Consider the following 72,089-nt stretch of genomic DNA (forward strand, 5'->3'; position numbering starts at 1 on the left):
AGACATGACTTAGCAACTAAACAGCAATAACAACAAGCTATGGTGAACCACATTCAAGTTCCAAATGGCAAGGGAAGGAAAACTCTTTTGATCTGGAGAAAAGGATGTTGGGAGGGCTGTAGTAAACAGAGTCCACAATTTTTCATTGGCTGAGTCCTTGTCAGGAAAGGAGTCTTTACTCCTCCTGTCAGGCTCTGCTATTGTCATAGGCCTGGGAACTCCCCCTTCTGGCATTCTAACTCTATTTAACTGACGTTTCTGTTGGTTAATTTTACAAAAAGTTATGACCAACCTAGACAGCATATTAAAAAGCAGAGACATTACTTTGCCAGCAAAGCTCCGTCTAGCCAAAGCTACAGTTTTTCCAGTGGTCATGTATGGATGTGAGAGTTGGACTATAAAGAAAGCTGAGTGCTGAAGAATTGATACTTTTGAACTGTGGTGTTGGAGAACACTCTTGAGAGTCCCTTGGACTGCAAGGAGATCCAACCAGTCCATCCTAAAGGAAATCAGTCCTGACTATTCATTGGAAGGACTGATGCTGAAGCTGAAGCTCCAACACTTTGGCCACCTGAAGTGAAGAACTGACTCATTGGAAAAGATTCTGATGCTGGAAAAGACTTAAGTTAGGAGGAGACGGGGAAGACAGAGGATGAGATGGTTGGATGCCATCACCGACTCAATGGGCAGGAGTTTGAGCAAGCTCCGGAAGTTGGTGATGGACAGGGAAGCCTGGCATGCTGCAGTCCTTGGGGTTGCAAAGAGTCAAACATGACTTAGTGACTGAACTGAATTTTACAAAAATGGAAATGATAATAACAACTAATACCTCTTGATTATTATTATGTTTCAGTTACTATTCTAAGAATTTTGCAAGTATTGTTACTCAATCTTCTGCAAAAAAAATTTTTTAACTATTATTATTCTCACCTACTTTATAGATAAAGACAGTGAAACAGAGAAGTTAATGTTTTCTGCCTATTTTTTGCAAAACTTGCAAATGATAGAGCCATGATTTAAAACTAGAAATATAATTTTAAGGTCACAACATGACATTTTATATTTATATTATATTTCAATGCCTCAGATGTGAAAACACCCCTTTTTTCCCAGTAAAAGGTAATGATTCCTTTTAGTGAGGAGTCACATTTAGAAAATATAATCTGGTCACTAGGTTTGCTCAATGGTTCTGGAGAGTCATTGCTTCTTGGCCACTTCAGAGAACAAAATTAGAAACTGATATAGTTTTCAAATCTAGAGTTTATATTGATATTGTCAGTTTAAATTTAACATGAATTTCTCCTATTTTATGTTTGTATCTCATTTCTCTTACATTTTACTCTTAATGTGCTTTCTTATTTGCTGTATCCTATAATACATATAAATAGTTAAGTATAGTTTTCAAAGGTCAATGTCAGAAAGAACAAACAAAGTGGGGCTAATGTTCTTGATTAAAAATGACTAAAAAATCAGAAAACCAAATATAAAGGATGAATATTGATTGGATTCTGGGTAGGAGAAACAAACAAAAAATCATCAATAAAAAGTTTTGGGTACCCTTGGGGAAAATGGTATTGTAAAATTATAATTAATGTTTGTTGGTGGGGTAACAGATTGTAGTTACCCCACAATCTATAAGGGAGACTCCCCTTATTCCTAAGAGATGGTTGCTTGAGATATTTAGAGGTGATGTATCCTGGTATGTCCAACTTAGTTTCAAATGGTTAGATAAAAAAGCATAAATACATGCAAAGACAATAGAAACATATAAAGTAAAAAGAACCATTTCCTTTTAAGAAATCATTTTCTTAAAAAAACAAACAAACAAAAAAAAACCAACAGCTGATTCCACGTCTGGAGCAGGGAAATGCCAAATAAAAACAAATCTGGACTTAAGAACAGACTTCAATTATAAAGAAAACCTAGTGCAATGGGGAAAACGCTCTGATCTCAGGAATCTGTAAATATTTAAAAATGAAACAGAGAGACTTCCCTGGTGGTCTAGTGGTTAAGAATCTGACTTGTAATACAGGGGATGCAGATTTGATTCCTGGTCAGGGAACTAAGATCCCACATGTCATGGAGCAACTAAGCCCAAGCAGTGAAATTACTGAAGCTCACAAGCTCTGGAGCCTGGGCCACAACTAGAGAGAGCACGCATGCCACAACTCTTGAAGCCGCATGCAACAGCTAGAGAGTCCATGCACCACAACGAATGATCCCTCATGACACATGAAGATCCTGCATGTTGCAGCTAAGACCCAATGCAGCCTAAGAAATAATAAATAAATATTTTAAAACCAAACATAGAAAAGGTTATTCTTTTGTAGGGTAAAGGAAGGGAAGCAGAGATAAGCTGAATTTTTAAGGGAAAGCTGGATAAGCAAGAGGAAAGACCAGTAACACATGACAGGAAAAGGATCTAGCTGTGGTCAGCTGATTGCCATTAGAAGCTGATAAGAGGGCCACATTCTGCTTCTCTTGTACATGCTTGCTCAAGCTTGGGGCAAGGATTCAGGATCCTATAGAAAAAAAAAAAAAAAATGAAGTCTCACTAAAGTTTGGTCAAGACAAAAGTAAAGGGTAAGAAATGGACAATTGTCAAATATTTGATTGGAAAATACTTTCTAAGGTCATTTTTAAATGTCCTAGTTTAAAATGAAGAGTCTACCACTTGAAAAGTTTGTGAAAATGGCACAACAAAAAAATTATACACAGAGGGCTTCCCTGCTGGCTCAGTGGTAGCAAGTCCACTTGCCAAAGTAAGAGATATGTGTTCAATGCCATGGAGCAACTAAGCCCTTGTATTACAACTATTGAGCCTGTGCCCTAAAGCCTAGGAACCACAACTACTGAAGCCTGTGCACCCTAGAGCCCATGCTCTGCAATAACAGAGTAGCCTCTGTTCGCCACAGCTAGAGAAAAACCCATGCAGCAACAAAGACCATGCACAGCCAAAAATAAACAAACAAATAAAATGACAAAATAAATAAATATTTTTAAAAATTACAGGTACAGAGACATTAAAACCAATATGGATAAAATTAATAGTGAATGAATCTATATGAATAGTTATTTATTGTATTATTTGAATTTTCCTCTGTATTTGATTTTTTTTTTTTTTTTTTTGCTAATGAAAAGTTGGGAGGAATACATCCATAGAGACATTTTACAAAAAATTTCAAGGGCTTAGGAATAAATCTAACAAAAGTTATACAACCTTTTTTTCTTGGGAAAAAAAATATAAGCTCATATTGAAATACATTTAAAAAAATCTAAATAGAGATGTACCATGATTTTGAATAAGAAGGACTAATCAGTTATCTCTAAAATCTTCTAAGGTTAACTTATAACTTGACAAACTGGTTCTAAAATTATTATTGAAGAACAAAAAGGGCCAACCCAAGTAAAATACTCTGCTTTTTAAAAAAATGCAGTATTAGAAACAAAATACCTATATATAGAAAACTATAAAACACTGATGAAAGAAATCAAAGAGGACATAAACAGATGGAGAAATATACCATGCTCATGGATCAGAAGAATCAATACAGTGAAAATGTGTATACTACCCAAAGCAATCTATTAATTCAATGTAATCTCCATCAGGCTACCAACGGTGTTTTTCAGAACAAATAATTTCACAATTTGTATGGAAATACAAAAAACCTCAAATAGCCAAAGCAATCTTGAGAAAGAAGGATGGAACTGGAGGAATCAACCTGCCTGACTTCAGACTATATTACAAAGCTATAGTTATGAAGACAGTATGGTACTGGCACAAAGACAGAAATATAGATCAATGGAACAAAATAGAAAGCCCAGAGATAAATCCACACACCTATGGGCACCTTATCTTTGACAAAGGAGGCAAGAATATACAATGGAGAAAAGACAATCTCTTTAACAAGTGGTGCTGGGAAAACTGGTCAACCACTTTCAAAGAATGAAACTAGAACACTTTCTAACACTGTACACAAAAATAAACTCAAAATGGATTAAAGATCTAAATGTAAGACCAGAAACTATAAAACTCCTAGAGGAGAACATAAGCAAACACTCTCTGACATAAACCACAGCGAGATCCTCTATGACCCACCTCCCAGAGTAATGCAAATAAAAGCAAAAATAAACAAACAGGACCTAATTAAACATAAAAGCTTTTGCACAACAAAGGAAACTATAAGCAAGGTGAAAAGACAGCCTTCAGAATGGGAGAAAATAATAGCAAATGAAGCACCTGACAAAGAATTAATCTCAAAAATATACAAGCAGCTCCTGCAGGTTAATTCCAGAAAAATAGATGACCCAATCAAAAAATGGACCAAAGAACTAAACAGACATTTCTCCAAAGAAGACATATAGATGGCTAACAAACACATGAAAAGATGCTCAACATCACTCATTATCAGAGAAATGCAAATCAAAACCACAATGAGGTACCATCTCATGCCAATCACAATGGCTGCTATCAAAAAGTCTACAAATAATAAATGCTGGAGAGGTGTGGAGAAAAGGGAACCCTCTTACACTATTGGTGGGAATGCAAACTAGTACAGCCACTATGGAGAACAGTGTGGAGAGTCCTTAAAAAACTGGAAATAGAACTGCCTTATGACCCAGCAATCCCACTGCTGGGCATATACACTGAAGGAACCAGAATTGAAAGAGACACATGTACCCCAGTGTTCATCACAGCACTGTTTAAAATAGCCAGGACATGGAAGCAACCTAGATGTCCATTGGCAGACGAATGGATGAGAAAGCTGTGGTACATATACACAATGGAATATTGCTGCTGCTAAGTCACTTCAGTTGTGTCCAACTCTGTGTGACCCCATAGACAGCAGCGCACCAGGCTCCCCCGTCCCTGGGATTCTCCAGGCAAGAACACCAGAGTGGGTTGCCATTTCCTTCTCCAATGCATGAAAGTGAAAAGTGAATGGGAAGTCGCTCAGTCGTGTCTGACTCTTCGCAACCCCATGGACTGCAGCCCACCTTTGGCTGAGTAATGGAATATTACTCAGCCATTAAAAAGAATTTGAATCAGTTCTAATGAGGTGGGAGAAACTGGAGCCTATTATACAGAGTAAAGTAAGTCAGAAAGTAAAACACCAATACAGTATACTATCGCATATATTTGGAATTTAGAAAGATGGTAACAATGACCCTATATGCAAGACAGCAAAAGAGACACAGATGTAAAGAACAGTCAGTCCTTTGGACTCTGTGGAAGAAGGTGAGGGTGCGATGATTTGAGAGAATAACATTGAAACATGTATATTATCATATGTGAAACAGATCGTCAGCCCAGGTTCAATGCATGAGACAGGGTGCTTAGGGCTGGTGCACTGGGATGACCCTGCGGGATGGGATGGGGAGGGAGGTGGGAGGGGGCTTCAGGATGGGGAACACATGTACACCCATGGCTGACTCATGTTAATGTATGGCAAAAACCACTACAATATTATAAAGTAATTAGCCTCCAATTAAAATAAATAATTTAAAATAAAAAAAATTTTAAATGCAGTATTAGCTATAAGACTGGAAAAAAGAAAATCAATGGAAAAGAAATGAGAGCTCAGAAAAATGGCAACCCACTCTAGTATTTTTGCCTGGAAAGTCCCATGGTCAGAGAAGCCTGATAAGTTACAGTCCATGGGGTCGCAAAGAGTCCGACAAAAAGTGACTTCACTTTTGTATGTTGTACATATTTGTAATGATGAGTGTAATTGCATATGATGGTAAGTGCCAGAAAGAAAATATGTATCTTCTTCTGTGATATAAAGCATACATTAGGGCTTCCCTAGTGGCTCAGACAGTAAAGTGTATTTTATTTTTAAAATAAAAAAAATGTATTGGAGTATGGTTGATTTACAATGTTGTGTTAGTTTCAGGTGTACAGCAAAATGAATCAGTTACACATACACATGTGTGTATGCTCAGTCGTGTTGGACTCTGAGACCTCATGGACTATAGCCCCCCAGGCTCCTCTGTCCATGGAATTCTCCAGGCAAGAATACTGAAACATGATGCTATTTCCTACTCCAGGGGCTCTTCCCAACCCAGGGATTGAATCTGCATCTCTTGCATCTCCTGCATTGGTAGGTGGATTCTTTACCACTATACTACCTGGGAAGCCCTATACATATACATATATTCATTTTTTCAAAGATTCTATATTCCCCATATGGGCCATTACAGAGTACTGAGTAGAGTTCCCTGTGCTATACAGGAGGCTTAGTAGTGTGTGTATACCAATCCCAATCTTCCCAATGTGTACCTTCCGCTTCCTTGCCTTCTAGTAACCATGTTTATTTTCTATAAGCATGAGAGCACTTTAGATGGCATGGTTGGAGAAAGCTTTTTGAGGAAGTGACATTTCATCTGAGACTTGAACACTGAGAAAAGATCAAACACATGAAAGCAGAAAGAAAACTTAAAAACTGTCAAACAACCAAAGTAGATGCTCTTAGACAATAAAGACCTAGCACTGAGGAAGGAACCCAGATGGAGTCAGAGGGATAATGTTTTGAAACAAGATGGGAGAGGTAGGCAAAGTCCAGGTCATGTGGCCTTGGAGTTCTGGATGAGAAATTTGAATTTTATTTGAAATTCATTGAAAGTCCACTGCAAATTTTTATTGATAGAAATGACATTACATTTACATGTTGAAAAGATTATTCTGGTGTAGTGTGATAAATGCAATAGAGGAAATAGGGATTGAAAGCAGAAAGGCAATTTAAAAGACTGTTGCACTAATCCAAGTGGGAGACTTCGGTGTAGCTAAAGGAGGGTGGTAGCAACACAGATGAAAGGAAACTAACAGATTAGAGAGATATTTAGAAGTTAAAATTGATTGGATTTGGTGTTTGATTAGATATGGAAAAGGAAAGGAAAAAGCAGATCTTCAGTTTCCTAAAAAGAGGAAATTGGGTGAATGGTAATGCTGTTCACTGGGATTTCCAAGTGGATGTGTTAAATATCCACACAGATACTCAGATATGCAGATGACACCATCCTTATGGCATAAAGCGAAGAAAAACTAAAAGCCTCTTGATGAAAGTTAAAGAGGAGAGTGAAAAATGGGGTCACAAAGAGTCGGACACAACTGAGCGACTGAACTGAACTGAATTTCCCTACATGTGTACTTACCTGGTGGCTCAGTGGTAAAGAATCCACCTGCAATGCAGGACATAAGTTTGATCCCTGGGTCGGGAAGATCCCCTGGAAAAGGGCAGGGCAACTCAGTCCAATATTATTGCCTAAAGAATCTCATGGACAGTAGTCTGGCAGACTATGGTCAATGGGGTTGCAAAGGGTTGAACACGACTAAAGTGACTGAGCATGGCATAGCACTTGTGTATACCTCAAAAGAGGAGAAAGCTCCGGTTATAATCTCAGAGAGGCTGGTTTTATCTTCTCCATAGGGATCATTTAGATAATTTAGCTTCCCAAGGATATAAATCCAAGACTCCTCCCCTTCTATTCCTAAGGAAAATCAGTTTACATCAAGGACAAAAATGATTGTGTCTTCCCATGTGAACTCCCAGATCCCTATTTGTGTCCCTCAACTACAATTTGATCCCTCTGTGCATGTAGGCTTGGCTGCCTGGCTGCAGTATTATTCTGGCACTATGGGTAAATCATGTTTTGATTTCTGACCCAGAGACCTCATGTTTCTACTAGTTTCTCTTTCCCTCCCTCACTTTCCTCCCCGTCTCCTTCCCTCTCTCTCCCTCCCAATGTAAGTAGGGGGCTATCTCAGACCCCTCACAGTTTCTGACTTGACATCTTCCTTTAAGAGATTAGTGAATTACTCTCTTTAATAGTGATTCAACCAACATTGAGTTTCTAATTTGTATACAACACCACTTATGTATTTTCCTGCCTAAAATGGAGGAAATCTGAGGAAACACTGAGAAAATCTACTTCTACCCTAAAAATCTATTGGTTTGTGTGCTTCAGAAACATCAGTGCTATATAAGATGAAGTCTGAGGAATTGTTCCAGATGAAGGGAGACAGAAGAGACACAGGGACAGGAACTAAATGAATTGTGTGAAGGGGAAAGGATTGTTATAGAGGTTATCGGAACAATTGTGAAGATTTGCATATGGACTGTGTATTAATAATAACAGGATGTTGATGTTAAATTTACTGCATTTAGCAATTACACTGTGATTTTGTAAGATAGTATCTTTTTCCCTGGTGGCTAAGACAATAAAGAATCTGCCTGCAGTATAGGAGACCCAGATTCAATCACTGGGTCAGGAATATCCCCTGGAGAAGGAAATGACTACCCTCCAGTATTCTTACTTGGAGAATTCCATGGATAGAAGAGACCCGTGGGCTAGAGTCCATGTGGTTGCCAAGATTCAAACATGACTGAGTGACTAACACTTTTCTTAAATAATATATGTTAATTTAATTAGATGTGAGAGGTAATGATTTTTGTGCTGTCCTGTGCTTAGTCACTCAGTCGTGTCTGATTCTTTGGGACCCCATCATGGACTGTAGCCTGCCAGGCTCCTCTGTCTGTGCGGATTCTCCAGGCAAAAGTAATGGAGTGGGTTGCCATGCCCTCCTTCAGGGGATCTTCCCAAACCAGGGATTGAACCCAGATCTCCTGCATTGCAGACAGTTTCTTTACCAACTGAGCCACTAGGGAAGCCCAAGAACATTGGAGTGAGTAGCCTTTCCCTTCTCCAGGGATCGATCCTCAACACCAGAATAACCTAGGAATCAAACCGGTATCTCCTGCATTGCAGACAGATTCGTTATCAGCTGATGACATAATGTCTGTAACTCAGTTTGAAATGGAGAGATAAAAGCAAATGGCATAATATTTACTGATAATTGGTGATATAGGTGAAGGGGTTTCAAGAGTTCATGATACTATTCTTGCAACTTCTCTCTGATGCAATTTTTTTCCAAAATAAAAAGCTTTATAGAACAAAAAGTATTCCCATCAGCAAAAAGTATGAGGCATGGCAGGCACTGAACTAACTATAGCCCTAGAGATAGAGTATAAGACCCTCTAGTACTAACACCAAAAAATAATGTCATTTTCATCATAGGGGATTGAAATGCAAGTGTAGGAAGTCAAGAGAGAGAGAGTAATGGATGCAATATGTTCCTGATACTCTAGTGAAGGAGATAAACAAGTAAATTTATACCATGCGATGAAACAAAAAATATATATTATTTTAGAGCATGGGGTCCCTGAATTGGCTTCAGTCCATGGCCTTTTAGGAACCAGGCTGCACAGCAGGAGGTGAGCAGTGGGCAAAACCAAATCCACCTTCTCCACCCTGGCCCGTGGAAAAATTGTCTTCCATGAAACTGGTCCCTGGTGCCAAAAAGGTTGGAGACTGCTCTTTTAGAGGATGATTTTGACTGTTTTCTTCACTTAGCTTGTGTGACATCACTCTCCTATCTTGTGTGACATTCCTCTCCTTTCTCAGTGACTGCTTCTTCTCAGTATCCTTTGCTAATTTCTCTATATCTCAAACTTCTAAATTCTTGTGTGCCACAAAATCCATGCTTTGAAACTCTTCCTGTCTCTACCTTCTCTTGCCCCTTAGAGGGAATTTAGTTGTGCAGCTTTCAGTTCAGTTTAGTTCAGTCGCTCAGTCGTGTCTAACTCTTTAAACCCCATGGACTGCAGCACATCAGGCTTCCATGTCCACCACCAATTCCCAGAGTTTACTCAAACTCATGTCCGTTGAATCAGTGATACCATACGACCATCTCATTTTCTGTCGTCCCCTTCTCCTCCCACCTTCAATCTCTCCCAGCATCAGGGGCTTTTCAAATGAGTCAGTTCTTCGCATCAGATGGCCAAAGTATTGGAGTTTCAGCTTCAATATCAGTCCTTCCAATGAACACCCAGGAATGATCTCCTTTAGGATGGACTGGTTGGATCTCCTTCCAGTCCAAGGGACTCTCAAGTGTCTTTTCTAACACCACAGTCCAAAAGCATCAATTCTTTGGCACTCAGCTTTCTTTATAGTCCAGCCTTACATTCATACATGACTACTGGAAAAACCATAGCCTTGACTAGACGGAACTTTGTTGGCAAAGTGATGTCTCTGCTTTTTAATATGCTGTCATAACTTTAGAGGTCAACTAAGGAAGCTAATTCCCCAGTTTATATCTCCATGCCTGGGCCTCTCCTCTGAACTCCTGCTGATTCAACATATCTACTTGGATGTCAGACACCCATCAAAAACTCAACTTATCTAAACACAACTCCTGATTACTTCCCAAACCTACTCCTTCTATAGCAATACCCACCTCAGTGAAGAAATTTTCTCTTACATGTTTAGAGCAGAAATCTTGGAGTCATCTTTGATGTTTTTCTTTCTCTCAAACTGTACATGAATCCTTTAATGAACTTTATTCACTCTAAATTAAAAATGCAATATATCCATAATCTGACCATTTGGTACCACTTCACTGTTGCCGTTTTGCTCCCAATCATCATTTCTTGCCCAGATTTTTGTAATACCTCCCATTTCATCTCAATACTTCTCTGCATCTATCCTTCCTACTATTATAATGAAAGTCTGATCATCTTATACTGATTCAAAACCTCCAGTAGCATCCTATTTCACTCATAATTTTAAAAACAAAACCCAGGCCTAATCTCCCTGACCTCATTTCTTTATATTCTTCTCCTTAGACCCTCAGCTCCAGCCATACTGGCTTCATTTCTATTCCTTGAATGCTTCCACCTCAGTACCTTTGCACTTAACCATCTTGCTGTTTGGAACACTTCGATCACCTCTCCATATGGCTTCCTTCCTGACTCCCTTGAGGTCTTTATTCAGATGGCACTTTCCTTGTGAAGACTTCCCTGAGCACCCTGTATACTATTTTGTATTACTGCCCCCAGCTCTGTACTACCTATTCCCCTGGCTCTATCTTTTCTCCACAGCACCTATTACCACTCAATATATTATCTATTAATTTTTAGGTTCTTTGTCTTCCCCAGTTGAATATAAATTCCTTGAGAGCAAAAACTTTGTTTCTCATTCACTATCTCTAGACCTGGACATATAGTCTGTCATATATGAGGTGCTCAGTGAACATTTGTTGAATATATGAATGAATGAATCATAATTTTATGCAAGAAACACATAAAATTGAAAATAATAATTGTGTTTAGTTAAAAGCCTTGAAAAAATAAAGAACAAGGTCATGTAGATGTGGGTATTTGAAGGATTTTCAGTTCTATGGGAAAATTGCCCTGGTCAGCAACACAGAAAGAGGAAGTTGAAGAGCTGGCTCTGGTACATGAGATAAGAGAATGAAAACCAAATTAAGAGCTTGAGACTTGAGTCTACCAGAGCACCAGTAAGTCGAAGACACATTGGAAGCTGACCAAAGAGGTGTATGAAGTCCACAAAACAGAATTCTCAGGCATGTACTGGTTCCTGTAGAAATGGGCTTCCTCCTGAAGATAATATCATGAGAAATAGTGAACAGTCAACAAAGGCTGAAAAGCACATTGGTCTAATTAGTGCCACCATGGACAACGATCCAGGGGAGATGTTTGAGCAGTAGTCAAAAAATAAGATAAGTAAAGGATAAGATAGGCCAACTTGGCTCACTGGAGACTTGGGCTCAAGGACTTCATGGGGACTGAATATCTGTAAACCTTTATCTGACTGATGTGGTGATTGGGGTTTATGTTTATAAATTTGATGTTTCATTCACCAACATTGATTCATTTTGTACTTCGATAAAAGCAAAGTGTCACCAAACCAGGTTCATTTGACTGGCTTGCAGCAAACTGAATACTGAGATGCTGAGGTCTGTAGCAGAGAAAAGGTTTATTTATAAGGCAGCAAGCAATAACACAGCAGAACAAGTCTCGGATCCACCTCCATCGAAAGAGGGGTTTAAGGTGGTGAGGCTTGGGGGAAGATAGTTGGAGGAAATAAAAGTGAGGTGATTGGTGGTCTGCACTAATGAAGTTGAGTTCATGGCTCATCTTAGGATGTATATTCAGAAAATGTTGGCATTAGCATGTTCTCAGGGTGGAATTTCTGACCTTCTGACATCAAATGTCACCCATTAGACACTCATGCAGGCCCAGTTGAATGATCATGGTCTCAATCAGCTCGAATTAGCAAGAATTAGCTCCAAGTTCCTGAAAAACAACTAGTCAATTGTTACCTAAGTTGACATCGTGACCCATAAGTCGAGGTGGTATCTATAGGGGGTGGTTAAAGGAGTCTTATGATAATATTGTCTAAGGTAAGTGAAGCTTGAGGGAAATGCAGTTTGCAAGAACAATGAAAGCAACCTTGATCAGTGAAGGCAGGTTACTACTTACTATTTATTAGACAACTAAGTTATAGTTTAATGAATCTACTATTCAGTTTCAAAAGTAGTTTTTTGTTTTGTTTTGGTTTGGTTTCTGAAAGGAAATAGAATTTATTCTTTGGATTGTTGATGTGCCTTGCTGAGGGGATGGAGTGCCTATGGTCTCTTACTGCTTGGTTTGCTTTCTCTGACCACAGTTGAAAATACAGTATCAAAGAGGAGAGCAATGTGAAACCACAATTAATATACTGTGTGATAGCTTCAGCAATATGTGAACCGTGAACTTCCTGATGTTCAAGCTGGTTTTAGAAAAGGTAGAGGAACCAGAGATCAAATTGCCAACATCCGCTGGGTCATGGAAAAAGCAAGAGAGGTCCAGAAAAACATCTATTTCTGCTTTATTGACTATGCCAAAGCCTTTGACTGTGTGGATCACTATAAACTGTGGAAAATTCTTCAAGAGATGGGAATACCAGACCACCTGACCTGCCTCTTGAGAAATCTGTATGCAGGTCAGGAAGCAACAGTTAGAACTGGACATGGAACAACACACTGGTTCCAAATAGGAAAAGGAGTACGTCAAGGCTGTATGTTGTCACCCTGTTTATTTAACTTATACGCAGAGTACATCATGAGAAACGCTGGACTGGAAGAAATACAAGTTGGAATCAAGATTGCCAGGGGAAATATCAATAACCTCAGATATGCAGATGACACCACCCTTATGGCAGAAAGTGAAGAGGAACTCAAAAGCCTTTTGATGAAGGTGAAAGTGGAGAGTGAAAAAGTTGGCGTAAAGCTCAACATTCAGAAAATGAAGATCATGGCATCCGGTCCCATCACTTCATGGGAAACAGATGGGGAAACAGTGGAAACAGTGTCAGACTTTATTTTTCTGGGCTCCAAAATCACTGCAGATGGTGACTGCAGCCATGAAATTAAAAGACGCTTACTCCTTGGAAGGAAAGTTATGACCAGCCTAGACAGCATATTCAAAAGCAGAGACATTACTTTGCCAACAAAGGTTCGTCTAGTCAAGGCTATGGTTTTTCCTGTGGTCATGTATGGATGTGAGAGTTGGACTGTGAAGAAGGCTGAGCGCCGAAGAATTGATGCTTTTGAACTGTGGTGTTGGAGAAGACTCTTGAGAGTCCCTTGGACTGCAAGGAGATCCAACCAATCCATTCTAACGGAGATCAGCCCTGGGATTTCTTTGGAAGGAATGATGCTAAAGCTGAAACTCCAGTACTTTGGCCACCTCATGTGAAGAGTTGACTCATTGGAAAAGACTCTGATGCTGGGAGGGATTAGGGGCAAGAGGAGAAGGGGACGACAGAGGATGAGATGGCTGGATGGCATCACTGACTCGATGGACGTGAGTCTGAGTGAACTCCGGGAGTTGGTGATGGACAGGGAGGCCTGGTGTGCTGTGATTCATGGGGTCGCAAAGAGTCGGACACGACTGAGCGACTGATCTGATCTGATCTGATCTGATAGTGCTTCAACATGCCAAAGACCTCAGGTCAGCATATTAGCAATAATTATTATGAAATAGTTGTATTTCCATAATATTTTTAAATTCAAGTGTGCACTATACACTCTAATTCTCACAACCACTCCATGAACTAGTGTCAACTCTACCGTTTTACAATGAAGAAACAGGCTTAAGCAGGTTACTATGACTTACTGAAAGTCATTCTAGACGTTACTGAAAGTAAGTCTAGAGAAAATATATGTCCTGGTGTGTCCAAGAGAGTCTCAGTTTATTTCTGTAGTTCCAGTATAATTATTAGTAACATCTCTTTCACTCTCCAAAATCTCCTCATTTGACAATAAATTATATAGTCATCGTAATAAAGCTGACTGCTTTCATTCACACATTTCCAGTCTTTCATTATTGCTTTGTCTCCTCCACTTGTAGTAGATTGGGGCGGTTATAGCAGCCTAAAGAGCTGGCTTTGGACCATGAAATCACTTCTTTGAGAAAGAGCATTTCAAACTGCAAACAAATAAGTCAACAAGTAACTTTTAAAACTGAAAATTATCAGTAGAGTATAGCAAATAAAAATAATCAGGGTTTGAATCACAGTTCTATTACTTTACAGGCATGTGGTTTTGAGGAAATTAATGTGGAAAAAAATCAGCTAGAGCACCATAAGCTTTGCATTTAGTTTTATCAAGAAAATGTTAGGCTTGAGAAGACTCCTGAAGGAGCTAAGGAATGGTTTATCTTGGGGAAAGAAGGAGCAAAAATTTTAAAGAAGTTTAGCTAGTGTGAGGGAGGGGATTGTCAATGAAAATTCAGCTAGTCTGGGGAATAGTTGGTCAGAAAAACTTCTTGGAAGGGAAAGGAATTGTTGCAGATTAGCAGCCAATATTTGGATAACTTAGATCCGTCAAAATGACTGGGAGGAACAGTTAGAGGCTAAGCTTCTATGCAAAACAAAAATGGGAGGAGCAACTTCAGGCAGAGACAACACAGCAGCCACGAGGAAAATACTCAGGACTTCAGGGTCTCTTACATTAGTTAACCTCTCCAAGGCCTATTTTACAGATTCATAGGGTGGTTCTGAGGACAGTTCAGTAAATGGCAGTTGTCATTTCTTTGAACCTCCTCCTCCACCCCACCACCAATCCCCCCCACCCCTTGTTCCTGGTGTAGCAGGTAAGGGTATGGATTCTGAAGCCACACTGCCTGGGTTAGAACCCTGGCTCTACCAGTACTTAGCTTGGTGACTATTAGCAGAAGGAACCCCAAGCTATAAAGAGGGCAAATAGGCAGCTTATTTGGGGTCTTAGAATAGCAGTTTGAAGATCTCAGATTCCAGAGGAACCCAGAATAGTTTCTTCCATTTGAAGAAAGTTGGTGAGCATTTTGTGCTAAAAAAGGGGGAAGTTCATGCAGGCCTACATTTGTTTACCTAGAGTTTGGATTGGAGAGTAAAATTGTTTTACATATACAATTGGGTTATGGAACACATCTCATCCTTAGTCCAGACAAAGTACAGTTCTCAGCATTATTCTTTCCTTTTGGCAACTCAGCAACTATTCAGTAGTTTAATTGAGTGTTAGCAAAAGTCCAGCCCATGTGTAAACATGGAAGAAGTCCTCATGAAACAGGAATCCAAGTTCTTGTTCGCAGAACCAAAGAATGAACTTCACAAACACGCAAACACTCACAGTTCATTCTGAAGAGAAGAAAAATACAATGCTCTCAGCATAGACACTGAGAGAGGATGAAGTGCCCAAAAAAGTGGGAATTACAGCAGTTTATATGCTTTCTAGTATTGAGCTGTACATTTTGCTGGCCCCTTTTCTTAATATATATCATTTTTTAACCAATCAGTTTAAAGTTACAATGTTTAACTTGACATCTTTATGGCTTCTTTTGATCCTCAGTTTCTAAATCTCCTCAGACATTTAGTTGCTATCCTGTGACCCTTTCTCATGACCCCAGGCCATTGTTTAAGGACCAAATGTATGGGCTAAGAGTTAACGGTCCACCTGGCATTTTTCTTCTTGATAAGTTGGACAGCAGTTAATAGATGTCCTGTCTTGTGTCTGGATGTTTTATGACCTACCAGACCAGGGAGGCATTCTTCTGAAAGCCAGGAAACTGGAACAGAGTATAGCTTAGATTAATGGAGTGAGATGTTTATTGAAAAAAAAAGACGGAGGTCTCAGTGTCCTAGGCTGACTGCCATGTCAGTTATTCCTAACATAGCTTTTTAACAGTGACTTTAAGGAGGCTACTTAGCTTGTCTGCACCTCAGTTTCCTCATCTGCAAATAAAACCAATTATAGTTCATATCTCCCAAATTGTTGAGAAGAGTAAATATGTTGTTAAATAAAAAGCAGATATAATAGCATCTGACACATACTAAGTGCTTAATAAATGTTATTATTTTCTTTCTTCACTTACCTCTGCCTTCTGAAGGAGGATAGAATGGAAATGAGGGTAAAGATATATTTGCCAAAGAGGTTTACAGCAGTGCCATCCCCAGAATTTTTATGTAGTTGGGCTTGGGGCTGACAATTTGTTTGGAAGGGGGACAGTGACAAGAGGGGGATTCAACTGGCATTAGTGCCTCCATAAATTTAATGAACTATCCCACATACATCCTTTGATGTGGGCAAAAAAGTATTTTTTTTCTCAAAGTATTAGCCCAACACAAATTTCCATCATGCTGCACTGTTCACCATTCATCTCAAGCCAACCAAACTCCCATTTCTAAACATCAATGTTCTTGATCTGATAGGGAAGGCAACAGGACTTTCTCAACACTCTGTTGTATTTGCACAATAAATTCACCATTTTCTACTTGGATTACATATTATAAATCAATAAATATAACAGCATACTAAAGAAACTTTTGTTTACACTTTACATAAGTTTGAGGAAATTGTTTATGACAGAGGATGAAAACTCCAAGAGGCATCTGGGTGGGGGCTGGAGAGTATGCACAGAGATTACAGAGGCTAGGAACCTCCCAAGCTGGATTTGGACCTTACCCACCCAGCAGATTGGGGTGGTAATTCATGGTAGTTTGAAGGTGCTTTATTTGTTACAAATTATGCAGAGATTTTACTATGTTTTCCTTTTTTTGGAAATATCTTCCTTTTTTGGCTTTTGGAAAACAAGATAGATTTCTTCAGATGTCTAAAGTATTAATGACTATTCCAACAGCTTTTCTTTAGCCCTAAGACTAAACGAATAGTGATTAACCACATGTACTGTTTAGTAGTTTCATTCCCTGCATTCACAAAATTTCCATTAGATTCTTCCTGAAACTGTTCAGATTCTGTCTAAATCCAAAGGCTATAGTAATGCTGACAGTTTCTATCATAAGTATCAAGGTTCTACACATTTTTCTCTCTCTTTACAATAGTAATTTCCCAGATAGCTCAGTTGGTAAAGCATCTGCCTGCAATGCAGGAGACCCAGGTTCGATTTCTGGGGCGGGAAAATCCCCTGGAGAAGTGATAGGTTACCCACTCCAATATTCTTGGGCTTCCTTTGTGGTTCAGCTAGTAAAGAATCTGCCTGTAATGTGGAAGACCTGGGTTCAATCCAAGAATCCACCTGCAATGTGGGAGACCTGGGTTTGATCAATGGTTTGGAAAGATCCCCTGGAGATCCCTGGAGAAGGGAAAAGCTACCCACTCCAGTATTCTGGCCTAGAGAATTCCATGGACTCTTCCCATGAGGTCGCAAAGAGTTGGACACGACTGAGTGACTTTCACTTTCACAACAGTAACAGTGCTTTGTAGAGATAAGTGTTGCTATTAATCAATGCCCAGAGAAGCTGGCCATTTTTTTCCATGTTATCAACAAGGAAATCAGCCCCTTCTGAAATCAACAGAAGCAGCACAGGCACATTTCTAAAAGTTGAAAAGTAACCTAACAAGAAAGATACCTCATGTTTTATTCCATAGAACAAATATTTATATAAATGCAACACTTCTACGAAGTCAAATTTTACCTAAATTTAAAATCTATACATTTTGGCATCAGTCTAGAGGCCTCTTATCTATCTCAAGATAATACAAATATTCAACTAGCTTTCTTTGGTATTTATTGTTTTACTACAAGTATTTCAATATTTCATTTTGTTTCTTTCTACTTTTGTATTTTAAATGGAAAATTTTACTTTTATAAGAAAAAAATAATTAAAAAAGAATAAGAAAAATACAAATACACATAGGATGTACACAGTGTCGAATAAATAATAAAGTGGACTATAAAGGCAGAAAGAATTAGGGGGAAAAGGATGAAAACTACAAGGGCTAAGAAGACTTGATGAAGAAGGAGGGACTAAAATGGGCCTTAAAGAATGGAAATGATGTAGGTTAAGAGGAGAGCAGAAGGATCAGGGGAAGAGGAAATACAACAAAGAATTGAGAAGATTATCTTAAGAGGGAAATAAGTCATTTTGTCTCAAGTATAATGTTTAGGCAAAGGAGAAAACTTTAGGGTCCACATTACAAGAACTTGGAATTAGGATTTAAGGGTTTTTACACTTTATTCTGCAAAACTCAGAGACAAATTGAAGAACTGACTAGAGTTTTAACTTACATTTGCAAAGGAGACGTAATCAAGAACATAAGAAGCATTTGTGTAAAAAAAATCACAAGGTCAGGTGATAACTCAGATTGTTATATGGTAGTGAGCAGTTCTGATTGGGTAAATTTTGGTTCCATTTTGATAAAAAGAGAAAAAAAGATGTTTCTGTCTTTTGAAGAAAAAACAACTTTATGGCTTATCTTGGAATTCAAGGCTTTTAGAATATTCCTGTTTTTCATGACTTATCTTAGCATGCAAGGTTTTTAGGAATGTCAGCCTTTCCCAGGCTGTGGTACATGATGTGCTTCATTAGCTATTATGGTAGGCAAGGTTAGACAAGATATCAGTTTTCTTTCTCATATTGTAGAGATTAGAGTTTAGACAGATTTCCCTGGCTGTCCCATGGTTAATATTCTGCTCTTCCATTGCAGGGGGCATGGGTTCAATCCTTGGTCAGGGGACTCAGATCCCACATGCTGAGCAGAGCAAAAAAAAAAAAAAAAAAAAATATATATATATATATATATATATATATATATATATATAATATATATATAGTGTGTGTGTAGAGCCTCAAAAGTCCATAGGTTTTAGCTGGACTACCAGGTTGAGTAGTGCTGATTGTGCAGTTTGTGTATTGTACAACTCTAGGAGGTGGTATGTGCATTGTCCCTCTGGAGTTAGACAATTCAGTCTGCTCAGTCATACTTGGAAACCTGGAGGCCAGGCAAGTAACACAAGACAGTGAAGCATCTAAAGGATTCCAACTAATTAAAAAACAACGTTCCTGACTTCCCTGGTGGTCCAGTGTTAAGAATCTGCTTACCAGTGCAGAGGACACGGGTTCAATCCCTGGTCTTGGAAGATTCCACGTGCTGTGGGCAACTAAGCCTATGTGCCATAACTACTGAGCCCAGGCTTTAGAGTCCATGGGCTGCAGCTACTGAGGCTGCGTGCCACAACTACTGAACCCTGAACGCCTAGAGCCCAAGTCCCACAACAAGAGAAGCCACGGCAATGAGAAGCCTGTACACTGCAACGAGAGAGTATCCCCACTTGCACAACAAGTCCATATGCAGTAACAAAGACCCAGCAGGGCCATAAATAAATAAAATTTAAAACAAAACAAGACAAAAACACAATGTTCTGAATACTGGAGTGTTTTAATACAACAAATTTGCAGATTATATGCAGCCTTGAGGCTCCAGTTTGAGGCCTCTGCTATAGAATGTAGAGTCAGTCAATATTTTTGAGCAGGGTAATGATACATTAAAGAGGTTTATAAGACAGATTATACAGCAAAGAAATTAGAAGGAAACCAGTCAAAAACCACCTTCAATGATCTAGAGTTGAGGAAACAAGAGCCTGGGAATAGGTATAGAAAGAAAAGAATTAATAGAATTCAGATTTGATCCAGAATCAAGTCAATTCAGGTAATTCCCCGTAAGAAAAAAAGAGAAGGAGTTCAGAGTAGTGCAAGGTTTTGAACTTGAGTCCTTAGAAATATACTTGGAGGAAAAATATTTAACTTTGAAACAAATTCAGATATTTTCTAGAAAGGTTTTTAGATCTTAGATCTAAAAAGGAATTAGATTTTACAAACAAAAAAAAATGAGTTTTGAAAGATTATATAATGTTATGGTACTGCTTATAATTAAGAATGTGGTGACTTTCCTGGTGGTTCCGTGGTTAAGAATTTGCCTGCCAGTGCAGGGGACATGGGTTTGATCTCTGGTCCAGGAAGATTCCACATACACGGGGAACTCAGTCCATGTGCCACAACTACTGAAGCGCCTTCATCCTACAGCCCATACTCTACAACAACAGAAGCCACCACCACAACAAGTCTGCACTCCACAACTAGAGAATAGCCCCCAAGTGCAGCAACAAAGAGCCAAAAGTAAATGAAAAACGAGATGTAAAAATTGTATTTTAAAAAAATGAGGAAGGAATTCCATGCTGGTCCAGTGGTTAGGACTTTATGCTATCATTGCCAAGGACCAGTGTTCAATCCCTGGTCAGGGAACTAAAATTCCACAAATCAAGCAACTCAGCCAAAAAAATTTAACAAAACCAGAAGACTAAATAAACCCCAAACCAACCCAGATTTCAAATCAAGTTCTTCCATTTCCAAGACCTATAACTGTTTCTACAGGTTAAGAATGGGAAACCAAGAAAACCATGCCTTGCTCTCTGGGTTAGACCTTTCTATGAAATGACAGTGGAGCCTGTTAATCTTGCCACCTTTGCCCGGCCTTATGAACTGGTCAAGCTCCAAGCTCTCACCATGGTCCAGCCTGCTCCGACCTAGTGAAATCCAAAATGCAATAAAGGAAAATAGAAAGTGGTTAAAAACTCTTCTATTAAGGAAAAATCCCACTTTCTTTTTTTTTTTAAGGTATATTTGACATTTAAAAATTGGCACAATGGCTTGTACTAAAATGAATACAAGAGTGAAGGTCTGAGATAAATAATGGAAATGGCTGAAAAACTTACAAGTTTATTACTGCAATAAGGCACATTTCAGTTCAGTTCAGTCACTCAGTCGTGTCTGACTCTTTGTGACCCCATGGACTGCAGTGCACCAGGCTTTCCTGTCCATCACTGATTCCCGGAGCTTACTCAAACTTATGTCCATAGAGTCAAAGATGCCATCCAACCATTTCATCCTCTGTTGTCCCCTTCTTCTCCGGCCTTCGATCTTTTCCAGCATCATGGCCTTTTCCAACAAGTCAGTTCTCATTAGGTGGCCAAAGTAATGGAGTTTCAGCTTCAGCATCAGTCCTTCCAATGAATATTCAGGACTGATTTCCTTTAGGATGGATTGGTTGGATCTCCTTACAGTCCAAGGGACTCTCAAGAGTCTTCTCCAACACCACAGTTCAAAAGCATCATTTCTTTGGTGCTCAGCTTTCTTTATAGTCCAACTCTCACATCTATACGTGACTAATGGAAAAACCATAGCTTTGACTAGGTGGACCTTTGTGGGCAAAGTAATGTCTCTGCTTTTTAATATGCTGTCTAGGTTGGTCATAGTTTTTCTTCCAAGGAGCAAGTGTCTTTTAATTTCACAGTTGCAGTCACCAGCCCAAAATCTGCTGTGATTTTGGAGCCCCCCAAAATAAAGTCTCTCACTGTTTAATTTTTATGCTTGAATCTTATACTTATCACAAATGGTTAAAAGGTGAGCACAACTCTTTTGGATAATCTGAAGCAGAACATCAAGAATCAGCTTCAGTTCCACCTGGTTACATACTCAAAATTAGTTTTCCTTTCATACTGTTTTAGTATGGTCCCATTTCTTTCATACACTTGGTGGAAGAATTTCTCCTTGTTCTATGATCAAGGGTATTCATTTGTCTTAACTGGTATTCTACTGTGTGTTATGAAAACATGATTTTTTCTTTGAATGCAATTTTGATACATTCTCAGATTGTACTTCATACATGGTGGGTTTTTAGTATATCTATTATCTGCCTGGATAATTCCCATGTATGCTGTCTGGGTATTTGTTCATGCTTTTATGCTAACACCCTTGCTACTTTGTTCAATAAAGCCTTATTGCTGGATAATTTGAATATCCTAGAAAATAGCTCACCTGTCACTCTACTAATCACTTTAAAAGCAACACTGCTTTCACTAAAGTTTATAATAATGTCACATAATACATCTTCATCGAATGAATGGTTAAGTGAAATGAATATCAGCTAAGAAAAGAAGTATTATGGTCAACTTTGAGTAGATATTACAAAAAGTAGGAGCTTCCAACATTTTAAATATTATTTGAAGAGCAATAAAAATGGTTTAAGTCTAGTTGTAGGTTAGAATTTGAAACATTTTAAGAAATGATGCCTAGGCACTTCCCTGGTGGTCCAGTGTTTAAGACTCTGTACTTCCAAAGCAGGGGATGCAGCTTCCATCCCTGGTTAGGAAACTAAGATCCTACATGTCTCAAGGCACAGACAAAAGATAAAAGAAAGAGAGAGAGAAAGGAAGAAAGGGAGAAAGAAATCATGCCTAAGCAATAAAGTGTAGACATAAAGAACAAAAACTTGTAAAAATGACCAGCTTCAATAGCTTCTCAGAGGAAGCAGAGTCCATCCTCCTGCCCAAAGCCAATCCCTCCTGTATTATTTATCTATTTCTGCTTACAGAGTTCAGGACATGCAGCCCTCAAATATGACAACTTTGTATGTTGAATATTTTAAGCTGAAGAAGCTTGAGAAAACAGGAGTAGCAATAAGGTTGTTCTGACCTTCCTTCTGCCATTTTCCATTGTAACAAGTTATAAAACCCTCATGTGAAAAGTGCCTTTCCTATACCCAGAGGAAAGGAGGATCCTTATCTCAAGACAAAAGGACATCAAGAAGAATTCCAACAAACGGGCCTTTCTAAGTCACCCCCAGTTTGCTACAAATAACTCATACTCCTTAACTTGCCATATTTTCATAGGATGCCCACACTGTCCATCAAACCTAGCATAAAGGGGGCTTCTTTGGTGGTCCAGTGGTTAAGAATTCACCTCATAATGCAGAGGACACCGGTTTCATCCTTGGTCAAGGAAGGTCCCACTTGCCTCAGAGCAACTAAGTCTGTGCACCTCAACAGCTGAGCCTATGCTCTAGAGCCTGTGAGCTGCAACTACTGAGCCCATACACCTAAAGCCTTTGCTCTGCGACAAGAGAAGCCACCGTGATGAGAGCCTGAGGTCCACAACTGGAGAGTAGCCCCCACTCGCTGCAACTGGAGAAAGCCCCTGCACAGCAAGGAAGACCTAGCATAGCCAAAAAAATAAATAATCAAAAATTAAAAAATAAAAAACTAGCATAAAATACACAGGTCTGTCTCTTTGGGTCTTCATTTCCTTATGAAGGCTCCTGTGCCACATAAAATTTCCATGAAATAAATGTTTATGCTTTTCTCCTGACAATCTGTCTCTGTCAGTTGAATTTTCAGACCCAGCCAAGGATCTTAAGAAGGCTGAGAAAATCTTTTTCCTCCCCTGCTTTGTACAGCAAATTACTTTATTATTAATATCTCACACCATTTCAGATGGTATGGTCTGGGAACAGCTTAACTGAGTGTTTCTGGTTCAGTGCATCTCATGTGGTTACAACCAAAATGTCAGCCAGGATGTAGTCATCTGAAGGCTTAGCTGAGCTGGAGGATTCACTTTCAAGCTCAGTCACATAGTTGTTGGCAAGAAAGTCTCACCTCTTCACCATCTGTGTCTCTCCATAGGGCTGCTTATGAAATGGCAGCTGGTTTTCCTCAGGCAAGTGATGAGAGACAGAGTGAGAAAAAGAAACAGCACTAAGACAGAAATTAGTGATGCCATATTCCAAGCAGCACATCCCTGGTACAAGATGGGAGGGACAACAGAGGGGAGTACCAGCAAGCAGGGAACGTTGGAAGCCATCTTGGAGTCAGACCACCAGACTTCTTCCACCTCCATCAATCACACTTCTGCTCTCACAACTTGGAGTACTTCCACTTTATTAGCTCTTTCCCTATTTTGGTTGTAGATGCTCTGAAGTTATAGTCCTGAAGCTTCACTTGTATACCTTCTTGTGAAAAAAAAAAAAAGAAAAGAAACCAAAATCCTTCTGTTCTGCTCTAGTTACCACTCTATCTGTAAGGCTGCGCTCCTGAAAGAGAAGTCTACACACATCTCTTACTTCCTCACTTCCCTTTTTTTTTTGGTCCATGGAGATTTGACCTGCACCCCAACTTCTCCAATGGAACTGACGTCCCAGGGTCACCGGAACATTGCAAGGACTTCTTGGTTGAAAACCCCAATACATTTTTCAGTCCTTGCTTAATCTCTGTAGCATTTGTTTTCCATGAATCTATTTCCTGATGACTGTGCTGACACCATTCTTTCCTGGCTTTTGTTCTAATCCTTTCATAACTGTTTCTCAGCCTCCATTGCAGATCTCCTTCCTTTACCTCTCTTTACATATTGATATTCTCCACAATTCAAACCTCACTGGTTTTTTCTTATTATTCTAAACACTTTTCTTTATAATGTCTTCTATACCATTCTCTTTACCTATTCTCTGGATGCTGCTAACTGCCAAATCAAAATTCCCAAGTTAGTTCTTGAGTTCCACCCCATCACAAAGAAGTGGAGTGGGACTGTATGGCCTTGCCCCCAAACAGGTTCTCTGCCTGCCTTTTACCTCTGGAAAACTTTAGTCAATGAATAAGTTTAATCAGAGAAGTGAGAAATGCTGAAACAAAGGAAAACAGTCAAAGGAGACTAAATAATAACAGTGTAGTCATTAAGCATAGTCAAGGATATTTAGTCCTTTCTCAAGGGCTATAGATAATATTCTGAGCCATATCCTGTGAGCTGTCTGATAGATACCAAAACGCCAGGTGGAGAAGTTAACTACATGATGACAGGCTGTACCCAGATCTTGAGCTGCCACAATTCCAAGAATTGACCACAAAGAAACAGGAACAAGTGCACCCTGGAACTGAAGATTAACTATACCTGAAACAACCAAGATGATGCTAGTCAGGCAATGCATTCAGTTGAAGATGATTGCCAGAAATGACCGTTCTCCTTCTGCATCTTTCGCCCCTGCTCTCCTTCCCCAACTCTGTCTATTTAAGCTCTCATCCCCTGCTTGTCGGGGATGGGGGAAGTTGGCCTTTGGACAGATGTCTGCCACCCTCCCCTCAAGTTCCTGGCATCTGAAATAAAGCAAAATTTCCTTTCCTTTTGGGTGGTGAGAAGCCAGAGCCCCCAACATACTCCTCCTTTTGGTAACAGATTTTGGGCTCCTGTGCTTTCATGACACCTGGCTCTCTTGGGTCTTCCTGGGGCGTGCTGTGGCTATGACAGTATATTAGCCTGCAGCTTGTAGCTAGCTCGTCCCAGGTAGGGGATTTGGAGGACATTCCTAGCAGCTACTGAAACTGTTTGTTTTGAGGATCCTCCCTGTTTCTCCCTTGCTCGGCACTGGCTGCCAAATTACACTTTTCTTGGTGGAATGGAAACTTGCATTTGGGATGAGCTGACAAGCTCCAAGACTGGGTAAGTCCGCTGGTACGCACATGGGCAACTTTTCCGTTTGTGAGGCTAGTGCCATTTGGGCATTCTTGTCAATTGGTTCTGCCTGCTGTTGAGGACCGTTTGTGAGCACCAGGACTATTTAGTCATTCTTGCCAGTTGTTTCTGACATGTGTCTGATGTTGAAGATCATTTATGAACACTGAGTATTATTTGGGCATTTTTGCCAATTGGTTCTGATGTCTGTCTGCAATTGAGGATGGTTTATGAGCATAAATGCTTTTGGGCATTCTTGCCAATTGGTTCTGACATCTGACTACTGTTGAGCACCCTTTGTGACCAAGTGTCATTTAGGTATTTTGCCAGTTGGTTCTGACATTTGACTACCACTGCTAGTAAAGTAATGCTCAAAATTCTCCAAGCCAGGCTTCAGCAATACGTGAACCATGAAACTCCAGATGTTCAAGGTGGTTTTAGAAAAGGCAGAGGAACCAGAGATCAAATTGCCAACATCTGCTGGATCATTGAAAAAGCAAGAGAGTTCCAGAGAAACATCTATTTCTGCTTTATTGACTATGCCAAAGCCTTTGACTGTGTAGATCACAATAAACTGTGGAAAATTCTGAAAGAGATGGGAATACCAGAACACCTGATCTGATTTTTGAGAAGCCTATATGCAGGTCAGGAAGCAACAGTTAGAACTGGACATGGAACAACAGACTGGTTCCAAATAGGAAAAGGAGTACGTCAAGGCTGTATATTGTCACCCTGCTTATTTAACTTATATGCAAAGTACATCATGAGAAGCGCTGGGCTGGAAGAAGCACAAGCTGGAATCAAGATTGCCGGGAGAAATATCAATAACCTCAGATATGCAGATGACACCACCTTTATGGCAGAAAGTGAAAAGGAACTAAAAAGCCTCTTGATGAAAGTGAAAGAGGAGTGTGAAAAAGTTGGCTTAAAACTCAGCATTCAGAAAACTAAGATCATGGCATCCAGTCCCATCACTTCATGGGAAATAGATGGGGAAACAGTGGAAACAGTGTCAGACTTTTTTGGAGGTGGGGGATCCAAAATCACTGCAGATGGTTACTGCAGCCATGAAATTAAAAGACGCTTACTCCTTGGAAGGAAAGTTATGACCAACCTAGATAGCATATTCAAAAGCAGAGATATTACTTTGCCAACAAAGATCTGTCTAGTCAAGGCTATGGGTTTTTCAGTGGTCATGTACAGATGTGAGAGTTGGACTGTGAAGAAAGCTGAGTGCCGAAGAATTGATGCTTTTGAACTGTGAGGTTGGAGAAGACTCTTGAGAGTCCCTTGGACTGCAAGGAGATCCAACCAGTCCATCCTAAAGGAGATCAGTCCTGGGTATTCATTGGAAGGAATGATGCTAAAGCTGAAACTCCAATACTTTGGCCACCTCATGAGAAGAGTTGACTCACTGGAAAAGACTCTGATGCTGGGAGGGATTGGGGGCAGGAGGAGAAGGGGACGACAGAGGATGAGATGGCTGGATGGCATCACCGACTCGATGGACTTGAGTTTGAGTGAACTCCTGGAGTTGGTGATGGACAGGGAGGCCTGGCGTGCTGCGATTCATGGGGTCGCAAAGAGTCGGACATGACTGAGCGACTGAACTGAACTGAACTGAACTGAAGACCATTTGTGTCAGGGAAATGTTTGTTTGGAACTCTGTACCAATCACCCTTGGAGAGGGTTTATGACAAATATGTCATTTGGTGTGTGAGTGTGTATTCCATTTGTATGACTGGTATCCTTATTCCCTATGTAAAATGGGAAATTCAGGTTCAATTCATTAAGAAAAATTTTATCTGTGGAACTATGACTAAAAATCATTTTAGCTGTGGAATTATGACTAAGAAAAAAAACTGTGGAATTATAATTTTTTTTAATCAATGTATGGCAACAATATTCTTTAGATTCCAGATTGGTTAAGACACTCTTGAAATTATTAAAAAAAATTAAGGTCTTTTTGCACATGCAGTTAGGGAAAGCTAGCTTGTTAAAACACTTTTTTTTCAGATCATGAAGAAACAAAAATATGTTTAGGAGAAAATTTGAAGTTAATGCTTCTCATGTCCTTGAAATACAACCACAGTCCACATAGCCTGGAACTCTAGCCTCTGGTTAATTGTAAAACTTCAAGCTAAGGAAAGAAAAAGGGGGGAAGTCTTTTAAAATTGAGTGTGTAATTTGGTTATTCTGATTATTATCCATAAACCAATGTTTAATTGCAACACCTAATTCATGAAATGTAAAAAGATGAAACAATGTGGTCTCTGTTTGTCTGTATGTTTGTATGTCTCAATGTGTGTTTTGTCTTTGGCTAGTATCTCTGAGGTTAATTTGTAAAGAAACTATTTAATTGGCCTTAAAAAAGTACTTATAAATCAAACAAATCTAAATTTACCTACCTTTGTCTTTTTGTAAGACCAAGCGGGAAACTAAAGATGTTTGGGTTTATAAAACATATATGTTGTACCACAGAAGAAAAATTATGCTATAAAAATGTATGTTTTTTGAGGTTACAAAATATGTTAAGTTTGCCAATCAGAAAATGCTAGTGTAACATTTCCATCACTTGTTTCCTGGTTTTGTTAAAACTTTCGAGTTGAAAATTATCATATGTAAAATGATAAGCAAAGCATTTCAGTATGTAAAGCAAGTAGGATATATGATGTCAACAAAGAGAAAGAATAAAGAAGAGATTTTTGTTGAGGAAAAATGATAATAATTTTGTTCTACAGTTGTTTGTTTCTGCATGAAGAAATTTTGGATCTAGAAGTTGACAAAAGGTTTGTGAAAAAGGAATTTTTAAAAAAGAATTGGGTATGTTGTCAGGATTAGATTAGACTAAATTTAATTAGGTATATGAATTTTATTAACAGTAAACTGATACAAGACAGAAGTTTATTTATTTTTTTTATCTCTGTTAAGAAAGCAAAGTTCTCCTGGAATATTAATCTGATTTGGTAACAGAGACTTCTAATGAAAAATAATTGTTTTGTTTCTAATCAAACTTTTGACCTCAATGTTCAGGAAAGAAAAATTGTTCAGTAAAGCTGCTCATGATGTGTAATACTGCTAACTTTAAATGTACTGCTTACAACACATGCACAATGCTTGTGCGACAATTGGATATGAATGATAAAATGCTTGGTCTATAAAGCATTTCCCTGTTAATGTACATCTGAGCCTGTTTATGATATCTGATTAGTTTTCTCCCAATGTGGACAACTAGCCAAATATGTAAATAAAAAGGAGACCTAGTACTGAGGGAACATAGATGGACCCAGAGCAGGCAAATGAACCACTCTGGCAACTTTGGAAAAATATATTGATTATTAATGTTCTCTATGGAAAGAGTTGTAACTTAAAATGGAAAATGATGAGAGAAATATTCACATATTGAGGTATGGGAAAGTCATTCTGGCCTATACATGATTTAATTTAAACTTTAGGCTAACCAAAACAGCCTGTTCGTGGCCTATTAAACATACATTGTACATCTGCTTTAATCATTAAGACAAAAAAATAGTGCAAAGGTATATTTTGATTATTATCCTCATTGTAATATGTCTAATAATTTTCAAGTGTTTGTCCAGGTACTATGAAAGTTTATTGCCACTCTTGTTCTGTACCTGTCCCTCCTCAAGATTAAGGAGTATCAAAGCAAAGGGGAAATTGAAACAGAGCAGGATCATATGGTCCTTGCCCCCAATCATGTTCTCTGCCTGACTTTTACCTGTGGAAAACTTTAGTCAATGAATAAGCTTAATCAGAGAAGTGAGAAATGCTGAAACAAAGGAAAATAGTCAAAGGAGACTAAATAATAATAGTGTAGTCATTAAGCATGCTAAGTTGCTTCAGTCGTGTCTGATTCTGTGCGACCCCATAAACGGCAGCCCACTAGGCTCCTCTGTCCCTGGGATTCTCCAGGCAAGAATACTGGAGTGGGTTGCCATTTCCTTCTCCAATGCATAGAAGTGAAAAGTGAAAGTGAAGTCGCTGAGTCATGCCCGACTCTTAGCGACCCCATGGGCTGGAGCCTACCAGGCTCCTCGGTCCATGAGATTTTCCAGGCAAGAGTACTGGAGTGGGGTGCCATTGCCTTCTCCGGTCATTAAGCATAGTCAAGGATATTTAGTCCTTTCTCAAGGGCTATAGATAATATTCTGAGCCATATCCTGTGAGCTGTCTTACAGATACCAAAACACCAGGTGGAGAAGTTAACTACATGATGACCAGGATATACCCAGGACTTGAGCTGCCACAGTTCCAAGAATTGAGAGCAAAGAAACGGGAACAAGTGCACCCCGGAACTGAAGATTAACTGTACCTGAAACAACCAAGATGATGCTAGTCAGGCAACTCATGACAAGTTGAAGACGACTGTTAGAGATGACTGTTCTCTTTCTGCATGTAATCCCCTCTCCAACTCTGTCTCTTACCCGCTGCCTGTCGGCAGGGGTGGGGTAGGGGGAGTTGGCCTTTGGACAGATGCCACCACCCTCCCCTCAAGTTGCTGGCATCTGAAATAAAGCAAACTTTCCTTTCCACCAACCTGGCCTGCTCATTGCCTTTTGAGCAACAAGCAGCCGGACCCCCCATGCATAACTTTCAGTAACAATAACAACTTCTGTTATTATTAAAATCTATGAAAATCTCTCAACTGATGGATGTGTTGGCTCAATTTGAGGGGATCCATTACTTCTGAGAATTTCTTCTTCATCTTTTAAATTTTTGGCTGTACCAAGTAGCATGCAGGATCTTAGTTCCCTGATCAGGGGTCAAACCCACACCCCCTGCAATGGAAGTGCAGAGTCTTAACCACTGGACTGCCATAGAAGTCCCACTTCTGAGAACTTCTGATTGGGAGGAGTACTTTTTAAAAAGTATTCTAGAGGGAATTTTATTTCTAAAAACTGTTTTATCCATTTGCTACAATCCCTAGTGTAAAGGAAGGATGGAATGTGGACCCAGCAAAGGATTTCCCCCTCTTCCCAAAAGAAGTTACCAATATGTTCACCAAGCCATTATTTATAGCTTTAGTTCAACATAAAGAAGACTAGAAGGCTCATCCTAATAATTAGTTCTTGCAGAGAATGGTAAAAATAAAAACTGTACTAGCTTCATATCAACTCCTATGTGCCGACACCTCCTTTAGACACTTTCTGGTGGCTGTCCCAAGACTCTCAGAACCTTGCTGCATTTAGTCCTCCTAGACACAACTCAAGTAAGACCAGCTTCTTCCTGGAATGATTAGGTTTTCAGACCTAAACTTCTCAACAAATGTTATGAGACCAATTCTAAGAGTTATGTCCTACATTGTGTTAGCATAGACATTGAGTCCATATCCTGCAGCTGTTACTACTGCAGTTACTCCCGCTGTCCCTACATTTCTACCATATAAACATGCTGCAAATGAGAGTTCACCAAGCTCATTAATACTGTAATGCCCAGTCACAGGGTACCAGGCAGCAGCTTGACAAACAAGATCAGAAAATTTTAAGATTGCCATGTCAATATGTGCCATTCCTCTAGATAGAAATCAGATGTCAAATGGACAGGTGTTTCCTCTTATTCAAGCCATAATCCTTATTTTTGCCAGAGTAATCACTAGCCTTGAGACTGTGCACTCAGAACTTCTTGTGCTGCACACTCCAGAGCTTTCATTCTAAGACGATGAAGCCATCTCTCTACTTCAAGCCCAACTAGTCAAAGACACTGCCCAGAAGCCAATCAGCAGTGTGACTGTGGTCCCAAGGTTTAAAACTGACCAGGAGTAACAAGAAGAAACTCATGTTTCATCCAAGAAAAATATCTAAACATTGAAAAACTTCAGTAGTGTGCATGTGTGTGGGGGGGGTGGGAGTGGGGTAGGGGTGGGGTGGGGGACTTGATTCAAAATAAAATGAAATTCCAAGTAGAAAAAAAACCCTGAAACACATATATATACTGAGAAAATACTATGTCTAACAAAATTAATGCTAGTCCTAGATTATTTATGGAGTTTTAAAAAGATAGAGAGGAAAGAAGGAAGGAAGGAGGGAGTGAGAGGAAAGAAAAAATATAAAAAGGGAGCCTCTTTATACAGAAATAAATGAGAAAACTATAAGCCTTGGTTCTAGATACCCTGAAATTACCTTTTCCAGTTAATTAACATTCCTTCATAGCATAGTACTACTTCTTTATCACTGGGATTGCATAAATTTATGGCTGATGTTGTTTTATACTGTATGTTTGTATTTTGTATTATGTTTGATTGTTTTGTTGAGAATGCTTCATGGACTCTTTTATAACTAAGACTTAATAGTTCACATTTTTTACTATGTAAATTATTTGTATCCATATGTAATCCTGATGTTTTGATGATTGACTGGGAAAAAGGTACAGAAAATTTTCAAATAGTATCTCTAGTGCCAGGACAAACCAGGAGCATTCTGATCTTAACAGTTGTTCAAAGACTAAATAGTTCTGACTTCCACTGCATACCAAAAGCCCACAAAAAGAAGATAAACTACCAGATTTGACCTTCAAATCTGCCATCATCAAATTAAGAGGAAGAATTTCAGCAGCAGAGCACATTAAAACCTCATTCCATTGATCTATCCAGTTAACACTGGGTAGAGTGTTATATGTGCCTATTAGAGTGGTGCCTATGTGCAACAGGAACCATGTCAGTATCACAAAGACTTACTATAGGATGTAGACAAAGGTAAGGAGACCCTGGTTAATGTTATAAATTTGAGATGGCTTTAATTATATATGTTTTTTTTTTCAAAAAGTTATTCCTACAAGCATGGCTAAGAAACTATGATACTGACATAAATCACAAGATCAGTAAAACCTTTCAAGACTCTGCAAACTTGGTACCTCTGTCTCTTTGACAGTCTCCTGTTACAACTGAGACAGGCTGTTCAGACTGAGGAGGAGGCTGAATGGACAGCCTGAAGAAAATTGTAAATGTTTGTTAAAATCTGAAAGAATTTTTGAGAAACAGATGGCTCAAAGCAATAAAAACATTGCCAAGTTCTTTTGGATGTTCACCTGAGTTTAGAGATCACAGATTGATTGTGGTGATTGCATGCCAGATCCTTTACGTTTGTTTGCACATTTAATCTTCATGACATTCATATATGTAAATATAATTTTCTTGATTATACAGAATGTAAGTCACTAATACAAGCTTCCATAGCTAGTTAGGGTTTTGTGGTTGCGGACAATAGAAAATTACTCTGGCTAATATAAGGTAAAAGAAATTTCTTTGAAAGGATGTTTGAAAGCTGACAAAACATATTGGCTAATGAACCAATGCAATGAACCAAAGGATGAAACCAAAGCATTTTCATAGGTCTCACTAGTTGAAATGGATAAGCTGACTCTTTAGGACATAGCTGCCTATGTAAATCATTTAATGTATTTGGATCACTCTGTTAAATTAACACTGCTGTAGATTATATACAAAAGTTGTCAGGACATGTGAAGTGAAAGTCGCTCAGTGGTGTCTAACTCTTTGTGACCCCATGGACTATACAATCCATGGAATTCTCTAGGCCAGAATACTGAAGTGGGTAGCCTTTCCCTTCTCCAGAGGAACTTCCCAACCCAGGGATCAAACCCAGGTCTCCCGCATTGCAGGCAGATTCTTTACCAACTGAGCTATCATGGAAGTCCCAGGACATGCACCTATGGTCAATTAAATTTATGACAAAGGAGGCAAGAATATACACTGGAGAAAAAAAGAGTCTCTTCAAATAAGTGGTGCTTGGAAAACTTGACAGCTACACTTGAAAGAATGAAATTAGAACATTCTCTAATACCATACACAAAAATATACTCAATATGGATCAAAGACCTAAATGTAAGGCATGCGTGCTAAGTTGCTTCGGTTGTGTCTGACTCTTCATGGCCCTATGACTATAGCCTGCCAGTCTCCTCTGTCTGTGGGATTCTCCAGGCAAGAATACTGGAGTGGGTTGACATGCCCTTCTCCAGGAGATCTTCCAGATCCAGGGATTGAACCTGCATCTCCTCTGTCTCCTGCATTGGCAGGTGGGTTCTTTACCACCAGTGCCACCTGGGAAGCCCAACTGTAAAGCTCTTAGAGAAAAAACAGTCAGAACACTCATGTAAATTGAAGCAATATTTTTTTCGATCCACCTCCCAAAGTATTGAAAAACAAAAATAAACAAATGGGACCTAATTAAACTTAAAGGCTTTTGCATAGCAAAGGAAACCAAAACCAAAATATTTTCTTCCACAAAATGGAAGAGAACATTTACAGATAAAGTGACCAACAAAGGGTTAATCTCCAACTGATACTAACAGTTCATTCGTACTCCTCCCCAGGGGAATAGGAAGAACTAGTTGGACATGTGAGTTGGGGAGAATAAACAGCTCAGCCGTCCCCACTCTTTCTATTAATAGGCCTGTTTTGCAGAAAGTGGGTCTGATCTCCTCACATGGGCCTCTATTGTTCTATTGGGAAGCCTGTAGTTGTCAACTATGCCAGTGACCAGCACATAAGTCTGGGAAAAGTGTGTCCACTTGGCCACGCCTTCCAGTCAGCTTTATTAAGATATTTTTACATTCATCGGTGTGACTCATATCTCAATTCATTCTGAATTCAGAAGGAAGAATCAGATCAGATCAATCGCTCAGTCATGTCCGACTCTTTGCGATCCCATGAATCACAGCACGCCAGGCCTCCCTGTCCATCACCAGCTCCCGGAGTTCACTGAGACTCACGTCCATTGAGTCAGTGATGCCATCCAGCCATCTCATCCTCTGTCGTCCCCTTCTCCTCTTGCCCCTAATCCCTCCCAGCATCAGAGTCTTTTCCAATGAGTCAACTCTTTGCATGAGGTGGCCAAAGTATTGGAGTTTCAGCTTTAGCATCAGTCCTTCCAAAGAAATCCCAGGGCTGATCTCCTTCAGAATGGACTGGTTGGATCTCCTTGCAGTCCAAGGGACTCTCAAGAGTCTTCTCCAACACCACAGTTCAAAAGCATCAATTCTTCGGTGCTCAGCCTTCTTCACAGTCCAACTCTCACATCCATACATGACCACTAGAAAAACCATAGCCTTGACTAGACGAACCTTTGTTGGCAAAGTAATGTCTCTGCTTTTGAATATGCTATCTAGGTTGGTCATAACTTTCCTTCCAAGGAGTAAGCGTCTTTTAATTTCATGGGTGCAGTCACCATCTGCAGTGATTTGGGAGCCCAGAAAAATAAAGTCTGACACTGTTTCCACTGCTTCCCGATCTATTTCCCATGAAGTGATGGGACCGGATGCCATGATCTTCATTTTCTGAATGTTGAGCTTTAAGCCAACTTTTTCACTCTCCACTTTCTTTTTTTTTTTTTCACTCTCCACTTTCACTTTCATCAAGAGGCTTTTGAGTTCCTCTTCACTTTCTGCCATAAGGGTGGTGTCATCTGCAAATCTGAGGTTATTGATATTTCTCCCAGCAATCTTGATTCCAGCTTGTGCTTCTTCCAGCCCCACGTTTCTCATGATGTACTCTGCATATAAGTTAAATAAACAGGGTGACAATATACAGCCTTGACGAACTCCTTTTTCTATTTGGAACCAGTCTGTTGTTCCATGTCCAGTTCTAACTGTTGCTTCCTGACCTGCATACAAATTTCTCAAGAGGCAGATCAGGTGTTCTGGTATTCCCATCTCTTTCAGAATTTTCCACAGTTTATTGTGATCCACACAGTCAAAGGCTTTGGCATAGTCAATAAAGCAGAAATAGATGCTTTTCTGGAACTCTCTTGCTTTTTCCATGATCCAGCGGATGTTGGCAATTTGATCTCTGGTTCCTCTGCTTTTTCTAAAAGCAGCTTGAACATCAGGAAGTTCACGGTTCACGTATTGCTGAAGCCTGGCTTGGAGAATTTTGAGCATTACTTTACTAGCGTGTGAGATGAGTGCAATTGTGTGGTAGTTTGAGCATTCTTTGGCATTGCCTTTCTTTGGGATTGGAATGAAAACTGACCTTTTCCAGTCCTGTGGCCACTGCTGAGTTTTCCAAATGTGCTGGCATATTGAGTGCAGCACTTTCACAGCATCATCTTTCAAGATTTGGAATAGCTCAACTGGAATTCCATCACCTCCACTAGCTTTGTTTGTAGTGATGCTTTCTAAGGCCCATTTGACTTCACATTCCAGGATGTCTGGCTCTAGGTCAGTGATCACACCATCGTGATTATCTGGGTCGTGAAGATCTTTAATGTACAGTTCTTCTGTGTATTCTTGCCACCTCTTCTTAATATCTTCTGCTTCTGTTAGGTCCATACCATTTCTTCCCTTTATCGAGCCCATCTTTGCATGAAATGTTCCTTTGGTATCTCTGATTTTCTTGAAGAGATCCCTAGTCTTTCTCACTCTGTTGTTTTCCTCTATTTCTTTGCATTGATCACTGAAGAAGGCTTTCTTATCTCTTCTTGCTATTCTTTGGAACTCTGCATTCAGATGTTTATATCTTTCCTTTTCTCCTTTGTTTTTCGCTTCTCTTCTTTTCACAGCTATTTGTAAGGCCTCCCCAGACAGCCATTTTGCTTTTTTGCATTTCTTTTCCATAGGGATGGTCTTGATCCCTGTCTCATGTACAATGTCACGAACCTTATTCCATAGTTCATCAGGCACTCTATCTATCAGATCTAGGCCCTTAAATCTATTTCTCACTTCCACTGTATAATCATAAGGGATTTGACTTAGGTCATACCTGAATGGTCTAGTGGTTTTCCGTACTTTCTTCAATTTACGTCTGAACTTGGCAATAAGGAATTCATGGTCTGAGCCACAGTCAGCTCCTGGTCTTGTTTTTGCTGACTGTATAGAGCTTCTCCATCTTTGGCTGCAAAGAATATAATCAATCTGATTTCGGTTTTGACCATCTGGTGATGTCCATGTATAGAGTCTTCTCTTGTGAAGGAAGAATGGGACAGTACTTATTAGGTACCTGGTATTTTGGGGGGCTCCAAAATCACTGCAGATGGTGATTGCAGCCATGAAATTAAAAGACGCTTACTCCTTGGAAGGAAAGTTATGACCAATCTAGATAGCATATTCAAAAGCAGAGACATTACTTTGCCAACAAAGATCTGTCTAGTCAAGGCTATGGTTTTTCCAGTGGTCATATGGATGTGAGAGTTGGACTGTGAAGAAAGCTGAGTGCCGAAGAATTGATGCTTTTGAACTGTGGTGTTGGAGAAGACTCTTGAGAGTCCCTTGGACTGCAAGAAGGTCCAACTAGTCCATATTAAAGATCAGTCCTGGGTGTTCATTGGTAAGACTGATGCTAAAGCTGAAACTCCAATACTTTGGCCACCTCATGCGAAGAGTTGACTCTTTGGAAAAGACCCTGATGCTGGGAGGGATTGGGGGCAGGAGGAGAAGGGGACGACAGAGGATGAGATGGCTGGATGGCATCACCGACTCGATGGACATGAGTTTGGGTAAATTCTGGGAGTTGGTGATGGACAGGGAGGCCTGGCGTGCTACAATTCATGGGGTCGCAAAAAGTCGGACACAACTGAGCAACTAAGCTGAACTGACTTGCAAGGAAAAGATTTTCAGCTGGTGTGAACTCTTAGGTCAGGCCCAGGGACCCTGGAGGTATGACCTTAGATTTGCTTTCTTGCTATTCTACTCTCCAGAGTGTAGTGATATGAGATAAATGTGGACTGTTAGCAGATCAGATTACACCTGGTTCCCGGAGCATTCTCTGTGAAATCTCTCTCATGAGTTGCAGCTCACTGGGAGGCAGGCATGTGACTTGGCACACACTCCTAAAGAGACTGGGCAGCAAGCGTAGGACATACACAGGCAGGGAATAGGAAGCGAGGCTGCCCCAAGGTGAAGTTGCCTGCACTGAGCTCTACCTCATTCTTGGGACTGAACCCTGGGGAATGGAAGAAAGTGGAAGCTGAACCTAACTTGTTGCCAGATGTCAGGAGGCCTCTGCTATTTGGCTTTGTGCATTATTACAGTTTATCTTTCAAAGTTAGGAAAACTGGTGTGGAGGTGGGGAACATGTCTTTGTTGCAGAAGTCGGAGGGTGAAGAAATCAAGCACCACACTCTGAGAGTTGGAGATACGACGTCAGGCCCAGAGGAGTTAACACTTCCAGCTCTGAGCCCCCAAAAAGCAGTTACAGTTGTTATAGGCAGTGCATGACATCAGACTATAGTGAGCAGAGCCGACTGTTAATAGGCCAGTTTAAACTAGGGGTTCTCCTCACCCCTGAGAACAGCTGTTAGGACACAGCATGGAGGATGCCTGACCTTTACACAATCATGGTTAAGCGGTATTACAGGGGCTGGGTAATTGACAAGGGTGAGTGAGGTAAGTTTCATTTCCTAACATTAAGTTTCTATTTCCCCGAAACTATGACGCTTACCTGACTGCAAAGAGTAAGCTGAGCTACAGAATCAGAAGGGAGTATGAAGTTATTTCTAGCTGGGTGTAAGTTTTAAATTTTTCTTTTCATCTTGACTTTTTATCAATTTTGAGCCAATAAGACCAACCAATATTGAGTAACACAGCAAGTAGTCCGGGAAAATTCTAATACTTTGTACCTGCTCTACAATAACGAAATAAAGTCTTTGTTAAGTTCACTTGATTTTTGCAGTCCATCTATCACTCATTTCAAACCTTATTTCAATTTTCCTTCCTTTTTAATTTTTTTACTTTTATTTAAAAGAATTTTTTGTCTACATCGAGTGACATGTGGAACTTCCCTGCACAGGGTACCAAGGACCAAACCCATGCCCTCTGCAGTGGAAGCATGCAGACTTAACCAGTGGACCAAAACGAAAGTCCTTTCCTTCCTTTTTCAGAGAAGCAGGATAATAATTAAAAAAAAAAAAATATTTCCTTCTCATATTTCCTGTGAGACTCAATTCTGGCAGATAAAATGAAAACTGATTTTCTTCTGGTACAGCGCCTTCTAGTTCATATCATCACATGGGTGATGTCTGAGGCTTGGCAATCATTGCTAAGTATGGTAAAGCACAAGACAAAAGGGATTGGTGTCATTAATGGCCTTATTGAGCGACCACGACTGTCTTAAATTTCCCCTTTCCTGGATTTACTGGTACGTGAGACAAAGAAATCCTTTACTGTTTTTGGCGGTCAAGTGCCGTCTTAATTGATACATTCATCCATTCCATTTCCGTGTATGGTAGGCAGAATCTGCTGCTGCTGCTGCTGCTGCTAAGTCACTTCAGTCGTGTCTGACTTTGTGTGACCCCATAGACGGCAGCCCACCAGGCTCCCCCATCCCTGGGATTCTCCAAGCAAGAACATTAGAGTGGGTTGTCATTTCCTTCTCCAATGCATGAAAGTGAAAAGTGAAAGTGAAGTCGCTCAGGCTTGTCTGACTCTTATCGACCCCATGGACTAAAGCCTACCAGGCTCCTCTGTCCATGGGATTTTCCAGGCAAGAGTACTGGAGTGTGGTGCCATTGGCTTCTCCAGTAGGCAGAATAATGGTCCCCTAAAGATGTCTATGCCCTAATCTCTTGAACTTGTGAACGTATGACCTTACATGGCAAAAGGGACTTTGCAGCCAGGGTTAAGTTAAGGATCTCCAGGTGAGAAAAGCATCCTGGATTCTCCAGGTGGACCCAATGTGATCATAAAAGTCCTTTTAAGTGCAAAAGGATGGCAGAAAGAAGATCTGAGAAAGAGATGTGACAACAGAAAGGTCAGAGAAATGCTATGTGCTGGCTTTGAATGTAGAAGAAGGCCATAAGCTAAAGAATGTGGGTGTCTCACTGATCCTGTTCATGATGCCAATTGTCTCACTGTTCACTCAGTTCACTGAACCCAGGGTAGGCAAGGCATGAGTTAAAGAGTCTGGAAGAAGACTCAAGGAGCTGCAGGAACTGCAGACACATTTATTATCTCCTGGCTGACACAGCAGTCATAGCATCAGCCATAGCATACCCTAACACAATATAACCTCTCTCCTGGCTGACACAGCGGCCATAACAGTATTATCTCCTGGCTGATGCGGCAGCTGTAGCAGCAAACTCGCTATATTCTCTCTTGTGGCTGACCCAATGGACACAACAACAGCAGTAATGCTGCTGCTTTCTAGGTGGAGCTCATATATTCCTACAGTACAAAGTAGTTTGTAACAAGCGAGTACCTTGTGACATGCATGCACAGTGCTACAAATGACGTCAGCTCTTAGTCACTATTTACAAAACGTGGGCTGAGAGAGCCTGAACACACCATCTTGGCTAATTTGCTTTCTCCCCACAGTGGGCATCCCCTAGAAGCTGAAAGAAGAAAGGAAATATTTTCCCCCGGAGGCTCCAGAAGAAAACAACATTTCTAAAAGCCTGATTTTAACATAGTGAAGCCATGTCAGACTTCTAACCTACTGAACTGTAAGATAATGAATTTGGGTTAAGCCACTAAATTTCTGGTAATCTGTTACAGCAGCAATAGAAAATGAATGCACTATATTAAGGTTTCTTAACAAATTATGGTAAGTCCAGGGAAATTGCTTCTTCTCAGTGCAAGATTCCTCTAGCCTTTTTAAAGTCAAGTACAGGGAAAAAAGAGACATAACTTACTTTTTAAGAATTAAAGAAAAAAAAATCCCCACCAACCTAGGAAAAGAATGACAGTTTTTTATAGCCATGATGCATGTGTGCTAACTCACTACAGTCATGTCTGACTCTGTGAAACTCTATGGACTGCAGGCTGCCAGGCTCCTCTGTCCATGGGGATTCTCCAGGCAAGAATACTGGAGTGGGTTGGGGTCAAACCCACATCTCTTAAGTCTCCTGCATTGGCAGGTGGGTTCTTTACCACTAGCGCCACCTGGGAAGCAAACACCAAAGCTGATTTTAAACTTGTTTAATCAGTGACAATTTGCTTCAATAAACACATCTCAGTTACAGGAAACAACTTTCTGTAACCCATACTTCTAAGGCTGATTTTCAACTAATTCTACTTCGTAGAAGTATTTTCTCAAACAATAATTTTCATAAACCCTGTAATTTCAAGTCAACTTGACTTTTATCATCATGGCTTTCCCTTACTTAAGTGGTAAATTCAGTTTCTAGGTTTCAGATTTTAGGTGATGGTTTCATCTTTTGATATATTGTACATTCGTCTAAGGAAAAGACAGTCTTGTTCTTTAACAAGAGTCAAGATAAACACAGAGTACTACTATTAACTGAAGGGAAGTGGGAAGTGGTATATGAGAATTTGTTGTAATAATGTGAACAAATAATTTATATGTTTGTTGTTTAGAACTTTAGATTTGGTAAAGAATCCTCCTGCAGCCCAGGAGACCCAAGTTCAAATCCTGATTCAGGAAGATCCATTGGAGAAGGGATAGGCTACCCACTCCAGTATTCTTGGGCTTCCCTGGTGTCTCAGCTGGTAAAGAATCTGCCTGCAGTGAGGGAGACCTGGGTTCAGTCCCTGGGTTGGAAGATCCCCTGGAGAAGGGAAAGTCTAACCACTCCAGGATTCTGGACAGGAAAATTCCATGGACTGTGTGGTCCACGGGGTTGCAAAGAGCATGACTGAGTGACTTTCACTTTGTTTGAAAAACAAAAACCCTAAAAATAAAATCATTTATGATCCCACATTTTTATTTTGAAATATTTAAAGTAAGTCCTTATATGTATATGTATAGCTGATTCACTGTGCTGTACAGTAGAAACCAACATACAACATTGTAAAGCAATGATGTGTATATGTGTGTGTGCGTGCTTGCTCAGTCATGTCCTACTGTTTTCAGCTCCATGGACTGCAGCCCACCAGGCTCCTCTGTCCATGGAAGTTTCCAGGTAAGAATACTGAAGTCTGTTACCATTTCCTATTCCAGGTAATCTTCCTGATCCAGGGCCTGGGTCTCCTGCATTGACAGATGGATTCTTTACCACTGAGCCACCTGGTGTATACTCCAGTAAAAATTAACTTTTAAAAATAAAGTCTCCCCTGATCTACTTCCTACCAATCCCACTCAAGAGGTGATTGCTAATAACAATTTTATGTGTACTTTTTCAGGTATAGACTTAGGCACAAGGTGTTAATAATAAGCCTATTTTAACCAATTGCCATAGCGTTGCTAGGGTCTTTGGAATATATTTTATATATTTGAAAATAATTTAGTGTTTTAGCATGGTTGTAAACTTCTTGAGAATGATAGTCATAATATATTCATGTCTACACAACAGATTACATTACCTAATAGGTTTTCAACAAGTATTTATGGAGTGGGATTAAGAACTAAATTTAATAAGATCTCATTTAATCTCTGGTGTGAGAATATAATACTTAGTCCTAAGGGGATATAGATAGAGATCCTGGGTCCAACTGTGGCAGGCTGTCTGGAATCTGAATATTTAAAGTTCTAGTATAGTATTGTTCAAAGAGTGGTCAACTGGTGGTCTATCAAGTAGTCAAAAAAGTTTAGCAATTTCAAAGCAAAAAGCAAAGAAACAATTTTGTTAACACATAGTTAATAAATGTAAAATTAAGATTAATCACTACTTTTATAGAAATCCTCTTATATTCTTAATTTATTATTTTAAAATAGGTTGGACTTTCACATGATTCAAAATTGAAAAAGATCAAAGGATAAACAGATCTCTATGATTGCATCTTATCCTAGCCAATATTTATCGGCTTGTTACTGTACTTGCAATTTTAAAGTTACTGCCAAAATCTTTCATGATTTTTGAATGGATTTTGCCCTTCCATGGAGGGAAATTTATCCTCTCATGGGAATTAGAGTGCCTGGTTCCCCATAGGCTCAGCCACACAGATCAGATCAGTTGCTCAGTTGTGTCCGACTCTTTGAGACCCCATGAATTGCAGCATGCCAGGCCTCCCTGTCCATCACTGACTCCCGGAGTTCACTCAGACTCACGTCCATCGAGTCAGTGATGCCATCCAGCCATCTCATCCTCTGTCGTCCCCTTCTCCTCCTGCCCCCAACCCCTCCCAGCATCAGAGTCTTTTCCAATGAGTCAACTCTTTGCATGAGGTGGCCAAAGTACTAGAGTTTCAGCTTCAGCATCATTCCTTCCAAAGAAATCCCAGGGCTGATCTCCTTCAGAATGGACTGGTTGGATCTCCTTGCAGTCCGAGGGACTCTTAAGAGTCTTCTGCAACACCACAGTTCAAAAGCATCAATTCTTCGGTGCTCAGCCTTCTTCACAGTCCAACTCTCACATCCATACATGACCACTGGAAAAACCATAGCCTTGACTAGACGAAACTTTGTTGGCAAAGTAATGTCTCTGCTTTTGAATATGCAACACATTATCAAAGATTTTTTTCCCACTAATTCCTTAGCTCAAAATGATCTCTCAGTGACACATTAACTTGCATTCTATTGTGAGTAAAGTTAACAGTTTTTTCATGTTTGAACCATCGGTTTTAACTTTCCTGTGAATTACCTGGTCCTCTGATTTCCATTTTTCTATTGGGTTATTTTTTGTTTTTTTCTTTAGTTATTTTAGGTGTTCTTTTACATTGAAAGTTAGCTTTTTATGACACTAGTATCAAATGATTTTCCTTAAGTTTCCATTTTAACTTAGGTTATGATAACTTTTCCTATGCAGATTTTTAAAAAATATGTGATTGCATTTCTCAAACCTTTTTTTAGTTTCTTTTGAGCTTGTGTTGCAATGAAAAGGGTTAAAGAGAAATGAGTTTTTCTTTTCTTTCCTGAGAACAAAGAAGATAACAGGAGGCAGGCATGATCACTCCTAGTTTATACTTTGTTCATAATCTGTAATCTGTAACTAAGTTTGCTTTTCTGTGCCCTAACTCTGCATGTGCTACATTTTGAACCTATTTGAACCTATTATCTTTTGAAAGTGAGAAGTGAAAGTGAAGTCGCTCAGTCCTGTCCGACTCTTAGCGATCCCATGGACTGCAGCCCACCAGGCTCCTCCGTCCATGGGATTTTCCAGGCAAGAGTACTAGAGTGGGGTGCATTGCCTTCTCCGATTGTCTTTTGACACTATACTAATTACATCCAGTATCTGGTGCTCAACTTTATGGACTTTTCTTCGAAGACCACCCCTTGCAGCCTTTTCTCTTTTTGCATTACAGAAAGAAGGCCACAGTACAATAACAAAAGACAATGGGCCCAACTATCTGGCTACCAGATTGCCAGATCCAATTACTGGGCTACCTGACACCAACCTGTGACCGTTTGTGAAACAATGCAAGAGGAAGAATACAAGATCCTTACACCTTTGTTCCTCATCAGCTATCCCTGTCTGGGAACCATCTTCTTATATAAGCCCCTGCAACCACTCATGGAGAGGGGAGAGGCACAGCTCTTGAGGAATGAGCCTCCACTGGCTAAAGTTTAAAGCCACCTTTCTATTTCTTCCAAACTCTGTCTCTATGGTTTTTTATTTGGCTTTGGTAGGCAGAGAAAGCCAAGATTTTGGTGGCAGATCAGATCAGATCAGTTGCTCGGTTGTGTCCGACTCTTTGAGACCCCATGAATCACAGCACGCCAGGCCTCCCTGTCCATCACCAACTCCCGGAGTTGACTCAGACTCACGTCCATCGAGTCAGTGATGCCATCCAGCCATCTCATCCTCTGTCGTCCCCTTCTCCTCTTGCCCCCAATCCCTCCCAGCATCAGAGTCTTTTCCAATGAGTCAACTCTTTGCATGAGGTGGCCAAAGTATTGGAGTTTCAGCTTCAGCATCATTCTTTCCAAAGAAATCCCATGGATGATCTCCTTTAGGATGGACTGGTTGGATCTCCTTGCAGTTCAAGGAACTCGCAAGAGTCTTCTGCAACACCACAGTTCAAAAGCATCAATTCTTCGGCGCCCAACTCTCACATCCGTACATGACCACAGGAAAAACCATAGCCTTGACTAGACGAACCTTTGTTGGCAAAGTAATATCTCTGCTTTTGAATATACTATCTAGGTTGGTCATAACTTTTCTTCCAAGGAGTAAGCGTCTTTTAATTTCATGGCTGCAGTCACCATCTGTAGTGATTTAGGAGCCCAGAAAAATAAAGTCTGACACTGTTTCCACTATTTCCCCATGTATTTCCCATGAAGTGATGGGACCGGATGCCATGATCTTCGTTTTCTGAATGCTGAGCTTTAAGCCAAGATTTTCACTCTCCTCTTTCACTTTCATCAAAAGTCTTTTGAGTTCCTCTTCACTTTCTGCCATAAGGGCGATGTCATCTGCAAATCTGAGGTTATTGATATTTCTCCCGGCAATCTTGATTCCAGCTTGTGTTTCTTCTAGTCCAGAGTTTCTCAATATGTACTCTGCGTATAAGTTAAACAAACAGGGTGACAATATACAGCCTTGACAAACTCCTTTTCCTATTTGGAACCAGTCTGTTGTTCCATGTCCAGTTCTAACTGTTGCTTCCTGACCTGCATACAAATTTCTCAAGAGGCAGATCAGGTGTTCTGGTATTCCCATCTCTTTCAGAATTTTCCACAGTTTATTGTGATTCACACAGTCAAAGGCTTTGGCATAGTCAATAAAGCAGAAATAGACGCTTTTCTGGAACTCTCTTGCTTTTTCCATGATCCAGCCGATGTTGGCAATTTGATCTCTGGTTCCTCTGCCTTTTCTAAAACCAGCTTGAACATCTGGACATTCATGGTTCACGTATTGCTGAAGCCTGGCTTGGAGAATTTTGAGCATTACTTTACTAGCGTGTGAGATGAGTCCAATTGTGCGGTAGTTTGAGCAGCCAAACTTTGGCATTACCTTTCTTTGGGATTGGAATTCCAAAGAATTCCTTTTCCAGTCCTGTGGCCACTGCTGAGTTTTCCAAATGTGCTGGCATATTGAGTGCAGCACTTTCACAGCATCATCTTTCAGGATTTGGAATAGCTCAACTGGAATTCCATCACCTCCACTAGCTTTGTTCGTAGTGATGCTTTCTAAGGCCCACTTGACTTCACATTCCAGGATGTCTGGCTCTAGGTCAGTGATCACACCATCGTGATTATCTGGGTTGTGAAGATCTTTTTTGTAGAGTTCTTCTGTGTATTCTTGCCATCTCTTCTCAATATCTTCTGCTTCTGTTAGGTCCATATCATTTCTGTCCTTTATCGAGCCCATCTTTGCACAAAATGTTCCTTTGGTATCTCTGATTTTCTTGAAGAGATCCCTAGTCTTTCCCATTCTGTTGTTTTCCTCTATTTCTTTGCATTGATCACTGAAGAAGGCTTTCTTATCTCTTCTTGCTATTCTTTGGAACTCTGCATTCAGATGTTTATATCTTTCCTTTCCTCCTTTGCCTTTCACTTCTCTTGTTTTCACAGCTATTTGTAAGGCCTCCCTAGACAGCCATTTTGCTTTTTTGCATTTCTTTTCCATGGGGATGGTCTTGATCCCTGTCTCCTGTACAATGTCACGAACCTCAGCCCATAGTTCATCAGGCACTCTATCTATCAGATCTAGGCCCTTAAATCTATTTCTCACTTCCACTGTATAATCATAAGGGATTTGATTTAGGTTATACCTGAATAGTCTAGTGGTTTTCCCTACTTTCTTCAATTTAAGTCTGAATTTGGCAATAAGGAGTTCATGATCTGAGCCACAGTCAGCTCCTGGCCTTGTTTTTGCTGACTGTATAGAGCTTCTCTATCTTTGGCTGCAAAGAATATAATCAATCTGATTTCGGTGTTGGCCTCTGGTGATGTCTATGTATAGAGTCTTCTCTTGTGTTGTTGGAAGAGGGTGTTTGTTATGACCAGTGCATTTTCTTGGCAAAACTCTATTAGCCTTTGCCCTGCTTCATTCAGTATTCCAAGGCCAAATTTGCCTGTTACTCCAGGTGTTTCTTGACTTCCTACTTTTGCATTCCAGTCCCCTATAATGAAAAGGACATCTTTTTGGGGTGTTAGTTCTAAAAGGTCTTATAGGTCTTCATAGAACCATTCAACTTCAGCTTCTTCAGCATTACTGGTTGGGGCATAGACTTGGATTACTGTAGTATTGAATGGTTTGCCTTGGAAACAAACAGAGATCATTCTGTCATTTTTGAGATTATATTCAAGTACTGCATTTCAGACTCTTTTGTTGACCATGATGGCTACTCCATTTCTTCTGAGGGATTCCTACCCGCAGCAGTAGATATAATGGTCATCTGAGTTAAATTCACCCATTCCAGTCCATTTCAGTTCTCTGATTCCTAGAATGTGGACATTCACTCTTGCCATCTCTTGTTTGACCACTTCCAATTTGCCTTGATTCGTGGACCTGACATTCCAGGTTCCTATGCAATACTGCTCTTTACAGCATCGGACCTTGCTTCTATCACCAGTCACATCCACAGCTGGGTATTCTCTTTGCTTTGGCTCCATCCCTTCATTCTTTCTGGAGTTACTTCTCCACTGATCTCCAGTAGCATATTGGGCACCTACTGACCTGGGGAGTTTCTTTTTCAGTATCCTATCATTTTGCCTTTTCATACTGTTCATAGGGTTCTCAAGGCAAGAATACTGAAGTGGTTTGCCATTCCCTTTGGAGAAGGCAATGGCACCCCACTCCAGTACTCTTGCTTGGAAAATCCCATGGACGGAGGAGCCTGTTAGGCTACAATCCATGGGGTTGCTAAGAGTTGGACATGACTGAGCGACTTCACTTTCACTTTTTACTTTCATGCATTGGAGAAGGAAATGGCAACCCACTCCAGTGTTCTTGGCTGGAGAATCCTAGGGACGGGGGAGCCTGGTGGGCTGCCATCTATGGGGTTGCACAGAGTCGGACATGACTGAAGTGACTTAGCATCTCCAGTGGACCACATTCTGTCAGATCTCTCCACCATGACCCACCCATCTTGGGTTGCCCCACGGGCATGGCTTTGTTTCATTGAGTTAGATAAGGCTGTGGTCCTAGTGTGATTAGATTGACTAGTTTTCTGTGAATATGGTTTCAGTGTGTTTGCCCTCTGATGCCCTCTTGCAACACCTACCGTCTTACTTGGGTTTCTCTTACCTTGGGCACGGGGTATCTCTTCACAGCTGCTCCAGCAAAGCGCAGCCATTGCTCCTTACCTTGGACGAGGGGTATCTCCTCACCGCTGCCCTTTCTGACCTTCAACGTGGGATAGCTCCTCTAGGCCCTCCTGCACCCGAGCAGCCACAGCTCCTTGGACAACAATGTAGGAAACTACATTTAAATTTCTCAGATGATTTATTCTAGTATTTGGATAATTGCATTTTTTCCATCTTAATTTTTTTTTACATTTAAAAAATTATAGTTGATAAGCAGTGTTTTCATTTTAATCTTTGATTACCTGAAATCTATCTTGGTTAGAATGTGAGATATGGATCCAAGTTTTTTTTTTTTTCACACCGGTTATCTTCAAACAATACCCAACATCCAACAACTGCCAACATCTGCTAGATCATCAGAAAAGAAAGAGAGTTCCAGAGAAACATCTATTTCTGCTTTATTGACTATGCCAAAGCCTTCGACTGTGTGGATCACAATAAACTGTGGAAAATTCTGAAAGACGTGGAAATACCAGACCACCTGACCTGCCTCCTAAGAAATCTGTATGCAGGTCAGGAAGCAACAGATAGAACTGGACCTGGAACAACAGACTGGTTCCAAATAGGGAAAGGATTTCGTCAAGGCTGTATATTGTCACCCTGCTTATTTAACTTATATGCAGAGTACATCATGAGAAACGCTGGGCTGGAAGAGGCACAAGCTGGAATCAAGATTGCCAAGAAAAATATCAATAACCTCAGATATGCAGATGACACCACCCTTATGTCAGAAAGTGAAGAAGAACTAAAGAGCCTCTTGATGAAAGTGAAAGAGGAGCGTGAAAAAGTTGCCTTAAAACTCAACATTCAGAAAACTAAGATCATGGCATCCAGTCCCATCACTTCACAGCAAATAGATGGGGAAACAGTGGTAGACTTTACTTTTTTGAGCTCCAAAATTGCTGCAGATGGTGACTCCAGCCATGAAATTAAAAGAGTCTTACTCCTTGGAAGAAAAGTTATGACCAACCTAGACAGCATATTCAAAAGCAGAGACATTACTTTGCCAACAAAGTTCCATCTAGTCAAGGCTATGGTTTTTCCAGTAGTCATATATGGATATGAGAATTGGACTATAAAGAAAGCTGAGTGCCAAAGAATTGATGCTTTTGAACTGTGGTGTTGGAGAAGACTCTTGAGAATCCCTTGTACTGCAAGGAGGTCCAACCAGTCAATCCTAAAGGAAATCAGTCCTGAATATTCATTGGAAGGACTGATGTTGAAGCTGAAACTCCAATACTTCGGCCACCTGATGCAAAGAGCTGACTCATTTTAAAAGATCATGATGCTGGGAAAGATTGAGGGCAGAAAGAGAAGGGGACAACAGAGGATGAGGTGGTTGGATGGCATCACTGACTCAATGGAGATGAGTTTGAGTAAACTCTGGGAGTTGTTGATGTACAGGGAGGCCTGGCATGCTGCAGTCCATGGGGTTGCAAAGAGTCAGACATAACTGAGCAACTGAACTGAACTGAACTGATCCTCAAACATGCATTGAATAGTCCATAGTACTTTAAAATATCACCTTATCACATGCTAATTCATTCATGCAATTGCATCTATTTCTGGATTCCATTCTGCTCTGTTGATGTGTCTATTTACACACTAGCCCATACTGCTATAATTACAGCTCTAAAGCAGGTTGTCGTCTCTGGTTTTACTAGTTCTCTGTCATTTTTCTTCTTCATCAGACATGTTGTCATTTAAATTTTTTTCTCTATAAATTTTAGAATTAGTCTGTCTCTTAAAATTTTTTCTTGGAATCATGGTGGATTTTATAGATTAATTTAGAAGAATTTAAGCTTTATGATAATAAGTCATCCTATCCTATGCTTTTCCATTTATTCAAAGCTTTTGTTTCCCTTGGTAGTTAGTTAAAAGATTTCTTTGTGTATTGCACATTTTCTAATAGCTTATCCCCAAGAATTCAATCTTTCGTGTTGCTGTTGTAACTAGATATTTTTGAATTGATTGTTGTTTGTATCTATGAAATGGAGGGATTTCTGAATATTCAAATTTAAGGACTATATTTTCCATTTCTGAAAAAAAAAAAGGCTATTGGAATTTTGATAGATTGATTTGAGTGCACATCATCAATTCATAAACAGATAGCTTTTCAATTTCAAGTTTTCTTTAATATAGAATTGCAGGGGGCCCTGAATAGCCAAAACAATCTTGGAAAAGAAAAGTTAGAGGACTCACACTTCCCCATTTCAAAACTTATTTCAAAACTACAGTAATCAGACTGTGTGGTACTGGCATAAATAGAATAATTGAGAAATAACCTATATAATTATGATCCATTCATTTTCAAGAAAGGTGTCAAGGCAATCAGTAGGAGAAAGAACTGTCTTTAGCAAAGAATTCTTTTAATTTCTTTCAGTGGTGTTTTGTTTTTTGACTATAAACCATCCACTGTTTTTGGTTAAGTTTCAGTATTTTACTCTTTTTGATGCTGTGTGAATGAAATTGTTTACTTAATTTCATTTTTGGATTGTATTACTAGCTTATAGAAATACAACTATTTTATATATTGATATTATATCTCTGCAACATATGTGAATTCATTTATTAGTCCCAGTAGATTTGTAGTTTCTTCAGAATTGTCTATTTAAGATCGTTATATGCTGGGACTTCCCTGGTGATCCAGTGATTAAGACTTAAACCTTGTAGGAGACAGGCCTACTAAAAGGCCTGGCAAAAGAATTAAGCAATCTTGCTGAGAGGACATGACTCAGCATGTAACTCCTGAAGGAATCCAAGAAGGAACAAAAGACATCTTGAAAGCAGGATGTACGCCTGGGAGTGGAAAGCCATTAACAGACTGTTCCTATCTTGAGCGCCTGGGAGGCACATAAAGATTAATTAGAACGGTAGCAAAGACCGCTGGAAGATGGCTGCTTGGCCGTGGAGGCATATCTCTGGAACTGCAAAGCAGCCATGGGGTGACTTCTGTGATGGGCTATTAAGACGATTGATGAACCTTCTTTTTCGCAGGTGGTGAAAGGGTCTTCACTGCTTGGACCCGCAGGGCTGGGACTGGAGGAGCTGCCGACCCCCGCGATGACTGCAGCCGGAGAGGTGCGTCGTGTTCCAGTGCGTGCAGAGCCACGCCATGCTCATTGACTCTGTTCACCTCGCCTGGGACCTGTTGCAGTCCCTCGGGGCTATGGTCTTCTCCAGAGTCACAAATAATGTAGTTTTGGAGGCTCCGTTCCTAGTAGGCATTGAAGGTCACTCAAAGGCAGCACTTAACCTTTTGTTCTGTAGTTCCTGTGAGATTCCCATTGGTTTCCACCTGTATTCTACCCATGCTGCCCTGGCTGCCTTGAGAGGCCACTTCTGCCTTTCCAGTGAAAAAATGGAGTGCCTTAGTTCAGTTCAGTCGCTCAGTCTTGTCTGACTCTTTGTGACTCTGTGAATGGCAGCATGCCAGGCCTCCCTGTACATCACCAACTCCCAGAGTTTAACCAAACTCATGTCCATTGAGTCAGTGATGCCATCCAACCATCTCATCCTCTGTCATCCCCTTCTCTTCCTGCCCTCAATCTTTCCCAGCATCAGGGTCTTTCCAATGAGACAGCTCTTTGCATCAGGTGGCCAAAGTACTGGAGTTTCAGCTTCAACATCAGTCCTTCCAATGAACACCCAGGACTGATCTCCTTTAGGATGGACTGGTTGGATCTCCTTGCAGTTCAAGGAACTCACAAGAGTCTTCTCCAACACCACAGTTCAAAAGCATCAAATCTTTGGTGCTCAGCTGTCTTTATAGTCCAACTCTCACATCCATATATGACTACTGGAAAAACCATAGCCTTGACTATACAGACCTTTGTTGACAAAGTAATGTCTCTGCTTTTTAATATGCTGTCTAGGTTGGTCATAGCTTTACTTCCAAGGAGTAAGCATCTTTTAATTTCATGGCTGCAATCACCATCTGCAGTGCTTTTGGAGCCCCCCCAAATAAAGTCAGCCACTGTTTCCACTGTTTCCCCATCTATTTCCCATGAAGTGATGGGACCAGATGCCATGATCTTAGTTTTCTGAATGTTGAGCTTTAAGCCAACTTTTTCACGCTCCTCTTTGACTTTCATCAAGAGGCTCTTTAGTTCTTCATTTTCTGCCATAAGGATGGTGTCATCTGCATATCTGAGGTTATTTATATTTCTCCTGGCAGTCTTGATTCCAGCTTGTGCTTCATCCAGCTCAGCATTTCTCATGATGTACTCATATAAGTTAAATAAGCAGGGTGACAATATACAGCCTTGACGGACTCCTTTTCCTATTTGGAACCAGTCTGTTGTTCCATGTCCAGTTCTAACTGTTGCTTCCTGACCTGCATACAGGTTTCTCAAGAGGCAGGTCAGGTGGTCTGGAATTCCCATCTCTTTCAGAATTTTCCACAGTTTATTGTGATCTACACAGTCAAAGGCTTTGGCATAGTCAATAAAGCTGAATGAAAACTGACCTTTTCCAGTCCTGTGGCCACTGCTGAGTTTTCCAATTTGCTGGCATATTGAGTGCTTATTTAAGTTATATGCTGAGTACATCATGAGAACCATTGGGCTGGAAGAAGCGCAAGCTGGAATCAAGATTGCTGGGAGAAATATCAATGCCTCAGATATGCAGATGACACCATCCTTATGGCAGAAAATGAAGAACTAAAGAGCCTCTTGATGAAAGTGGAAAAGGAGCATGAAAAAGTTGGCTTAAAGCTCAACATTCAGAAAAAAGATGATGGCATCCGCTCCCATCACTTCATGGGAAATAGATGGGAAACAGTGGAAACAGTGGCTGACTTTATTTGGGGGGGCTCCAAAATCACTGTGACCAACCTAGACAGCATATTAAAAAGCAGAGACATTACTTTGTCAACAGAGGTCTGTATAGTCAAGGCTATGGTTTTTCCAGTAGTCATATATGGATGTAAGAGTTGGACTATAAAGACAGCTGAGCACCGAAGATTTGATGCTTTTGAACTGTGGTGTTGAAGAAGACTCTTGCGAGTTCCTTGAACTGCAAGGAGATCCAACCAGTCCATCCTAAAGGAGATCAGTCCTGGGTGTTCATTGGAAGGACTGATGTTGAAGCTAAAACTCCAATACTTTGGCCACCTGATGCAAAGAGCTGTCTCATTGGAAAAGACCCTGATGCTGGGAAAGATTGAGAGCAGGAGGAGAAGGGGATGACAGAGGATGAGATGGTTGGATGGCATCACTGACTCAATGGACATGAGTTTGGGTAAACTCTGGGAGTTGGTGATGTACAGGAAGGCCTGGCGTGCTGCGGTTCACGGGGTCACAAAGAGACAGACACGACTGAACCACTAAATGACTGATAAAGCTGAAATAGATGTTTTTCTGGAACTCCTTTGCTTTTTCGATGATCCAGCGGATGTTGGCAATTTGATCTCTGGTTCCTCTGCCGTACCTCTTAAAAACAAAAGCCATAGTAAATCCATCTGAGATGGATATCTACAACATCCCTCTATGAGAAAAGTTTGCAGAGCTGAAAGAGAAGATGATGTTAACACATACTCGCTTAAATTCACTCATAAAGATTTTGAAGGAACTGCCTCCTGACCAGTCCAAGCTAACTAATTCAGAATCAAAGCTTGAGTATCAGAGGCAGGCCTTATTGCTGTCTTCTGTCCAGGTTTCATAGCTATTTGTCTTAAGAATTCATTTTGGCTTCTTATCAACTTCATAATATTAATTTTTGAAAACATTCTGATTGCAAATTTAAGAATTAAGAGCCAATGTCCCATGAATGCTGTGATCTAAAGATGCATGATTGGCCTGAAAATAGAGTTGTACTTCTGTTAATTAACTATTTTTCCTACATGGAGCAGTTGTCATAGGAATACTAAGAAATCATTTTTTTCTTACATGAAATACAGGTACATACATATTCTGTAGGTAATATTCAATAAGTTAACTGCATAATATATATTTATCTTTACCTTTTCAGTTGTAAACTGAACTTAGCAGGATAGTAATGAAAGGAATGATAAAAACATCAAGTAGTCACCGAATGCTGTTTTCTCATTATTTTGCTTTATATAGCACTGTGGCTCAATAGCTTATCATAGTATTTGAGAGGCACAGTGCAAAATAGCCTTGAAGGAAAAGGTCCTTGGGAAAATGGCGAAGGGCCAGAAGTACCCAGGCATTGTGTACTGATAGCTGAAAAACATTTCCTGCCTTTGGCGAGGCTCGGCACCAAGATTTAACAATTAAAACATTAAAGACGATGCTTAAAAAAAAATGGGTATGAGATAAACACATGGGTCGTTAAGAACGTGCTGGTCCTTAAAAGATCTTTTACTGATTATATCTTAACCTTGTACGTGCTCTGCTTACCATATTCTCTGAACTCTTTGTTCCTTGCTGCTATAAAAAGGCTCGACTACAAAAATAAAGTTGTCAGTCCTTACAAAAACTGTCCAAGTGTTGTTCTTTCAAGTTTGCCATTTCCAAGTCCCCCCCAAAAAAATTCCCACAGTAGTCATTTAATAAATAACTGTAAAATATTATGCTCGCTGCTGGAAATAAGCAAAAACACCTATTCTGTATCTTTGGAGTTTATAATCTAGTTATAGATGGATATTCAAATAACCACATTAAGGCATTTAAAATTATAACTGTAGTAAGGATTCTGAATAAAAGGGACATAGGGAAATAAACACATATAGCGGGTAACTGACCTGGTTTGGGGGTCAGGTAGGGTCTTTCTGTGGAAGTGTTTCACCAGTGGTCTGAAAGATTAGTAAGAGTTAATAAGCTGATAGAGGCAACGGCTTATATGAAGGCCCTGTGAGGCCCCTATAAAGGCATGTAGCAGTTTGTAATAGTGTCCAGAAACCAGAGATGCAAAGCCTTATCAGCTTGCTGAAGGATATTTGTTTTTATCCCAACAACAATGAAAAGCTCTTGAAGAATTTTAAAGGAGGAAGCCTATGACAGGATCAAATTTTCTTTTTCAGAATCTCATTATGGTTGTCCTGTGAGCAATGGGTGAGAGGGCAGCAAGCAGACCTAGAGGGGCTGACACTAGTACAGTCAAGATATGATACAGCCAAAGGGTGGTGTGCAGACAGGGTAACATGGTTCAGACGTGGCTAGTAGAGTTAATTGCAAGTTCTTTCCCTTTTTGACTGCATAAAGGATATTTTCCTTTAAAAATATGATAGAAAATTCTGACTTGCTTTATGCTTTTCAGTTTGCAAAATTTGGTTAAGTAAGGAGGAAGCCTCTGGCAACAAACAGTACCAGAAAAGCTCTTTCCACTCCTGAAGAATGCGATCCAATAATAGTCTCTATTGAATCATCCTGGGGTTTGTACTGTGTATGGGTATATCTACCTCAACATATTTTTTAATGTAAATTAAGCTCTTCTTATGTAGCTATTTTCCTTAACCTTTGGATTTGCTGTTTTGGTAAACTTTCAATGGAAAATTTGAAGAAGGCGATGGCACCCTACTCCAGTACTCTTGCCTGGAAAATCCATGGATGGAGGAGCCTGGTAGGCTGCAGTCCATGGGGTCGCTAAGAGTCAGACACAACTGAGCGACTTCACTTTCACTTTTCACTTTCATGCATTGAAGAAGGAAATGGCAACCCACTCCAGTGTTCTTGCCTGGAGAATCCCAGGGACGGGGGAGCCTGGTGGGCTGCCATCTATGGGGTCGCACAGAGTCAGACACTACTGAAGCAACTTAGCAGCAGCAGCAATGGAAAATTAAATGCTTGAACTTGACATCAAAAAAAAAAAAAAAAAGAAAAGAAAAAAGATTAGCTAGGTCCTTGTCCTTGAGGCAGAAAAACAGGGATACAAAAATTTAAATGTTAACTGCCCAGGGTTATCATTGAAGGCCACCTGACCTGCTATGCTCATGTAAGCACGTACAAGCAAGTCTCAAAAAGTATAATAAAGCAGACTTGAGATCAGTTTGGCCACCTTCACCTCATGGTGGTGTTGGTCCCCTAATCCTCTTTGTAACTTTCTTGAGTGTTTCTCATTCTTTCGCTACACCTCGCTTTCAGGAACCTGTGCTGTTGAGCTGGACTCGACATCACCTTCCAATGCAGGGGTTGTGGGTTTGATCCAAGATCTGGGAGCTAAGATCCCATGTGCCTTACAGCAAAGACGCTAAAACATAACAGAAGCAATACTATGCATGTGTGTGTGCTAAGTAGCTTTAGTCATGTCCGACTCATAGATTTTTTGCCTATGCTGCTTGGGCGCCTCCGTCCATGGGGATTCTCCAGGCAAGAATACCTGAGTGGGTTGCCATGCCCTCCTCCAGGAGATCTTCTCCATCCAGGGATCAAACCAGTGTCTCTTATTTCTCCCACTTTGGCAGGTGGGTTCTTTACCATTAGCGCCACATGGGAAGCCCCAAGCAATATTGTACAAATTCAATAAAGACTTTTTTTAAAAAAAGATTGTTATCTGCAAAACAAGAATGTTATTTATTTCATTTTCTTGCATAATTGCCCTGGCTAGAAACTTCAGTACAATGTTGAATAGAACTGACAAGAGGAGGTATACTCTATATTTTTAATTTTTCCTGAAATTATAAAGATAATTGTATTAGCTAGAAAATGTTAGTGGAAATAGTAGTCATCATTTTTTAAAACTTTTGTTAATGACAATGACTGTAATATTTTCCTATTGAACATAAGCTAGTTTGGGGGTTAAAATAAATTCATGTTAAGGAAGTGTCCTATATTCTTATTCTTTTAATGACATTTTTGATTCAAAAATAGATGTTACATGTTTTATCAAATTCTTTTCAGTCTGTGGAATTGATTTTTCTCAGATCTATTCACAAAATATATGTCCTGGGAACTTCCCTGGTGGTCCAGTGGTTAAGAATTTGCCTGCCAATTCAGGGAACACATGTTCCCTAATCCCTAATCTGGGAACTAGCATTTATTCACATGCTGCAACTACTGAGCCCATGGACACTAGAGACCATACTTTGCAACAAGAGAAGCCATTACAATAAGAAGCCTGTGCACCGCAACTAGAGAGTAGCCCCCACTCACCGAAACTAAAGAAAGCCCCTAAGGAGCAACAAAGAGCCCTTGAACAAAGACCCAGCAAAGCAAGAAAGAATAAAGAATTAAAAAATATATCTGTCATAACATTTAATCATTCTTGTATTCCTGAAATAAATCCCACTTTGTCAAGTCATTGCTTTCTAATATTGCAGAATTTGTTTCCTAATATTTTACTTAGTATTATTTCATCAATATTTACAAGTGAGATTAATAATTAGTTTTTTTCCCCCCTCCAGTCTTTGTCAGATTTAGTATTGAAATTATTCTTGCTTTGTATAACAAATTTGGACAGTTTCTTTCTTTATGTGATGGGATAGCTTAAATTATTTTGGTGTTGTGTGTTCCTGAAAGGTGCAACATAACCACCTATGAGAAGCACCTGGTGCTTTTTTTGTAGTTTCTTCTTTAAACTAAAAAAAAAATCATTTATCAGAAGTCATTTTACTGACAAAATAGATATATTTTGAAATATATCAAAATATATTGAAATATATTGATATATTTTGAAATAGATTTATATTCATATAGTGGTGGCCTCTAAACTTTTTACAGAAAATGTACATACAGACTGTATCTTTGGATATGTACATATTTTATACATTTTACAATTTAGCAAATAATTATATTAATAAATACATCCTCTAATGTATTTACTCAGGATGTATAGTTAAGACATTTCTTGTTTGTTTACTTAAGGTATTTGCCTGGTCATCATTGTTGTTGTTGTTTAGTTGATAAGTTGACTCCTTTGGGACCCCATGGACTGTAGCCTGCTAGGCTCCTCTGTCCATGGGATTTTCCTGACAAGCATACTGCAGTGGGTTGCCATTTCCTTCTCTAGGGGATCTTTCTGACCCAGGGATCAAACCCAGGTGTTCTGCATTGGCAGGTGGATTCTTTACCACTGAGCCACCTGGGAAGCCCTTGCCTGGTCACTAAGGATACCCAAACTGTGCAGTCTCATTAGGTAGGGGTCATCCTTCCTCCAGGATGTGTCAGGAGTAATAGTTTATGCAGGAGAGTTGAGGGAGAAAACTAGGTCCCTCATTTTATGGTTCTTTTATGGTAATTAAATTGTTTAGATTTGTTTTGAGATCAGTGTCTGTACAAGATATTTTCTTTAAAAAGAATCCATTTTATCTAGAATTTCCAGCTTTTTGCTTTTATTCTTAATTAACTTAGCCAACAGTTTGCTTTTTCAAGCAACCAGCTTTTGGGTTATTTAATTCTACAGTTTTTTGGTTTTATTTTCTAACTAACTGGTTTCTTTTATCTTTTTAATCCCTTCTTTCCACTTTCTTGGGATTAATTTTGCTGATCTTTCTTTAATTTCACTTGGACACCCATTTCATTTGTTTTCATTCTTTCTTATTAGTTAATATAGTGAAATTTTCTAGCTGCTTTGTGATTTATTCCCCTGTGAATAAGACCTAGCTTGGAATATTTGTAGGGCTAGATTTTAGGATATATTTGTGTCAGAATAACTTGGAATATATGCAATTTATACCTGCTTAAAAATCAAAATTATTTAAGCAGGCACTGATAAAAGGTTGGTCAAACTTAGTGCTTGACATAACTTTTGTCTGTTAAAGGAAGTAGACCCTGAACTTTATGCAAACTTTCTTTGCTGTAATTTACTCCACCTAAGACCCAAACTCCACCCCACATACCTAACCACTGACTAATATTTCCTCCCATGATCTTCCTGTTTTTGCAATGTTTGCCATAGTTCATTAAGGTCGGGACTTTCCTTACCAATTTTAATATACCACTTCCTCTTTTCACAGCCACCTGTCCCATGGTCTCTGCATATAAAGCTGTGCTTGGGCACTCCTTCTCAGAGATGTTTCTGGCTTCAAGTTTGACTATCTCCCTATTGCAGTAGTCTCTTTTAACGAAGTGTTGCCTTGCTAATGTCCAGATACACAGTTTTGCATTGAAATCAAAATAGTTTGAAAAATACTTTGATTCCTCAAATTACATTGACTTTTTAAAAAATTGAAGTATATTTGGTTTACAATACTAAATTAGTTTCAGGTACACATCCTAGTGATTCAGTATTTTTTTGGTTTATACTCCATTAAAAGTTATTGCAAGCTAATAGCCATAATTCCCTGTACTATACTACAAATATATCCTTGTTCCCTTATCACTTTATGCATAGTAATTTGTATCTATTAATTTCATTCTCCTAATGTCTTTCCTCCCTTACTTCTCCCCTTTGGTAACCACTAGTTTGTTTTCTGGAGAGGGCAATGGCATCCCACTCCAATACTCTTGCCTGGAAAATCCCATGGACGGAGGAGCCTGGTGGGCTGCAGTCCATGGGGTTGCTAGGAGTCAGACATGACTGAGCAAATTCACTTTCACTTTTCACTTTCATGCATTGGAGAAGGAAATGGCAGCCCACTCCAGTGTTCTTGCCTGGAGAATCCCAGGGACGGGGGAGCCTGGTGGGCTGCCGTCTATGGGGTCGCACAGAGTCGGACACGACTGAAGCGACTTAGCAGCAGCAGCAGCAGCAGTTTGTTTTCTATATCATGAGTCTGTTTCTGCTTTGCATATACATTTATTTGTACCAATTTTTAGATTCAACATATTAGTGCTATCACAAAGTGTTTGTCTTTCTCTCTCTGACTTATTTACTTGGTATAATACCCTCCAATTCCATCCATATGGCAATTGACAAAATTTCATTCCTTTTTATGGCTGAGTAATATTCCATTGTATACATATATACATAGTACGTCTCATTAATCCAGTTAATAAGATTGGCTGTGCTGGTATTTTGTTGCAGCACTCGGGCTTCTCTAGTTGTGGCAGGCAAGCTTAGTTGCCCCATAGCATGTGGGATCTTATTCTCTGAGTAGGGATTGAACTTATGTCCCCTGCACTGGAAGGATTCTTAACCACTGACCACTAAGGAAGTCCCAATCCAATCATCTGCTTATGGTCATTTGGTTTCCTTCCATATCTTGGCTACTGTAAACAGTGCTGCTATGAACACTGAGATGTATATGTCTTTTTAAATTAGTGTTTTTGTACATTTGCTGGATTATAGTGTAGTTCTTCCCTACCATAGGATTTCCCTGGTGGCTCAGTTGGTAAAGAATCTGCCTGCAATGTAGGAGACCTGGGTTCGATCCCTGGGTCAGGAAGATCTCCTGGAGAAGGGAATGGCAACCCACTCCAGTATTCTTGCCTGAAGAATTTCATGGACAGAGGAGCCTAGTAAACTACTGTCTATGGGGTCCCAAAGAGTATGATACAACTGAGCAATTAACACTTTCATGGCAGTTCTATTTTTCGTTTTTTGAGGAACCTCCATACTCTTTTCCATAGTGGCTGCACCAATTTCATTCCTGCCATGTATAAGGGTTCCCTTTTCTCCATATCCTCTCCAACTCTTGTTATTTGTAGATATTTGATGATAGCCATTCAGACAGGTGTGAAGTGTTACTTTATTATTGTTTTGATTTTGCATTTCTGGAGGGAATGATGCTAAAGCTGAAACTCCAGTACTTTGGCCACCTCATGCAAAGAGTTGACTCATTGGAAAAGACTCTGATGCTGGGAGGGACTGGGGGCAGGAGGAGAAGGGGACGACAGAGGATGAGATGGCTGGATGGCATCACTGACTCGATGGACATGAGTCTGAGTAAACTCCGGGAGTTGGTGATGGACAGGGAGTCCTGGCGTGCTATGATTCATGGGGTCGCAAAGAGTCGGACACGACTGTGTGCTGAACTGAACTGAACTGAATAATTAGCAGGTTGAGCATCTTCAGCTTCAGGATCAGTCCTTCCAAAGAATCAGTCCTTTAGTATTGACTGGCTGGATCTCCTTGCAGTCCAAGGGACTCTCAAGAGTCTTCTCCAGCACCACAATTCAAAAGCATCAACTCTTTGGTGTTCAGCCTTCTTTATGGACCACCTCTCACATCATACATGACAACTGGAAAAACTATAGCTTTGACTAGACAGACCTTTGTTGGCAAAGTGATGTCTGCTTTTTAATACACAAGTTTGTCACACATTTGTTATAACTGTTCTTCCAAGGATCTAGTGTCTTTTAATTTTCTGCATGATTTTAGAGCCCAAGAAAATCTATCACTGCTTCCACATTTTCCCTTTCTATTTGCCATGAAGTTATAGGGCCAGATGCCATGATCTTAGTTTTTGGAATGTTGAGTTTTAAGTCAGTTTTTTCACCCCTCTTTGACCCTCATCAAGAGGTTCTTTAGTTACTTTTCACTTTCTGCCATTGGGGTGTTATCATCCACATATCAGAGGTTGTTGCTACTTCTAGCAGTCTTGAGTCCAACTTATGATTCATCCAGTCCAGCATTTCGCATGATGTACTCTGCATAGAAGTTAAATAAGATGACAAGATAAAGCCTTGTTGTACTCCTTTCCCAATTTTTGAACCAGTCAATTACAATTATTGATATGAAAGACATGTTTAGTTTTATGGTTATACCATGTTATGATTCATGTTTTCAAGGTTTACAAATAATTTCCCATGTGAGATTTTGCATGGTTATACATGCATGTCTTCCAATGATTATGAATGTTTGCAACTTTTTGTAATGTCTAATTTCTATTTCTTTAGACATTAAAAGTGCTCTTCTAAAGAATAATTGAATTAATAGCTTTCCTCTTCCTTCTCTCCTTTCTCTCCACAACTTTCCAATTTTAACTATATTATCTTTCTTAATATTTATCTTTCTGTTTAATACTAATGATCCCCACATTTGTTTTAGTTTTAGTCTTAATTATGTGCATTCTTTATGCTATCTCCCCTATGCTTGCTTTCTAGTCATTTCTTTGATATAATGTGTCCACTGGCAGATTGTTCAAGTGAGTTTATGGAAACAATACCCCTAAAACTTTGTGTTTTCAATTTTTTTTTTTTTTTTTTTGCTTTTTACTCAAGAAACAATTTAACTGGTTATAGAATTTCTGGGTCACATCTCTTTCCTTGAGGATTTTGTGTGTATTGCTATATCTACAATGTCTTCTAGAAATGAATATTGTGATACAACACAAAATCAGCCTAAGTCTTTCTCATTATAAGTAATTTACTTTCTTTAACTTTCAGAGAATGCTTTATTTTTGAACATATGTTGGCATTAACCATGTGGGATCATTTTTAGATTACTGTATGTCCTTTTACACTTTCAGACTTAAGTCTCCTTTTATTTCTGCAATTTTTTCTTGAATTTTTTTCTTGTTCCATTATTTTTTTTTCTTGTTTGCTTTAAAGATGTAGATTTATGTTTTTCATCAGTTCTCGCAAATTCACAGCCATTATCTGTTTATATATTACCTCTTCCTTCCTCATTATTCTTTCTACTTGGAATGCTATCAAACTGTAGGATCTTATTCTGTCTTCCATGTCCTTTAATCCTTTAATCATATTTCCCATTTTTTGTTGTTTCTCTTTACTGCATTCTGGGTCAGTTCTTCAGATATAACTTTTGATTCACATATTCTCACTTGAGTAATCTAGTTAATCTCTCCACTGAGATTTTTCTGCTGCCAACAATTATATTTCTTATTTCTGATTTCTTTTGGATTGTTTCCAAAATATTTCTACTCATTCCTAAGCGTTTCTAGTTGAATGTTCACTTTTTAAGTTTCATGCTTTACTTAAAACAGTTCCCACATATGTGTTTTAAGGTTGTATGTGTGTAATTGTAACTCCAATACTTGAAATCTTTGGGAAATTTAAATCTGATGCTTCTTGTTTCTGCTGACTCTCATTTATGGTTATTGCCTTCTTGTATGTTTGATAGTACTGTTTGTGAGTTCATTGCTTGATCATAATCTGTAGGAGTTCTCTGAATCAAACTTGGAGAGCTCTTGTCCAGACATGGTTTGTTTCTATTTCTGTCAGTAACCAAGACCGTCGGTTCTTGGAGTTTTGGCTTAAAGTTTATCCAGGTTCAGTTTATACGTAACAACTGTCATTCTGAGGTTTGGTACCACAAAGTGTGTTGTTATAGGAATACTTCTTCAGGCTAACACCGTATTTTCTGGTTTCCTGCTCACTCAGGCAGCTTTCTGCTATCCTGGCTGTCTACCGTTTTTTTAAGCCATCAGGGATTTGCTTATGACCCTGTAATTTGTGCGTCAGTCTGTTTGACTTTGACTTCACCTCGGCCAATGGAAATAGATCATTACAGGGATGTTTACGGTGTAAAGTCTCTTCTCCCTGACTGTCACAGATGCAGACTGTTTTCTGTAAATGCAGTTTTTCCACGTGATACGTAGGTTGCTACACTTTCTCTGCTTCTTGGAACTGTAAAGGGTCTAGAGAAGCTCCAGCAACCAGCCTGTGAATCTCATTTCTGCTTCTGAAATAAAAGATTTATTTCAGATTTATTTATCTAGTCTCTAACTAGAGATTTAAGTTATGTCCTTAACCTTCCAGCAGTATATTTTGCTACTTAATCCAAACCCTGACATGTATCCAATCCCAAACCCCAAAACTAACAAGAACTTTCTAAAATATGCATTCTTAACATCCTCCCATACTCAGCCCTCCTGCTTATTTGTAATTCAGGGATTTGTCTCAGTTTCTTCTTCTCATTCTACTTGTCACTTTTGAGTGATACTCCCCCAAAAAGGAAAAATTCTAACTTTTCACTACTGTTTTCAAATCTTATGTCCCACTACATCTTTTGAGATACTTTCATTTTTGAATGTACAAGATGCACTTTAAAAACTGTGCCTGGTAGTTTGTTACCACTAACATTCAACTACCAGGTGCAACTCACCTTGGTTTAAAATATTTTTGGTTTAAGAAATTCTTGAGTTCTGTCATTAAATTATTTGCCTAATAGATGACTATATGATTTAAGTACATACATGCAAAGAACCAACTGTCAGGAATGCTTGAGTCATGTATGGTGATATTTCAAGGTGGTGGTTTTATTGCAATTAGCATTGTTCTTTGTCAACAAAATTCCTGACGTAAAACAACTACTGATAAAAGTCCATGTTATCTGTACACTGCAGTGATGAAACTTGGCCCACAAAAGTTACTTTCCCTCCACCAGGCTGTGGATGTGATGTGACTGATTTGCCAGGATGCCATGCTATTTTTAAAAATAAACTTCTCGATACAAAAAAAAAAACAATATTTTCACATTATTTTAACTTTTTGTGTTGTGACTATTATGTGGCCTTATATCTTCAGTGTTTTTAAAAAATGCTATTGAGGACTTCAAAAGTGTTTTACTAAAACAAAGACATAATGATGAAAATATAAATGATGTAATATATTATTTCATTATTACAAAGAAGTAATGATGTAATATAAATATTAAAGTTCAGAATATCATAAATGAAAAAAAAAGAACAGGATTTCCATTTCTAGGTAAATGAAGATACAAATGTGATAATTTCATAGAAAAAAGTGAAAAAGAAAATATAAACACAAGTATAAGACTGATATCTAAAAATTAGCAATCCAGCTATTTTTTTCTCACTGTGTTATCTTCTAAGAAGCTTCATTGAGTTTTGGCATGAAATTAACACTTTCATTTCAACACACTGTGCCTTATGGTAACCCAATAACATTTTTTATTGTTAAAAAATAGGGTATAAAATTAAATAATTCTTTTGCTAAAGTCAAAAGGAAGCCAAAACTGAAGATATTTTATTCAAAGTTGCACTCCTTTTACACTAAAACAGGTAGCTCTTACTGTCCTTAAAAAACTTGTAAAAATCATCTGCAGAGTTATTGAAAATCCCCTGAGAGAAAGCAAAACAAACTACTGGCAAAATTCCATTGTCAAATTACATATCATTGCGTTAAGTCAATGCTGTTCATTGTGAAAGAGGCAATGGCACCCCACTCCAGTACTCTTGCCTGGAAAATCCCATGGACGGAGGAGCCTGGTAGGCTGCAGTCCATGGGGTCGCTAAGAGTCGGACACGACTGAGTGACTTCACTTTGACTTTTCACTTTCATGCATTGGAGGAGGAAATGGCAACCCACTCCAGTGTTCTTGCCTGGAGAATCCCATGGACAGAGGAGCCTGGTGGGCTGCCGTCTATGGGGTCGCACAGAGTCGGACACGACTGAAGCGACTTAGCAGCAGCAGCATGTATACTAGGAATAGGAGTATGTCAAGGCGTGGATATTTTCACCCTACTTACTTAACTTATATGCAGAGTACATCATGAGAAACACTGAGCTGGATGAAGCACAAGCTGGAATCAAGACTGCTGGGAGAAATATCAATAACCTTAGATATGCAGATGACACCACCCTTATGGCAGAAAGCGAAGAACTAAAGAGCCTCTTGATGAAGTGAAAGAGGAGAGCAAAAAAGTTGGCTTAAAGCTCAACATTCAGAAAACGAAGATCATGGCATCCGGTCCCATCACTTCATGAGAAATAGATGGGGAAACAGTGGCTGAATTTATTTTTTTGGGCTCCAAAATCACTGCAGATGGTGACTGCTGCCATGAAATTAAAAGACACTTACTCCTTGGAAGGAAAGTTATGACCAACCTAGACAGCATATTAAAAAGCAGAAACATTACTTTGTCAACAAAGGTCTGTCTAGTCAAGGCTATGGTTTTTCCAGTGGTCATGTATGGATGTGAGAGTTGGACTATAAAGAAAGCTGAGCGCCAAAGAATTGATACTTTTGAACTGTGGTGTTGGAGAAGACTCTTGAGAGTCTCTTGGACTTCAAGGAGATCCAACCAGTCCTTCCTAAAGGAAATAAGTCCTGGATGTTCATTGGAAGGACTGATGTTGAAGCTGAAACTCCAATATCTTGGCCACCTGATGCAAAGACCTGACTCATTTAAAAAGAGCCTGATGCTGGGAAAGATTGAGGGAAGGAGGAGATGGGGACGACAGAGTGTGAGATGGTTGGATGGCATCACCGACTTAATGGACATGGGTTTAGGTGAACTCCGGAAGTTGGTGATGAACAGGGAGGCCTGGTGTGCTGTGGTTCATGGGGTCTCAAAGAGTCAGACACGACTGAGCGACTGAACTGAACTGAAATGAACTGATGTATACTAGAATATATTTTGTTGGGGGCTTCCCTGGTGACTAAAAGTGTCCATCTGCTAATGCAAAAGGCCTGTGTTCAATCCCTGGTCCAGGAAAATCCCTTATATGGCAGAGCCACTGGGCCTGTGCACCACAACTATTTGAACCTGTGGTCTAGAGCCCGCTGCCCTAGAGCCCATGCCCTGTGGCAGAAGAGGCCACCAAAGTGAGATGCCCACGCACCACAACTGGAGAGCAGCCTGTGGCTGATAGCAGCTAGGGAGAAGCTGGTGCAGCAATGAAGACCTAGTGCAACTGAGAATAAACATAGATACATTTATATTTTTTTAGAAAGAGAAGATTTTGTTTAGAGTTGGATGAAGCCACTAATCACTAGAAAATGAATCAATTCTTGGCATGTGTGGTATATGAAGAAGTGGTAAAGTGTTTTTTGTTCTGCTCATTACTAAAAATCCAGTGCTTCTGGAGAAATTTTTTTTTATGTAGATTTTCACTATGTTGTAGGCCATAACATAGACTGGAAAGGGTATGCTGGATTCAGTTCAATGTTACACCAGCTAACTACATGTAACAATGAAAGTTGCACTTAAAGGGCAATGCATGCATGCATTGCTTTATAAAGAAAAATGGTTGGTCAATAATATGCCTTCTGATCTTATTTAAAGGAAACTGTAAAAAATGTGAATAAACCAAAGGTTGGCAGCTTGTTCATCTTCCCAGTGTGTATAAACCAAATCAGGCTTTTACCTGTATCACTTGTACCTATAGCCCTGCCTCCCTCACCAAACTACAGATTAATTTATCCAATTACTTGAATTCTCTGGTTAGATATTGAAAATGGATACTTAAAATTAACATATCCTAAAGATAATTTTGTTTCTTCCCCCCCAAACCGTGGTCTTTCTGCATTCATTACTATCTCAGTTATGGGACCACCACCGAACCTTTACTTCAACCAAAAACCCATGGGACCATCTAAACTGTGCTCCTGATTTGTCTCTTATTCCACTACAATTTGCTCTCCACACACAGTTTCCAATCAATTATTTCCTGTTTATACTTTTAAATCTATGAAATATAGTTTATATACAGAAGAGTATATATGATAAAGCAAATGTTCATGTATCTACACACAGCTTTAGAAGTTGAACCTTATATGCAAAAGAAATATCAGATTTTCTGCCTCACAGTAAATATAAAATTTAACTTAAAATGGACCAAAAATATGAATGTTTGAGCTAAAACTATAAAACTCTTTGAAGAAAATATATGGATAAATCTTTGTATCATTTATGACACCCAAACTGTAAGCAACCAAGGGGAAAATATATACAAGTTAAACTTCATCAAAATTAAAAGCTTTTGTGCTTCATAAAAATGGAACACTTTCAGAATTTCATAAGGCTACTTCTGCTTATATCTCCTCTCTCCTATCGAGATAACCATAGCCCTTTGTTTTTTTCCTCTTTTTTTGGATCATTCGCTTGCTTTACTTCAGTTTTACCATATATATATGTATATCTTGAAATTATATAAATGGAGTCCACTGTATATGTTCTTTCGTGACTTTCTTTTTTCTCAATATTATGTTCATGAGCTTCATTCATCCTAATGGATATAGCTGTATAAAATTTTATAGTATATATCATAATTATGGGCATATTTATACCATAATTAATGGGCTTCCCTGATGGCTCAGATGGTAAAGAGACTTCCTGCAATGCAGGAGAGCCAGGTTCAATCCCTGGGTTGGGAAGATTCCCTGGAGAAGATAATGGCTACCCACTCCAGTGGAGAAACCTGTGGACAAAGGAGCCTGGTGAGCTACAATCCATGGGGTTGCAAAGACTCAGAAACAACTGAGCAACTAAAACACACACACACACACACACAGAGTCATGGACTGTTTTCAGTTATCAACAGTGCTACAATAAACACTTTGATACATGTCTCCTGGTACTTTTGTGTAAGTTTCTCTAAGATCTATATCAATGTGGCTGTAGATATTGGACTGTCTAATAACCATGAAGTTATGCATCCTCATTTTCCCAAAATAGTTATACCAATTTAATACTCTGACAACTAGTAGAGGGTGAGTTTGCATTGATATTTTCAATGTTTTGATAATGTGTTTTTTTCTACTTTTTACCAAGCTAGTGGCTGATACAGTTATTATTGCAGTTTTAATATGTATTTCCCTGGTTAATTAATAATGAACATTTTTCATGTCTTTATTGACCATCTGAATTTCCTCTTTTGGAGAACAGCTTTCTCAGATATTTTGTTAATTTTCTGTGTTCTTTGTCTTTTACTATTTTGATTTGTAGAAGTACTTTTAATACTCTAGATATTAAAGTCTTCAGTTATTTGTTTTGCAGATACTTTTCCCAAATTTATGGCTCCAAATTGATCTGATCTGTTAAAAATGCCAATCAGATCGGGTCACATGCTTGTTCAAAGATTTCTAGTGGCTCCCAACTGCATTTGGCTATAAAATCTAAACTTTCATGATCCTCAAGGCCCTATATGATCCAGTCTTTACTAATCTCTTGCCTCCCTAAGCTCCAGCAACACTGGCTTTCTTCTTATTTCTTAATTGCATGTGTGAGGTATGTGTGTGAATTCCTTCTCTTGCTCAGCTTTGAATAAGTGCCAATTCTTGGCAAATGCTCACTTGCACTTCTGCAGAAAGTTAGATAGGCTGAGCTGCAAGGTGCATAATACTAGCACTGATAAAAAATGTTTTCTTGCAATTTTGTAAAACCAGAGGGTAAAAACAACAAAAGTAATCTCAACAACAAAAGAGGAAGACAGAGACTACTCAAGTAATGTCTATTGTTAATGTTTGTATCCAATGGAAAATTTTCAACTTATGTAGTAGACTAGATGTTACGTATGAGGAGAATTATATAAATCACAGTGGAAGCCCTTCAGATGAGTTAAAGTCCAACCTACTACTGGCTGCAGGTCTATTGGAAGCCACACTTGCTGAGTGACTTGAAGGTTGCATTCCTGGGAAGAAACACCAACAGGGAATATCACACCTGAAAATATAGGGTATAATGTTTCTCTGTCTTTTATTAGAATTTCTGACATTGAGTTACATACCCCTCATTAATAGATATAATATGATTAAGGTCTTTCTATGAGAATTCTCCACTCAGTGTGACTCAGTGAAACAAAAAGTTCTTGTGACCAAGTTTGTCTAGTCTCAAAGCATTTGTATTTATTGTTCTTTTTAAAAATACCAGCTTTGAGATATCATTCATATATCATGCAATTAATCCATTTAAAGTATATAGTTTAATAAATTTTAATATATTCAGAGTTATGCAACTAATATACAATCAATTTTGGGACATCTTTATCACCCTCAAAAGAAACCCTGTAGCCATAAGCAATGCATTTGCTCTTTATGCCTGAATGCTAGTCTCCAGGTTTCATAAGACTGACAACTTCTTTTTTTTTTTTATGGTTTTTCTTTTTTTTTTTTTAATTTTATTTTATTTTTAAACTTTACAATATTGTATTAGTTTTGCCAAATATCGAAATGAATCCGCCACAGGTATACCCACGTTCCCCATCCTGAACCCTCCTCCCTTGACAACTTCTTGACAAGTCTCAAGTGAAACATTACCATTTCCAGGAAAGCTAACTTACCTCTCCTTTTATTCCCTGACTTTCTGTGGATGACAGTGTTTGTTGCTTACAGTAACGCCCTGTCCCTTCCTCTTCTCGTGTTTAACAGAACTTTGATTTTGTTCAGGTATCAGGCAGCCATATGCTACAGGGGCAGTCAGACCCATCCCCATCCCAAGACATAAAGTACAACCAACCTAAGCCAAAGGTGATGTCTCATTTCCCTTGATTGGTTTAGTCATGGTACTGCTATAATACAAGGGTACTGCTGGGAATTCTTCTAGGTATCTATTTTGTGCTCTTAGAAAGGGAGATGTGAGAGGGGGGGAAAAAGACCATTTCCCTTACCTCGGAGAAGGCAATGGCACCCCACTCCAGTACTCTTGCCTGGAAAATCCATGAACAGAGGAGCCTGGTAGGCTGCAGTCCATGGGGTCGCTAAGAGTCAGACAGGACAGAGCGACTTCACTTTCACTTTTTACTTTCATGCATTTGAGAAGGAAATGGCAACCCACTCCAGTGTTCTTGCCTGGAGAATCCCAGGGACAGAGGAGCCTAATGGGCTGCCACAGAGTCGGACACGACTAAAGCGACTTAGCAGCAGCAGCAGCAGCAGACTCCTTAGTGCAACAATGTATTGTTTAGACCCACAGAGCCATCTTACAAGCCTGAGAGGAAAGCTCAAGAGAATCAAAGAGATGGAGTCACAATGTCATTGAGCCACTGAGTAAGCCCTGAAACCATCTTACTCTGACAACCCATAGTCTAGCTGGGGAGGTGGGAGAGGAATACTGACATAGATCATTTCTGTGTGAGAAATGAGGAATGCAGAGGTGAGTGTGGTGGTCTGGGTGGGTGGAGAACTGCACTTCCTACTCCAGTTGCACAGAAGACTAGGTAAGCAAGTCTCCTCTGTGCTCTCTCCTCTCCTCTGTGCTCTGTGTGGTGGTGGATTTGTATGAACACTTCATTACATAGGCACAATTGATTAAATCATTGCCATTGGTGATTGATGTCACCCACCCTCTCTGCTCCTCATAGGTTGGGGGGCAGTGGGCTGAAAGTTGCAACCATCTAATCTCATGGCTGGTTCCCCTGGCAGCCAGCCGCCATCCTTAGGAGCTTTCTAAAAGTCAGTTCATTAACATCAACTCAAGTGTTAGTCCAAAGGGGCTTGTTATGAATATCAGTGTTACCAAACTCAAGTCCCAGCGCCTAAATCACAGTGAGGCCAAAACAATAGAATTTTGGAGCAAAGATAGATGTATTGTAAGGCCAAGCAAGGAGACAGGTAGCTCTGGCCTTAAAAGCCGGAATTCCCTGAAGGCTTTCAGCAAAGCCCTTATAAACGCAAGTTGAGGGAGGGGCATGGCTAATTATTGCAAACTTCTTGGTGCTGGTTTTTTTGTTCTTGCAACTGTCCATATAGGTCATGTCATGATGTACCTGTAAACCTCCAACAAGACAAATGTTATTCTCTGTTCAGGTCAGATCATGGTCAGTTTGTCAAGTATATTTCAGGTTATAGGCAAATTCTTTTACAGAAAGTGCAGAGCCAGCATGACTAAGCACAAGCAACAGAGCAAAAAGGTTAAAGTGAGGTTAAAGTGAATATGGTGTCAGATTTGTTCTTTCCTATTTACACAAGATTTTCCTCTGGAGACATTTCAGCAACAAAGTCCAAATACTATTGAGAGAGTCAATTCCTCAGTTCAGTTTAGTTGCTAAATCATGCCAGACTTTTTGCGACCCCATGGACTGCAGCACTCCAGGCCTCCCTATACATCACCAAGTCCCAGAGTTTACTAAAACTCATGTACACTGAGTTGGTGATGCCATCCAGCCATCTCATCCTCTGTCGTCCCCTTCTAGTCTCGCCTTCAATCTTTCCCAGCATCAGGGTCTTTCCCAATGAGTCAATTCTTCACATCAGGTGGCCAAAGTATTGGAGTTTCAGCTTTAGCATCAGTCCTTCCAATGAACACCCAGGACTGATCTCCTTTAGGATGGACTGGTTGGATCTCCTTGCAGTCCAAGGGACTCTCAAGAGTCTTATCCAAAACCACAGTTCAAAACCATCAATTCTTCAGTGCTCAGCTTTCTTCACAGTCCAACTCTCACATCCATACATGACCACTGGAGAAACCATAGCCTTGACTAGACAGACCTTTGTTGGCAAAATAATGTCTCTGCTTTTGAATATGCTATCTAGGTTGGTCATAACTTTCCTTCCAAAGAGTAAGCATCTTTTAATTTCACAGCTGCAATCACCATCTGCAGTGATTTTGGAGTAAAAAAAAAAAAAAAGTCAGCCACTGTTTCCCCATCTATTTCCCATGAAGTGATGGGACCAGATGCCATGATCTTCATTTTCTGAATGTTGAGCTTTAAGCCAACTTTTTCACTCTCCTCTTTCACCTTCATCAAGAGGCTTTTTAGTTCCTCCTCACTTTCTGCCATAAGGGTGGTGTCATCTGCATATCTGAGGTTATTGATACTTCTCCCGGCAATCTTGATTCCAGCCTGTGCTTCTTCCAGCCCAGCATTTCTCATGATGTACTCTGCATAGAAGTTAAATAAGCAGGGTGACAATATACAGCCTTGATGAACTCCTTTTCCTATTTGGAACCAGCCTGTTGTTCCATGTCCAGTTCTATCTGTTGCTTCCTGACCTGCATACAGATTTCTCAAGAGGCAAGTCAGGTGGTCTGGTATTCCCATCTCTTTCAGAATTTCCCACAGTTTATTGTGATCTATACAGTCAAAGGCTTTGGCATAGTCAATAAAGCAGAAATAGATGTTTTTCTGGAACTCTCTTGCTTTTTCCATGA

General features: G+C 39.6%; 1 pseudogene; it reads left to right on the forward strand.

The window, feature by feature from the left end:
- Positions 1-25,399: 25,399 nt before the first annotated feature.
- LOC109558536 (protein Mis18-beta-like) lies at positions 25,400-53,173 on the forward strand (annotated as a pseudogene).
- Positions 53,174-72,089: the final 18,916 nt, after the last annotated feature.

Source organism: Bos indicus, chromosome 5 (assembly GCF_029378745.1).
Source record: "Bos indicus isolate NIAB-ARS_2022 breed Sahiwal x Tharparkar chromosome 5, NIAB-ARS_B.indTharparkar_mat_pri_1.0, whole genome shotgun sequence".
NCBI lineage: Eukaryota > Metazoa > Chordata > Mammalia > Artiodactyla > Bovidae > Bos > Bos indicus.